Here is a 72,089-nt window from a genome sequence, read left to right as displayed (position 1 = left end):
TCCCCCGTTAGCTTTAGTCTACTGGCCGCTACGCGATCCTGCGTTGGCTTTATTCTACTGACCGCTAGGCAATCCCGCGTTGGCTTTAGTCTACTGACCGCCACACTATCCCGCGTTGGCCTTAGTCTACTGATGCTTTGTGATCCCGCGTTGGCTTTAGTCTACTGACCGCTACGTGATCCCGCATTGGATTTAGTCTGCTGACGGCTACGTGATCCTTCGTTAGCTTTAGTGTACTGACCGCTACACGATCCCACGTTGGCTTTAGTCTTCTGAGCGCTACGTGATCCCGCTTTGGCTTTATTCTACTAATGCCATGTGATCCCGCGTTGGCTTTCGTCTACTGACCGCCATTTGACCCCACGTTGGCTTTAGTCTGCTAACCGCTACGCGATCCAGCTTTGGATTTGGTGTACTGATGCTACGTGATAAAGCGTTGGCTTTAGTCTGCTGATGCTATGTGATCCCGCCTTGGCTTTATTCAACTGACCGCTACGCGATCCCGCGTTAGCTTTAGTCTGCTGACACCTACGTGATCCCGTGTTAGCTTTAGTCTGCTGATGCTATGTGATCCCGCATTGGCTTTAGTCTGCTGAATGCTACGTGATCTCACATGAGCTTTAGTCTACGGGCCGCTACGTGATGATGCGTTGGCTTTAGTCTACTGACCGCTAGGCAATCCCGCGTTGGCTTTAGTCTACTGACCGCTACACGATCCCGCGTTGGCTTTAGTCTACTGATGCTTTGTGATCCTGCGTTGGCTTTCGTCTACTGACCGCTACGCGATCCCGCATTGGCTTTAGTCTACTGATGCTACGTGATCCCGCTTTGGCTTTAGTCTACTGACCACTACGTGATCCCGCATTGGATTTAGTCTGTGAACGGCTACGTGATCCCGTGTTAGCTTTAGTCTACTGATGCTATGTGATCCCGCATTTGCTTTAGTCTGCTGACTGCTACGTGATCCTTCGTTAGCTTTAGTCTACTGACCGCTACATGATCCCGCGTTGGCTTTAGTGTACTGACCGCTACATGATCCCATGTTGGCTTTAGTCTTCTGAGCGCTACGTGATCCCGCTTTGGCTTTATTCTACTGAGATACGTGATCCCGCGTTGGCTTTAGTCTACGGACCCTACGTGATCCCGCGTTGGCTTTAGTCTACTGATGCTAGGTGATCCCGCGTTGGCTTTAGTCTACTGATGCTACGTGATCACGCATTGGCTTTCGTCTACTGACCGCCATTTGATCCCACGTTGGCTTTAAATCTGCTAACCGCTACGCGATCCAGCTTTGGCTTTGGTGTACTGATGCTACGTGATAAAGAGTTGGCTTTAGTCTGCTGACCGCTACTTGATCTCGCGTTAGCTTTAGTATGCTGATGATATGTGATCCCGTCTTGGCTTTTTTCAACTGACCGCTACGCGATCCTGCGTTGGCTTTAGTCTACGGACCGCTAGGCAATCCCGTGTTGGCTTTAGTCTACTGACCGCTAAACGATGCCGCGTTGGCTATAGTCTACAGATGCTATGTGATCCCGCATTGGATTTAGTCTGCTGACCGCTATGTGATCTCGCGTTAGCTTTAGTCTGCTGATGCTATGTGATCCCGCCTTGGCTTTATTCAACTGACCGCTACGCGATCCCACGTTGGCTTTAGTCTACTGATGCTATGTGATCCCGCGTTGGCTTTAGTCTACTGATCGCTAGGCAATCCCGCGTTGGCTTTATTCTACTGACCGCAAAATCGATGCCGCGTTGGCTATAGTCTACAGATGCTACGTGATCCCGCGTTGGCTTTAGTCTACTGATGCTACGTGATCCCGCGTTAGCTTTAGTCTGCTGACCGCTACGTGATCCTGTGTTAGCTTTAGTCTGCTGACCCCTACGTGATCCTGCGTTGGCTTTATTCTACTGACCGCTAGGCAATCCCGCGTTGGCTTTAGTCTACTGACCGCTACACTATCCCGCGTTGGCCTTAGTCTACTGATGCTTTGTGATCCCGCGTTGGCTTTGGTCTACTGACTGCTACGTGATCCCGCATTGGATTTAGTCTGCTGACGGCTACGTGATCCTTCGTTAGCTTTAGTGTACTGACCGCTATACGATCCCACGTTGGCTTTAGTCTTCTGAGCGCTACGTGATCCCGCTTTGGCTTTATTCTACTAATGCCATGTGATCCCGCGTTGGCCTTCGTCTACTGACCGCCATTTGACCCCACGTTGGCTTTAGTCTGCTGACCGCTACGCGATCCAGCTTTGGCTTTGGTGTACTGATGCTACGTGATAAAGCGTTGGCTTTAGTCTGCTGACCGCTACGTGATCTCGCGTTGGCTTTAGTCTGCTGATGCTATGTGATCCCGCCTTGGCTTTATTCAACTGACCGCTACGCGATCCCGCGTTAGCTTTAGTCTGCTGACACCTACGTGATCCCGTGTTAGCTTTAGTCTACTGGCCGCTACGTGATCCTGCGGTGGCTTTAATCTACTGACCGCTAAACGATACCGCGTTGGCTTTAGTCTACAGATGCTTTGTGATCCCGCGTTGGCTTTAGTCTACTGACCGCTACGTGATACCGCATTGGATTTAGTCTACTGACCGCTACGCGATCCCGCATTGGCTTTAGTCTACTGATGCTACGTGATCCCGCTTTGGCTTTAGTCTACTGACCACTACGTGATACCGAATTGGATTTAGTCTGTGAACGGCTACGTGATCCCGTGTTAGCTTTAGTCTACTGACCACTATGTGATCCCGCATTTGCTTTAGACTGCTGACTGCTACGTGATCCTTCGTTAGCTTGAGTCTACTGACCGCTACATGGTCCCGCGTTTGGCTTTAGTGTACTGACCGCTACATGATCCCGCTTTGGCTTTATTCTACTGATGCTACGTGATCCCGCGTTGGCTTTAGTCTACGGACCGTACGTGATCCCGCTTTGGCTTTAGTCTACTGATGCTAGATGATCACGCATTGGCTTTCGTCTACTGACCGCCATTTGATCCCACGTTGGCTTTAGTCTGCTAACCGCTACGCGATCCAGCTTTGGCTTTGGTGTACTGACCGCTACGTGATCCCGCATTGGATTTAGTCTGCTGACGGCTACGTGATCTCGCGTTAGCTTTAGTCTGCTGATGATATGTGATCCCGCCTTGGCTTTGTTCAACTGACCGCTACGCGATCCTGCGTTGGCTTTAGTCTACTGACCGCTAGGCAATCCCGCGTTGGCTTTAGTCTACTGACCGCTAAACGATGCCGCGTTGGCTGTAGTCTACAGATGCTTTGTGATCCCGCGTTGGCTTTAGTCTACTGACTGCTACGCGATCCCGCATTGGCTTTAGTCTACTGATGCTACGTGATCCCGCGTAGGCTTTAGTGTACTGATGCTACGCGATCCCACATTGTCTTTAGTCAGCTGATGTTACGTGATCCCACGTTGGCTTTAGTCTGCTGAACGCTACGTGATCTCGCGTTAGCTTTAGTCTGCTGATGCTATGTGATCCCGCCTTGGCTTTATTCAACTGACCGCTACGCGATCCCGCGTTAGCTTTAGTCTACTGGCCGCTACGTGATCCTGCGTTGGCTTTATTCTACTGACCGCTAGGCAATCCCGCGTTGGCTTTAGTCTACTGACTGCGACGTGATCCCGCGTTGACGTTAGTCTACTGACCGCTAGGCGATCCCGCTTTGGCTTTAGTCTACTGACCGCTACACCATCCCGCGTTAGCTTTAGTCAATTGATGCTACGTGATACCGCGTTAGCTTTAGTCTATTGACCGCTACGGGATCCCGCATTGGCTTTAGTCTACTGACAGCTACGTGATCCCATGTTAGCTTTAGTCTACTGACCGCTACGTGATCCTGCGTTGGGTTTAGTCTACAGACCGCTCCGCGATCCTGTGTTGGCTTTAGTCTATTGACCGCTACACGATCCCGCGCTGGCTTTAGTGTACTGACCGCTACGCGATCCCGCATTAGCTTTAGTCTACTGATGCTACGTGATCCCACATTGGCTTTAGTCTACTGACCGCTACGTGATCCCGTGTTAACTTTAGTCTACTGATGCTATGTGATCCCGCGTTGGCTTTAATCTACTGACCGCTAAACGATACCGCGTTGGCTTTAGTCTACAGATGCTTTGTGATCCCGCGTTGGCTTTAGTCTACTGACCGCTACGTGATACCGCATTGGATTTAGTCTACTGACCGCTACGCGATCCCGCATTGGCTTTAGTCTACTGATGCTACGTGATCCCGCTTTGGCTTTAGTCTACTGACCACTACGTGATACCGAATTGGATTTAGTCTGTGAACGGCTACGTGATCCCGTGTTAGCTTTAGTCTACTAATGCCATGTGATCCCGCATTGGCCTTCGTCTACTGACCGCCATTTGACCCCACGTTGGCTTTAGTCTGCTGACCGCTACGTGATCTCGCGTTAGCTTTAGCCTGCTGATGCTATGTGATCCCGCCTTGGCTTTATTCAACTGACCGCTACGCGATCCCGCGTTAGCTTTAGTCTGCTGACACCTACGTGATCCCGTGTTAGCTTTAGTCTACTGGCCGCTACGTGATCCTGCGGTGGCTTTATTCTACTGACCGCTAGGCAATCCCGCGTTGGCTTTAGTCTACTGACCGCTACACGATCCCGCGTTGGCTTTAGTCTACTGATGCTTTGTGATCCCGCGTTGGCTTTAGTCTACTGACCGCTACGCGATCCCGCATTGGCTTTAGTCTACTGATGCTACGTGATCCCGCTTTGGCTTTAGTCTACTGACCACTACGTGATACCGAATTGGATTTAGTCTGTGAACGGCTACGTGATCCCGTGTTAGCTTTAGTCTACTGATGCTATGTGATCCCGCATTTGCTTTAGACTGCTGGCTGCTACGTGATCCTTCGTTAGCTTGAGTCTACTGACCGCTACATGATCCCGCGTTGGCTTTAGTGTACTGACCGCTACATGATCCCGCTTTGGCTTTATTCTACTGATGCTACGTGATCCCGCGTTGGCTTTAGTCTACGGACCGTACGTGATCCCGCGTTGGCTTTAGTCTACTGATGCTAGATGATCACGCATTGGCTTTCGTCTACTGACCGCCATTTGATCCCACGTTGGCTTTAGTCTGCTAACCGCTACGCGATCCAGCTTTGGCTTTGGTGTACTGACCGCTACGTGATCCCGCATTGGATTTAGTCTGCTGACGGCTACGTGATCTCGCGTTAGCTTTAGTCTGCTGATGATATGTGATCCCGCCTTGGCTTTGTTCAACTGACCGCTACGCGATCCTGCGTTGGCTTTAGTCTACTGACCGCTAGGCAATCCCGCGTTGGCTTTAGTCTACTGACCGCTAAACGATGCCGCGTTGGCTGTAGTCTACAGATGCTTTGTGATCCCGCGTTGGCTTTAGTCTACTGACTGCTACGCGATCCCGCATTGGCTTTAGTCTACTGATGCTACGTGATCCCGCGTAGGCTTTAGTGTACTGATGCTACGTAATCCCGCATTGGCTTTAGTCTACTGACCGATACGTGATCTCACATTGTCTTTAGTCAGCTGATGTTACGTGATCCCACGTTGGCTTTAGTCTGCTGAACGCTACGTGATCTCGCGTTAGCTTTAGTCTGCTGATGCTATGTGATCCCGCCTTGGCTTTATTCAACTGACCGCTACGCGATCCCGCGTTAGCTTTAGTCTACTGGCCGCTACGTGATCCTGCGTTGGCTTTATTCTACTGACCGCTAGGCAATCCCGCGTTGGCTTTAGTCTACTGACCGCTACACGATCCCGCGTTGGCTTTAGTCTACTGACTGCGACGTGATCCCGCGTTGACGTTAGTCTACTGACCGCTAGGCGATCCCGCTTTGGCTTTAGTCTACTGACCGCTACACCATCCCGCGTTAGCTTTAGTCAATTGATGCTACGTGATACCGCGTTAGCTTTAGTCTATTGACCGCTACTTGATCCCGCATTGGCTTTAGTCTACTGACAGCTACGTGATCCCATGTTAGCTTTAGTCTACTGACCGCTACGTGATCCTGCGTTGGCTTTAGTCTACAGACCGCTCCGCGATCCTGCGTTGGCTTTAGTCTATTGACCGCTACACGATCCCGCGCTGGCTTTAGTGTACTGACCGCTACGCGATCCCGCATTAGCTTTAGTCTACTGATGCTACGTGATCCCACATTGGCTTTAGTCTACTGACCGCTACGTGATCCCGTGTTAACTTTAGTCTACTGATGCTATGTGATCCCGCGTTGGCTTTAATCTACTGACCGCTAAACGATACCGCGTTGGCTTTAGTCTACAGATGCTTTGTGATCCCGCGTTGGCTTTAGTCTACTGACCGCTACGTGATACCGCATTGGATTTAGTCTGCTGACCGCTACGTGATCTCGCGTTAGCTTTAGTCTGCTGATGCTATGTGATCCCGCCTTGGCTTTGTTCAACTGACCGCCAGGCAATCCCGCGTTGGCTTTAGTCTACTGACCGCTAAACGAAACCGCGTTGGCTTTAGTCTACAGATGCTTTGTGATCCCGCGTTGGCTTTAGTCTACTGACCGCTACGTGATACCGCATTGGATTTAGTCTGCTGACCGCTACGTGATCTCGCGTTAGCTTTAATCTGCTGATGCTATGTGATCCCGCCTTGGCTTTATTCAACTGACCGCTACGCGATCCCGCGTTGGCTTTTGTCTACTGATGCTACATGATCCCGCGTTGGCTTTAGTGTACTGACCGCTACGCGATCCCACATTGTCTTTAGTCTACTGATGCTACGTGATCCCACGTTGGCTTTAGTCTGCTGAACGCTACGTGATCCTGTGTTAGCTTTGGTCTGCTGACACCTACGTGATCCCGTCTTAGCTTTAGTCTACTGATGCTATGTGATCCCACACTGGCTGTAGTCTGCTGACTGCTACGTGATCCCCCGTTAGCTTTAGTCTACTGGCCGCTAGGTGATCCTGCGTTGGCTTTATTCTACTGGCCGCTAGGCAATCCCGCGTTGGCTTTAGTCTACTGACCGCTAAACGATCCCACATTGGCTTTAGTCTACTGATGCTTCGTGATCCTGCGTTGGCTTTAGTCTACTGATGCAACGTGATCCCGCGTTGGCTTTAGTCTACTGACCGCTACGTGATCCCGCGTTAGCTTTAGTCTGCTGACACCTACGTGATCCCGTGTTAGGTTTAGTCTACTGGCCGCTACGTGATCCTGCGGTGGCTTTATTCTACTGACCGCTAGGCAATCCCGCGTTGGCTTTAGTCTACTGACCGCTACACGATCCCGCGTTGGCTTTAGTCTACTGATGCTTTGTGATCCCGCGTTGGCTTTAGTCTACTGACCGCTACGCGATCCCGCATTGGCTTTAGTCTACTGATGCTACGTGATCCCGCTTTGGCTTTAGTCTACTGACCACTACGTGATACCGAATTGGATTTAGTCTGTGAACGGCTACGTGATCCCGTGTTAGCTTTAGTCTACTGATGCTATGTGATCCCGCATTTGCTTTAGACTGCTGACTGCTACGTGATCCTTCGTTAGCTTGAGTCTACTGACCGCTACATGATCCCGCGTTGGCTTTAGTGTACTGACCGCTACATGATCCCGCTTTGGCTTTATTCTACTGATGCTACGTGATCCCGCGTTGGCTTTAGTCTACGGACCGTACGTGATCCCGCGTTGGCTTTAGTCTACTGATGCTAGATGATCACGCATTGGCTTTCGTCTACTGACCGCCATTTGATCCCACGTTGGCTTTAGTCTGCTAACCGCTACGCGATCCAGCTTTGGCTTTGGTGTACTGACCGCTACGTGATCCCGCATTGGATTTAGTCTGCTGACGGCTACGTGATCTCGCGTTAGCTTTAGTCTGCTGATGATATGTGATCCCGCCTTGGCTTTGTTCAACTGACCGCTACGCGATCCTGCGTTGGCTTTAGTCTACTGACCGCTAGGCAATCCCGCGTTGGCTTTAGTCTACTGACCGCTAAACGATGCCGCGTTGGCTGTAGTCTACAGATGCTTTGTGATCCCGCGTTGGCTTTAGTCTACTGACCGCTACGTGATCCCGCGTTAGCTTTAGTCTGCTGACACCTACGTGATCCCGTGTTAGCTTTAGTCTACTGGCCGCTACGTGATCCTGCGGTGGCTTTATTCTACTGACCGCTAGGCAATCCCGCGTTGGCTTTAGTCTACTGACCGCTACACGATCCCGCGTTGGCTTTAGTCTACTGATGCTTTGTGATCCCGCGTTGGCTTTAGTCTACTGACCGCTACGCGATCCCGCATTGGCTTTAGTCTACTGATGCTACGTGATCCCGCTTTGGCTTTAGTCTACTGACCACTACGTGATACCGAATTGGATTTAGTCTGTGAACGGCTACGTGATCCCGTGTTAGCTTTAGTCTACTGATGCTATGTGATCCCGCATTTGCTTTAGACTGCTGACTGCTACGTGATCCTTCGTTAGCTTGAGTCTACTGACCGCTACATGATCCCGCGTTGGCTTTAGTGTACTGACCGCTACATGATCCCGCTTTGGCTTTATTCTACTGATGCTACGTGATCCCGCGTTGGCTTTAGTCTACGGACCGTACGTGATCCCGCGTTGGCTTTAGTCTACTGATGCTAGATGATCACGCATTGGCTTTCGTCTACTGACCGCCATTTGATCCCACGTTGGCTTTAGTCTGCTAACCGCTACGCGATCCAGCTTTGGCTTTGGTGTACTGACCGCTACGTGATCCCGCATTGGATTTAGTCTGCTGACGGCTACGTGATCTCGCGTTAGCTTTAGTCTGCTGATGATATGTGATCCCGCCTTGGCTTTGTTCAACTGACCGCTACGCGATCCTGCGTTGGCTTTAGTCTACTGACCGCTAGGCAATCCCGCGTTGGCTTTAGTCTACTGACCGCTAAACGATGCCGCGTTGGCTGTAGTCTACAGATGCTTTGTGATCCCGCGTTGGCTTTAGTCTACTGACTGCTACGCGATCCCGCATTGGCTTTAGTCTACTGATGCTACGTGATCCCGCGTAGGCTTTAGTGTACTGATGCTACGTAATCCCGCATTGGCTTTAGTCTACTGACCGATACGTGATCTCACATTGTCTTTAGTCAGCTGATGTTACGTGATCCCACGTTGGCTTTAGTCTGCTGAACGCTACGTGATCTCGCGTTAGCTTTAGTCTGCTGATGCTATGTGATCCCGCCTTGGCTTTATTCAACTGACCGCTACGCGATCCTGTGTTAGCTTTAGTCTACTGGCCGCTACGTGATCCTGCGTTGGCTTTATTCTACTGACCGCTAGGCAATCCCGCGTTGGCTTTAGTCTACTGACCGCTACACGATCCCGCGTTGGCTTTAGTCTACTGACTGCGACGTGATCCCGCGTTGACGTTAGTCTACTGACCGCTAGGCGATCCCGCTTTGGCTTTAGTCTACTGACCGCTACACCATCCCGCGTTAGCTTTAGTCAATTGATGCTACGTGATACCGCGTTAGCTTTAGTCTATTGACCGCTACTTGATCCCGCATTGGCTTTAGTCTACTGACAGCTACGTGATCCCATGTTAGCTTTAGTCTACTGACCGCTACGTGATCCTGCGTTGGCTTTAGTCTACAGACCGCTCCGCGATCCTGCGTTGGCTTTAGTCTATTGACCGCTACACGATCCCGCGCTGGCTTTAGTGTACTGACCGCTACGCGATCCCGCATTAGCTTTAGTCTACTGATGCTACGTGATCCCACATTGGCTTTAGTCTACTGACCGCTACGTGATCCCGTGTTAACTTTAGTCTACTGATGCTATGTGATCCCGCGTTGGCTTTAATCTACTGACCGCTAAACGATACCGCGTTGGCTTTAGTCTACAGATGCTTTGTGATCCCGCGTTGGCTTTAGTCTACTGACCGCTACGTGATACCGCATTGGATTTAGTCTGCTGACCGCTACGTGATCTCGCGTTAGCTTTAGTCTGCTGATGCTATGTGATCCCGCCTTGGCTTTGTTCAACTGACCGCCAGGCAATCCCGCGTTGGCTTTAGTCTACTGACCGCTAAACGAAACCGCGTTGGCTTTAGTCTACAGATGCTTTGTGATCCCGCGTTGGCTTTAGTCTACTGACCGCTACGTGATCCTGCGTTGGCTTTAGTCTACAGACCGCTCCGCGATCCTGCGTTGGCTTTAGTCTATTGACCGCTACGTGATACCGCGTTAGCTTTAGTCTACTGACCGCTACGTGATACCGCATTGGATTTAGTCTGCTGACCGCTACGTGATCTCGCGTTAGCTTTAGTCTGCTGATGCTATGTGATCCCGCCTTGGCTTTATTCAACTGACCGCTACGCGATCCCGCGTTGGCTTTTGTCTACTGATGCTACATGATCCCGCGTTGGCTTTAGTGTACTGACCGCTACGCGATCCCACATTGTCTTTAGTCTACTGATGCTACGTGATCCCACGTTGGCTTTAGTCTGCTGAACGCTACGTGATCCTGTGTTAGCTTTGGTCTGCTGACACCTACGTGATCCCGTCTTAGCTTTAGTCTACTGATGCTATGTGATCCCACACTGGCTGTAGTCTGCTGACTGCTACGTGATCCCCCGTTAGCTTTAGTCTACTGGCCGCTAGGTGATCCTGCGTTGGCTTTATTCTACTGACCGCTAGGCAATCCCGCGTTGGCTTTAGTCTACTGACCGCTAAACGATCCCACATTGGCTTTAGTCTACTGATGCTTCGTGATCCTGCGTTGGCTTTAGTCTACTGACCGCTACGTGATACCGCATTGGATTTAGTCTGCTGACGGCTACGTGATCCCGTGTTAGCTTTAGTCTACTGATGCTATGTGATCCCGCATTTGCTTTAGTCTACTAACTGCTACGTGATCCCGCTTTGGCTTTAGTCTACTGACCGTTACGTGATCACGCGTTGGCTTTAGTCTACGGACCGCTACGCAATCCTGCATTGGCTTTAGTCTATTGATCGCTACACGATCCCATGTTGGCTTTAGTCTACTGACGGCTACGTGATCCCGCGTTGGCTTTAGTCTACTGACCGCTACGTGATCCCATGTTGGCTGTAATCTGCTGACCGTTACGTGATCCCGTGTTGGCTTTAGTCAATTGAAGCTACGTCATCCCGCATTAGCTTTTGTCTACTGACTGCTACTGGATCCTGCATTAGCTTTAGTCTACTGACCGCTACGTCATCCCGCATTGACTTAAGTCAACTGACCGCCATGTGATCCTGTGTTGGCTTTAGTCTAATGACCGCTACGCGATCCCGCATAAGCTTTAGTCTACTGATGCTACGTGATCTCACACTGGCTTTAGTCTACTGATGCTATGTGATCCCATGTTGGCTTTAGTCTGCTGACCGCTATGTGATCCCCCGTTAGCGTTAGTCTACTGACCACTACGTTATCCCCCATTGGCTTTAGTATACAGACCGCTACGTGATCCCCTGTTGGCTTTAGTCTACTGATGCTACGTGATCCCACGTTAGCTTTAGCTTACTGACTGCTACGTGATCCCGCTTTTGCGTTCGTCTACTGACTGCTACTTGATCCCGCATTAGTTTTAGTCTGCTGATGCTATGTGATCCCGCGTTGGCTTTAGTCTGCTGATCGCTAAACTATCCTGCGTTGGCTTTAGTGTACTGATGCTATGTGATCCGGCATTGGCTTTAGTCAGCTGACCGCTAAACTATCCTGCGTTGGCTTTAGTGTACTGATTCTACGTGATCCCGCGTTAGCTTTAGTCTACAGACCGCTACGTGATCCCGCGTTGGCCTTAGTCTACTGATGCTCAACAATCCCGTGTTGGCTTTAGTCTACTGACTGCTCCGTGATCCCGCATTAGCTTTAGTTTATTGACCGCTACGTGATCCCGCGTTGGCTTTAGACTTCTGAATGCTATTTGATGCCATGTTGGCTTCAGTCTGCTGACCGCTACGTGATCCTATGTTGGCTTTAGTCTACTGATGCTACGCGATCCCGCGTTGGCTTCAGTCTACTGACCGCTACGTGATCCCGCGTTGGCTTTAGTCTACTGATGCCACGTGATCCCGCATTAGTTTTTGTCTGTTGATGCTATGTGATCCCGCGTTGGCTTTAGTCTGCTGACCGTTAAACTGTCCTGCGTTGGCTTTAGTGTACTGATGCTACGCGATCCCGCATTAGCTTTAGTCTACTGATGCTACGTGATCCCACGTTAGCTTTAGTCTACTGACCGTTACGTGATCCCGCGTTGGCTTTAGTCTATGGACCGCTACGTGATCCTGCGTTGGCTTTAGTCTATTGACCGCTACACGATCCCCTGTTGGCTTTAGCCTACTGAAGGCTACGTGATCCCGCGTTGGCTTTAGTCTACTGACCGCTACGTGATCCCATGTTGGCTGTAATCTGCTGAACGCTACGTGATCCTGCGTTGGCTATAGTCAGTTGATGCTACGTGATCCCACGTTGGCTTTAGTCTACTGACCGCTAAGCGATCCCGCATTAGCTTTAGTCTACTGATGCTACGTGATCTCACACTGGCTTTAGTTTACTGACCGCTACGTGATCCCGCATTAGCTTAAGTCTACTGACCGCTACACGATCCCGCATTAGCTTTAGTCTACTGATGCTACGTGATCCCACGTTAGCTTTAGTCTACTGACCGCTACGAGATCTCGCGTTGGCTTTAGTCTACTGATGCTTCGTGATCCCGCACTGGCTTTAGTCTACTGATGCTATGTGATCCTACGTTGGCTTTAGTCTGCATACCGCTACGTGATCCCGCATTAGCTTTAGTCTACTGACTACTACGTTATCCCGCATTAGCTTTAGTCTACTGACCGCTATGTGATCCCGCGTTGGCTTTAGTGTACTGACCGCTACAATATCCCGCGTTGGCTTTAGTCTACTGATGCTCGATAATCCCGCGTTAGCTTTAGTCTACTGACTGCTACGCGATCCCGCGTTGGCTTTAGTCTACGAACCGCTACGTGATCCAGCGTTGGCTTTAGTCTACTGATGTTCGACAATCCCGCGTTAGCTTTAGTCTACTGACCGCTACGCGATCCCGCGTTGGCTTTAGTCTACGAACCGCTACACAATCCCGCGTTGGCTTTAGTCTGCTGACCGCTAAAATATCCCGCGTTGGCTTTAGTCTACTGATGCTCGACAATTCCGCGTTAACTTTAGTCTACTGACCGCTACGCGATCCCGCGTTGGCGTTAGTCTACTGATGCTCGACAATCCCGCGTTGGCTTTAGTCTACTGACTGCTACGTGATCCCACGTTAGCTTTAGTCTACTGACCGCTACGTGATCTCGCGTTGGCCTTAGTCTACTGACCGCTACACGATCCCACGTTGACTTAAGTCAACTGACCGCTATGTGATCCTGTGTTGGCTTTCATCTACTGACCGCTACGCGATCCCGCGTTGGTTTTAGTCTACTGACCGCTATGTGATCCCGCTTTGGCCTTAGTTTACTGACCGCTACACGATCCTGCATTGGCTTTGGTGTACTGATGCTCGACAATCACGCGTTGACTTTAGTGTACTGACCGCAACGCGATCCCGCGTTGGCTTTAGTCTATGAACCGCTACGTGATCCCCCGTTGGCCTTAGTCTACTGACCGCTACACAATCCAGCGTTGGCTTTAGTCTACTGACTGCTACGTGATCCCGCGTTGGCCTTAGTCTACTGATTGCTAAACAATCCCGCGTTGGCTTTAGTCTACTGACCGCTACAATATCCCGCGTTGGCTTTAGTCTACTGATGCTCGACAATCCCGCGTTAGCTTTAGTCTACTGACCGCTACGCGATCCCGCGTTGGCGTTAGTCTACAAACCGCTACACAATCCCGCATTGGCTTTAGTGTACTGACTGCTACGTGATCCCGCGTTGGCCTTAGTCTACTGACCGCTACACAATCCAGCGTTGGCTTTAGTCTACTGACTGCTACGTGATCCCGCGTTGGCCTTAGTCTACTGACCCCTACACAATCCCGTGTTGGCTTTAGTCTACTGACTGCTACGTGATCCCGCGTGGGCCTTAGTCTACTGATTGCTAAACAATCCCGCGTTGGCTTTAGTCTACTGACCGCTACAATATCCCGCGTTGGCTTTAGTCTACTGATGCTCGACAATCCCGCGTTAGCTTTAGTCTACTGACCGCTACGCGATCCCGCGTTGGCTTTAGTCTGCGAACCGCTACACAATCCCGCGTTGGCTTTAGTGTACTGACCGCTACAATATCCCGCGTTGGCTTTAGTCTACTGATGCTCGACAATCCCGCGTTAGCTTTAGTCTACTGACCGCTACGCGATCCCGCGTTGGCTTTAGTCTACGAACCGCTACGTGATCCCGCGTTGGCTTTAGTCTACTGATGTTCGACAATCCCGCGTTAGCTTTAGTCTACTGACCGCTACGCGATCCCGCGTTGGCTTTAGTCTGCTGACCGCTACGTGATCCCGCGTTGGCCTTAGTCTACTGATGCTCGACAATCCCGCGTTAGCTTTAGTCTACTGACCGCTAAGTGATCCCGTATTAGGTTTAGTCTACTGACTACTACGTTATCCCGCATTAGCTTTAGTCTACTGACTGCTATGTGATCCCGCGTTGGCTTTCATCTGCTGACCGCTACGAGATACCGCTTTGGCTTTAGTCCACTGATGCTACACTATCCCGCGTTGGCTTTAGTCTACTGATGCTCGACAATCCCGCGTTGGCTTTAGTGTACTGACGGCTAAGTGATCCCGCGTTGGCTTTAGTCTACTGACCGCTACGCGATCCTGCGTTGGCTTTAGTCTATTGACCACTACACGATCCTGCATTGGCTTTGGTGTACTGACGGCTACGTGATCCCACGTTGGCTTTAGTCTACTGACCGCTACGTGATCCCACGTTGGCCTTGGTCTACTGACCGCTACACAATCCCGCGTTGGCTTTAGTCTACTGATGCTCGACAATCCCGCGTTGGCTTTAGTCTACTGATGCTCGACAATCCCGCGTTAACTTTAGTCTACTGACTGCTACGCGATCCCGCGTTGGCTTTATTCTACTGCCTGCTACACAATCCCGCGTTGGCTTTAGTCTACTAATGCTCGACAATCCCGCGTTAGCATTAGTCTACTGACCGTTACACAATCTCGCGTTGGATTTAGTCTACTGACCGCTACGTGATCCAGCGTTGGCTTTAGTCTACTGTTGCTCCACAATCACTCGTTGACTTTAGTGTACTGACCGCTATGTGATCCCGGGTTGGCTTTAGTCTACTGACCGCTACGTGATCCCGCGTTGGCTTTCATCTACTGACCGCTACGTGATCCCGCGTTGGCTTTAGTGTACTGACCACTCCACGATCACGCGTTGACTTTAGTGTACCGACTGCTACGTGATCCCGGGTTGGCCTTAGTCTACTTACCGCTACACAATCCCGCGTTGGCTTTAGTCTACTGATGCTCGACAATCCCGCGTTGGCTTTAGTCTACTGACCGCAACACAATCCCGCGTTAACTTTAGTCTACTGATGCTACGTGATCCCACACTGCCTTTAGTCTACTGATGCTACGTGATCCCGCGTTGGCTTTTGTCTACTGACCGCTATTTGATCTCACGTTAGCTTTAGTCTGCTGACCGCTACGCGATACCGCTTTGGCTTTAGTCCACTGATGCTACGCGATCCCGCGTTGGCTTTACTCTACTGATGCTACGTGATCCCACGTTAGCTTTAGTCTACTGACCGCTACACGATCCCGCGTTGGCTTTAGTCTACTGATGCTCGACAATCCCGCGTTGGCTTTAGTGTGCTGACGGCTACGTGATCCCGCGTTGGCTTTAGTCTACTGACTGCTACGCGATCCTGCGTTGGCTTTAGTCTACTGACTGCTACACGATCCTGCGTTGGCTTTGGTCTACTGACCGCTACACAATCCCGCGTTGGCTTTAGTCTACTGATGCTCGACAATCCCGCGTTGGCTTTAGTCTACTGCCTGCTACACAATCCCGCGTTGGCTTTAGTCTACTAATGCTCGACAATCCCGCGTTAGCTTTAGTCTACTGACCGCTACACAATCCCGCGTTGGCTTTAGTCTATTGACCGCTACACAATCCCGCATTAGCTTTAGTCTACTGATGCTACTTGATCCCACACTGGCTTTAGTCTACTGATGTTATGTGATCCCGCCTTGGTTTTAGTCTACTGACCGCTACGCGATCCCGCCTTGGGTTTAGTCTACTGACCGCTACACAATCCCGCGTTGGCTTTAGTCTACTGATGCTCGACAATCCCGCGTTAGCTTTAGTCTACTGACCGCTAAACAATCCCGCGTTAGCTTTAGTCTACTGACCGCTACGCGATCCCGCGTTGGCTTTAGTCAACTGATCGCTATGTGATACTGTGTTGGGTTTAGTCTACTGACCGCTACGTGATCCCGCATTAGCTTTAGTCTACTGATGCTACTTGATCCCACACTGGCTTTAGTCTACTGATGTTATGTGATCCCGCCTTGGTTTTAGTCTACTGACCGCTACGCGATCCCGCGTTGGTTTTAGTCTACTGATGCTCGACAATCCCGCGTTGGCTTTAGTGTACTGACGGCTACGTGATTCCGCGTTGGCTTTCGTCTACTGACCGCTACGCGATCCCGCGTTAGCTTTAGTCTATGTACCACTACACGATCCTGCATTAGCTTTGGTGTACTGACGGCTACGTGATCCCGCGTTGGCTTTAGTCTACTGACCGCTACGTGATCCCACGTTGGCCTTGGTCTACTGACCGCTACACAATCCCGCGTTGGCTTTAGTCTACTAATGCTCGACAATCCCGCGTTAGCTTTAGTCTACTGACCGCTACACAATCCCACGTTGGCTTTAGTCTACTGACCGCTACGTGATCCCGCGTTGGCTTTAGTCTACTGATGCTCCACAATCACGCGTAGACTTTAGTGTACTGACCGCTACGTGATCCCAGGTTGGCTTTAGTCTACTGACCGCTACGTGATCCCGCGTTGGCTTTCATCTACTGACCGCTACGTGATCCCGCGTTGGCTTTAGTGTACTGACCGCTCCACGATCACGCGTTGACTTTAGTGTACTGACTGCTACGCGATCCCGCGTTGGCTTTATTCTACTGCCTGCTACACAATCCCGCGTTGCCTTTAGTCTACTAATGCTCGACAATCCCGCGTTAGCTTTAGTCTACTGACCGCTACACAATCCCGCGTTGGCTTTAGTCTACTGACCGCTACACAATCCCGCGTTGGCTTTAGTCTGCTGATGCTCGACAATTCCGCGTTAGCTTTAGTGTACTGACGGCTACGTGATTCCGCGTTGGCTTTAGTCTACTGACCGCTACGTGATCCCGCGTTGGCTTTAGTCTACTGATGCTCCACAATCACGCGTTGACTTTAGTGTACTGACCGCTACGTGATCCCGGGTTGGCTTTAGTCTACTGCCTGCTACACAATCCCGCGTTGGCTTTCATCTACTGACCGCTACGTGATCCCGCGTTGGCTTTAGTGTACTGACCGCTCCACGATCACGCGTTGACTTTAGTGTACTGACTGCTACGTGATCCCGCGTTGGCCTTAGTCTACTGACCGCTACAAAATCCCACACTGCCTTTAGTCTACTGATGCTACGTGATCCCGCGTTGGCTTTTGTCTACTGACCGCTATTTGATCTCACGTTAGCTTTAGTCTGCTGACCGCTACGCGATACCGCTGTGGCTTTAGTCTACTGACTACTACGCGATCCTGCGTTGGCTTTAGTCTATTGACCACTATACGATCCTGCGTTGGCTTTGGTGTACTGACGGCTACGTGATCCCGCATTGGCTTTAGTCTACTGACCGCTATGTGATCCCACGTTGGCCTTGGTCTACTGACCGCTACACAATCCCGCATTGGCTTTAGTCTACTGATGCTCGACAATCCCGCGTTGGCTTTAGTCTACTGACCGCTACACAATCCCGCGTTGGCTTTAGTCTACTGATGCTCGACAATCCCGCGTTAGCTTTAGTCTACTGACCGCTACGCGATCCCGTGTTGGCTTTATTCTACTGCCTGCTACACAATCCCGCGTTGGCTTTAGTCTACTAATGCTCGACAATCCCGCGTTAGCTTTAGTCTACTGACCACTGCACAATCCCGCGTTGGCTTTAGTCTACTGACCGCTACACAATCCCGCGTTGGCTTTAGTCTACTGATGCTCGACAATTCCGCGTTAGCTTTAGTCTACTGACCGCCCCACGATCACGCGTTGACTTTAGTCTACTGACCGCTACGTGATCCCACGTTGGCTTTCATCTACTGACCGCTACGTGATCCCGCGTTGGCTTTAGTGTACTGACCGCTCCACGATCACGCGTTGACTTTAGTGTACTGACCGCTACACAATCCCGCGTTGGCTTTAGTGTACTGACGGCTACGCGATCCTGCGTTGGCTTTAGTCTATTGACCACGACATGATCCTGCATTGGCTTTGGTGTACTGACGGTTACGTGATCCCACGTTAGCTTTAGTCTACTGACCGCCACGTGATCCCGCGTTAGCTTTAGTCTACTGACCGCTACGCGATCCCGCATTGGTTTTAGTCTACTGACCGCTACACAATCCCGCGTTGGCTTTAGTCTACTGACTGCTACGTTATCCCGCATTAGCTTTAGTCTACTGAAAGCTACGCGATCCCGCGTTGGCTATAGTCTACTGACCGCTACATGATCACACGTTAACTTTAATCAACTGACCGCTATGTGATCCTGTGTTGGGTTTAGTCTACTGACCGCTACGCGATCCCGCGTTGGCTTTAGTCTACTGGCCGCTATGTTATCCCGCGTTGACTTTTGTCAACTGACCGCTACGTGATCCCGCGTTGGCTTTAGTCTACTGATCGCTACATGATCCCGCATTGGCTTTAGTCTGCTTATGGCTACACAATCCCCCGTTAGCGTTAGTCTACTGACCGCTACACGATCCCGCGTTGGCTTTAGTCTACTGATGCTCGACAATCCCGCGTTGGCTTTAGTGTACTGACCGCTACGCGATCCTGCGTTGGCTTTAGTCTATTGACCACTACACGATCCTGCATTAGCTTTGGTGTACTGATGGCTACGTGATCCCGCGTTGGCTTTAGTCTACTGACCGCTACGTGATCCCACGTTGGCCTTGGTCTACTGACCGCTACACAATCCCGCGTTGGCTTTAGTCTACTGATGCTCGACAATCCCGCGTTGGCTTTAGTCTACTGACCGCTACACAATCCCGCGTTGGCTTTAGTCTACTGATGCTCGACAATCCCGCGTTGGATTTAGTCTACTGACCGCTACACAATCCCGCGTTGGATTTAGTCTACTGACCGCTACGTGATCCCGCGTCGGCTTTAGTCTACTGATGCTCCACAATGACGCGTTGACTTTAATGTACTGACCGCTACGTGATCCCGCGTTGGCTTTAGTGTACTGACCGCTCCACGATCACGCGTTGACTTTAGTGTACTGACTGCTACGTGATCCCGGGTTGGCCTTAGTCTACTGACCGCTACACAATCCCGCGTTGGCTTTAGTCTACTGATGCTCGACAATCCCGCGTTGGCTTTAGTCTACTGACCGCAACACAATCCCGCGTTAACTTTAGTCTACTGATGCTACGTGATCCCACACTGCCTTTAGTCTACTGCTGCTACGTGATCCCGAGTTGGCTTTTGTCTACTGACCGCTATTTGATCTCACGTTAGCTTTAGTCTGCTGACCGCTACGTGATACCGCTTTGGCTTTAGTCCACTGATGCTACGCGATCCCGTGTTGGCTTTACTCTACTGATGCTACGTGATCCCGCGTTGGCCTTAGTCTACTGACCGCTACACAATCCCGCGTTGGCTTTAGTCTACTGATGCTCGACAATCCCGCGTTGGCTTTAGTCTACTGACCGCTACGCGATCCTGCTTTGGCTTTTGTCTACTGATGCTACGTGATCCCGCGTTGCCTTTAGTCTACTGACCGCTACGCGATCCCGCCTTGGTTTTAGTCTACTGACCGCTATGCGATCCCGCCTTGGTTATAGTCTACTGACCGCTACATGATCCCGCATTGGCTTTCATCTACTGACCGCTACGTGATCCCGCCTTGGCTTTAGTCTTCTGACCGCTACACGATCACGCGTTGACTTTAGTGTACTGACGGCTACACGATCACGCATTGGCTTTAGTCTACTGATGCTATGTGATCCCGCGTCGACTTTTGTCAACTGACCGCTACGTGATCCCGCGTTGGCTTTAGTCTACTGACCGCTACACGATCCCGCATTGGCTTTAGTCTACTGATCGCTACATGATCCCGCGTTGGCTTTACTCTACAGACAGCTACGTGATCCTGCGTTGGCTTTAGTCTAATTACCGCTATGTGATCCCGCGTTGGCTTTAGTCTACTGACCACTACGTGATCCCGCGTTGGCTTTAGTCTACTGATGCTCGACAATCCCGCGTTGGCTTTAGTCTGCTGACCGCTACACAATCCCGCGTTGGCTTTAGTCTACTGATGCTCGACAATCCCGCGTTAGCTTTAGTCTACTGACCGCTACGCGATCCCGCGTTGGCTTTATTCTACTGCCTGCTACACAATCCCGCGTTGGCTTTAGTCTACTAATGCTCGACAATCCCGCGTTAGCTTTAGTCTACTGACCACTACACAATCCCGCGTTGGCTTTAGTCTACTGACCGCTACACAATCCCGCGTTGGCTTTAGTCTACTGATGCTCGACAATTCCGCATTAGCTTTAGTCTACTGACCGCTCCACGATCACGCGTTGACTTTAGTCTACTGACCGCTACGTGATCCCGCGTTGGCTTTCATCTACTGACCGCTACGTGATCCCGCGTTGGCTTTAGTGTACCGACCGCTCCACGATCACGCGTTGAATTTAGTGTACTGACTGCTACGTGATCCCGCGTTGGCCTTAGTCTACTGACCGCTACGCGATCCTGCGTTGGCTTTAGTCTATTGACCACGACATGATCCTGCATTGGCTTTGGTGTACTGACGGTTACGTGATCCCGCGTTGGCTTTAGTCTACTGACCGCTACGTGATTCCACTTTGGCCTTGGTCTACTGACCGCTACACAATCCCGCGTTGGCTTTAGTCTACTGATGCTCGACAATCCCGCGTTGGCTTTAGTCTACTGACCGCTACACAATCCCGCGTTGGCTTTAGTCTACTGATGCTCGACAATCCCGCGTTAGCTTTAGTCTACTGACAGCTACGCGATCCCGCGTTGGCTTTAGTCTACTGACCGCTACACGATCCCGCATTAGCTTTAGTCTACTGATGCTACGTGATCCCACACTGGCTTGAGTCTACTGATGCTACGTGATCCCACTTTCGCTTTAGTCTGCTGACCGCTACGTTATCCCGCATTAGCTGTAGTCTACTGACAGCTACGCGATCCCGCGTTGGCTATAGTCTACTGACCGCTACGTGATCCCGCGTTAACTTTAGTCAACAGACCGCTACGCGATCCCGCATTAGCTTTAGTCTACTGATGCTACTTGATCCCACACTGGCTTTAGTCTACTGATGCTCTGTGATCCCGCATTGGCTTTAGTCTGCTCATGGCTACACAATCCCCCGTTAGCGTTAGTCTACTGACCGCTACGAGATCCCGCGTTGGCTTTTAGTTGACTGAATGCTATTTGAGCCCACGTTGGCTTTAGTCTGCTGACCGCTACATGATCCTGCTTTGGCTTTTGTCTACTGATGCTACGTGATCCCGCGTTGGCTTTAGTCTACTGACCGCTACGCGATCCCGCCTTGGTTTTAGTCTACTGACCGCTATGCGATCCCGCCTTGGTTTTAGTCTACTGACCGCTACGTGATCCCGCATTGGCTTTCATCTACTGAGCGCTACGTGATCCCGCGTTGGCTTTAGTCTACTGACCGCTACACGATCACGCGTTGACTTTAGTGTACTGACCGCTACGCGATCCCGCGTTGGCTTTAGTCTACTGGCCGCTATGTTATCCCGCGTTGACTTTTGTCAACTGACCGCTACGTGATCCCGCGTTGGCTTTAGTCTACTGATCGCTACATGATCCCGCGTTGGCTTTAGTCTACAGACAGCTACGTGATCCTGCGTTGGCTTTAGTCTGCTGACCGCTACGTGATTCCACGTTGGCCTTGGTCTACTGACCACTACACAATCCCGCGTTGGCTTTTGTCTACTGATGCTCGACAATCCCGCGTTAGCTTTAGTCTACTGACCACTACGCGATCCCGCGTTGGCTTTAGTCTACTGCCTGCTACACAATCCCGCGTTGGCTTTAGTCTACTGATGCTCGACAATTCCGCGTTAGCTTTAGTCTACTGACCGCTACGCGATCCCGCGTTGGCTTTAGTCTACTGACTGCTACACAATCCCGCGTTAGCTTTAGTCTACTGACCGCTACGTGATGCCGCGTTGGCTTTAGTCTACTGATGATATGTGATCCCGCGTTGGCTTTAGTGTACTGACTGCTATGTTATCCAGCATTAGGTTTAGTCTACTGACCGCTATGTGATCCCGCGTTAACTTTAGTCAACAGACCGCTATGTGATCCTGTGTTGGGTTTAGTCTACTGACCGCTACGCGATCCCGCATTAGCTTTAGTCTACTGATGCTACTTGATCCCACACTGGCTTTAGTCTACTGATGCTATGTGATCCCGCATTGGCTTTAGTCTGCTTATGGCTACACAATCCCCCGTTAGCGTTAGTCTACTGACCGCTACGAGATCCCGCGTTGGCTTTTAGTTGACTGAATGCTATTTGAGCCCACGTTGGCTTTAGTCTACTGACCGCTACGCGATCCCGCCTTGGTTTTAGTCTACTGACCGCTATGCGATCCCGCCTTGGTTTTAGTCTACTGACCGCTACGTGATCCCGCATTGGCTTTCATCTACTGAGTGCTAGGTGATCCCGCGTTGGCTTTAGTCTACTTACCGCTACACGATCCCGCGTTGACTTTAGTGTACTGACTGCTACACGATCACGCGTTGGCTTTAGTCTACTGATGCTATGTGATCCCGCGTTAGCTTTAGTCTACTGACCGCTACGCGATCCCGCGTTGGCTTTAGTCTACTGGCCGCTATGTTATCCCGCGTTGGCTTTAGTCTACTGACCGCTACGCGATCCCGCGTTGGCTTTAGTCTACTGGCCGCTATGTTATCCCGCGTTGACTTTTGTCAACTGACCGCTACGTGATCCCGCGTTGGCTTTAGTCTACTGATCGCTACATGATCCTGCGTTGGCTTTAGTCTACTTACCGCTATGTGATCCCGCGTTGGCTTTAGTCTGCTGACCGCTACGTGATTCCACGTTGGCCTTGGTCTACTGACCACTACACAATCCCGCGTTGGCTTTAGTCTACTGAACGCAACACAATCCCGCGTTTGCTTTAGTCTACTGATGCTCGAAAATCCCGCGTTAGCTTTAGTCTACTGACCGCTACGTGATCCCGCGTTGGCTTTAGTCTACTGATGATATGTGATCCCGCGTTGGCTTTAGCCTACTGACTGCTACGTTATCCCGCATTAGCTTTAGTCTACTGACAGCTACGCGATCCAGCGTTGGCTATAGTCTACTGACCGCTACGTGATCCCGCGTTAACTTTAGTCAACTGACCGCTATGTGATCCCGCGTTGGCTTTAGTCTACTGACCACTACGTGATCCCGCGTTGGCTTTAGTCTACTGATGCTCGACAATCCCGCGTTGGCTTTAGTCTGCTGACCGCTACACAATCCCGCGTTGGCTTTAGTCTACTGATGCTCGACAATCCCGCGTTAGCTTTAGTCTACTGACCGCTACGCGATCCCGCGTTGGCTTTATTCTACTGCCTGCTACACAATCCCGCGTTGGCTTTAGTCTACTAATGCTCGACAATCCCGCGTTAGCTTTAGTCTACTGACCACTACACAATCCCGCGTTGGCTTTAGTCTACTGACCGCTACACAATCCCGCGTTGGCTTTAGTCTACTGATGCTCGACAATTCCGCATTAGCTTTAGTCTACTGACCGCTCCACGATCACGCGTTGACTTTAGTCTACTGACCGCTACGTGATCCCGCGTTGGCTTTCATCTACTGACCGCTACGTGATCCCGCGTTGGCTTTAGTGTACCGACCGCTCCACGATCACGCGTTGAATTTAGTGTACTGACTGCTACGTGATCCCGCGTTGGCCTTAGTCTACTGACCGCTACGCGATCCTGCGTTGGCTTTAGTCTATTGACCACGACATGATCCTGCATTGGCTTTGGTGTACTGACGGTTACGTGATCCCGCGTTGGCTTTAGTCTACTGACCGCTACGTGATTCCACTTTGGCCTTGGTCTACTGACCGCTACACAATCCCGCGTTGGCTTTAGTCTACTGATGCTCGACAATCCCGCGTTGGCTTTAGTCTACTGACCGCTTCACAATCCCGCGTTGGCTTTAGTCTACTGATGCTCGACAATCCCGCGTTAGCTTTAGTCTACTGACAGCTACGCGATCCCGCGTTGGCTTTAGTCTACTGACCGCTACACGATCCCGCATTAGCTTTAGTCTACTGATGCTACGTGATCCCACACTGGCTTGAGTCTACTGATGCTACGTGATCCCACTTTCGCTTTAGTCTGCTGACCGCTACGTTATCCCGCATTAGCTGTAGTCTACTGACAGCTACGCGATCCCGCGTTGGCTATAGTCTACTGACCGCTACGTGATCCCGCGTTAACTTTAGTCAACAGACCGCTACGCGATCCCGCATTAGCTTTAGTCTACTGATGCTACTTGATCCCACACTGGCTTTAGTCTACTGATGCTCTGTGATCCCGCATTGGCTTTAGTCTGCTCATGGCTACACAATCCCCCGTTAGCGTTAGTCTACTGACCGCTACGAGATCCCGCGTTGGCTTTTAGTTGACTGAATGCTATTTGAGCCCACGTTGGCTTTAGTCTGCTGACCGCTACATGATCCTGCTTTGGCTTTTGTCTACTGATGCTACGTGATCCCGCGTTGGCTTTAGTCTACTGACCGCTACGCGATCCCGCCTTGGTTTTAGTCTACTGACCGCTATGCGATCCCGCCTTGGTTTTAGTCTACTGACCGCTACGTGATCCCGCATTGGCTTTCATCTACTGAGCGCTACGTGATCCCGCGTTGGCTTTAGTCTACTGACCGCTACACGATCACGCGTTGACTTTAGTGTACTGACCGCTACGCGATCCCGCGTTGGCTTTAGTCTACTGGCCGCTATGTTATCCCGCGTTGACTTTTGTCAACTGACCGCTACGTGATCCCGCGTTGGCTTTAGTCTACTGATCGCTACATGATCCCGCGTTGGCTTTAGTCTACAGACAGCTACGTGATCCTGCGTTGGCTTTAGTCTGCTGACCGCTACGTGATTCCACGTTGGCCTTGGTCTACTGACCACTACACAATCCCGCGTTGGCTTTTGTCTACTGATGCTCGACAATCCCGCGTTAGCTTTAGTCTACTGACCACTACGCGATCCCGCGTTGGCTTTAGTCTACTGCCTGCTACACAATCCCGCGTTGGCTTTAGTCTACTGATGCTCGACAATTCCGCGTTAGCTTTAGTCTACTGACCGCTACGCGATCCCGCGTTGGCTTTAGTCTACTGACTGCTACACAATCCCGCGTTAGCTTTAGTCTACTGACCGCTACGTGATGCCGCGTTGGCTTTAGTCTACTGATGATATGTGATCCCGCGTTGGCTTTAGTGTACTGACTGCTATGGTATCCAGCATTAGGTTTAGTCTACTGACCGCTATGTGATCCCGCGTTAACTTTAGTCAACAGACCGCTATGTGATCCTGTGTTGGGTTTAGTCTACTGACCGCTACGCGATCCCGCATTAGCTTTAGTCTACTGATGCTACTTGATCCCACACTGGCTTTAGTCTACTGATGCTATGTGATCCCGCATTGGCTTTAGTCTGCTTATGGCTACACAATCCCCCGTTAGCGTTAGTCTACTGACCGCTACGAGATCCCGCGTTGGCTTTTAGTTGACTGAATGCTATTTGAGCCCACGTTGGCTTTAGTCTACTGACCGCTACGCGATCCCGCCTTGGTTTTAGTCTACTGACCGCTATGCGATCCCGCCTTGGTTTTAGTCTACTGACCGCTACGTGATCCCGCATTGGCTTTCATCTACTGAGTGCTAGGTGATCCCGCGTTGGCTTTAGTCTACTTACCGCTACACGATCCCGCGTTGACTTTAGTGTACTGACTGCTACACGATCACGCGTTGGCTTTAGTCTACTGATGCTATGTGATCCCGCGTTAGCTTTAGTCTACTGACCGCTACGCGATCCCGCGTTGGCTTTAGTCTACTGGCCGCTATGTTATCCCGCGTTGGCTTTAGTCTACTGACCGCTACGCGATCCCGCGTTGGCTTTAGTCTACTGGCCGCTATGTTATCCCGCGTTGACTTTTGTCAACTGACCGCTACGTGATCCCGCGTTGGCTTTAGTCTACTGATCGCTACATGATCCTGCGTTGGCTTTAGTCTACTTACCGCTATGTGATCCCGCGTTGGCTTTAGTCTGCTGACCGCTACGTGATTCCACGTTGGCCTTGGTCTACTGACCACTACACAATCCCGCGTTGGCTTTAGTCTACTGAACGCAACACAATCCCGCGTTTGCTTTAGTCTACTGATGCTCGAAAATCCCGCGTTAGCTTTAGTCTACTGACCGCTACGTGATCCCGCGTTGGCTTTAGTCTACTGATGATATGTGATCCCGCGTTGGCTTTAGCCTACTGACTGCTACGTTATCCCGCATTAGCTTTAGTCTACTGACAGCTACGCGATCCAGCGTTGGCTATAGTCTACTGACCGCTACGTGATCCCGCGTTAACTTTAGTCAACTGACCGCTATGTGATCCTGTGTTGGGTTTAGTCTACTGACCGCTACGCGATCCCGCATTAGCTTTAGTCTACTGATGCTACTTGATCCCACACTGGCTTTAGTCCACTGATGCTATGTGATCCAGCATTGGATTTAGTCTGCTTATGGCTACACAATCCCCCGTTAGCGTTAGTCTACTGACCGCTACGTGATCCCGCGTGGGCTTTTAGTTGACTGAATGCTATTTGAGCCCACGTTGACTTTAGTCTGCAGACCGCTACGCGATCCTAATTTGGCGTTGGTCTACTGATGCTACGTGATCCCGCTTTGGCTTTAGTCTACTGACCGCTACGCGATCCCGCCTTGGTTTTAGACTGCTGACCGCTTCGCGATCCCACCTTGGTTTTAGTCTACTGACCGCTACGTGATCCCGCATTGGCTTTCATCTACTGACCGCTACGTGATCCCGCGTTGGCTTTAGTCTACTGACCGCTACACGATCACGCGTTGGCTTTAGTCTAGTGATGCTATGTGATCCCGCATTAGCTTTAGTCTACTGACCGCTACGCGACCCCGCGTTGGCTTTAGTCTACTGGCCGCTATGTTATCCCGCGTTGACTTTTGTCAACTGACCGCTACGTGATCCCGCGTTGGCTTTAGTCTACTGACCGCTACACGATCCCGCATTAGCTTTAGTCTACTGATCGCTACATGATCCCGCATTGGCTTTAGTCTACAGACAGCTACGTGATCCTGCGTTGGCTTTAGTCTACTGACCGCTATGTGATCCCCGTTGGCTTTAGTCTACTGATGTTACGTGATCCCGCGTTGACTTTAGTCTACTGACAGCTACGTGATCCCGCGTTGGCTTTAGTCTACTGACCGCTACGCGATCCCGCATTAGCTTTAGTCTACTGATGCTACGCGATCCCGCATTGGCTTTAGTCTACAGACCGCTACGTGATCCCGCTTTGACTTTAGTCTACTGACCGCTGCGTGATCCCGCGTTGGCTTTAGTCTACTGACCGCTACACAATCCCGCATTAGCTTTAGTCTACTGATGCTACGTGATCCCACACTGGCTTGAGTCTACTGATGCTACGTGATCCCACTTTGGCTTTAGTCTGCTGACCGCTACGTGATCCCGTGTTAACTTTAATCTACTGATGCTATTTTATCCCGCGTTGGCTTTAGTCTGCTGACCGCTACGTGATCCCGCGTTGGCTTTAGTCTACTGACCGCTACACGATCCCGCATTAGCTTTAGTCTACTGATGCTACGTGATCCCACACTGGCTTGAATCTACTGATGCTAGGTGATCCCACTTTGGCTTTAGTCTGCTGACCGCTACGTGATCCCGTGTTAACTTTAGTCTACTGATGCTATGTGATCCCGCGTTGGCTTTAGTCTACTGATGCTACGCAATCCCGCGTTGGTTTTAGTCTACTGATGCTACGTGAACACACGTTAGCTTTAGTCGACTGACCGCTACGTGATGCCGCGTTGGCTTTAGTCTACGGACCGCTACGCGATCCTTCGTTAGCTTTAGTCTATTGACCGCTACACAATCCTGCATTGGCTTTAGTGTACTGACGGCTACGTGATCCCGCGTTCGCTTTAGTCTACTGACCGCTACGTGATCCCGCGCTGACTTTAGTCTACTGATGTTATGTGATCCCGCGTTGACTTTAGTCTACTGACCGCTATGTGATCCCCGTTGGCTTTAGTCTACTGACCGCTTTGTGATCCCCGCTGGCTTTAGTCTACTGAAGCTACGTGATCCCACGTTGGCTTTTAGTTGACTGAATGCTATTTGAGCCCACGTTGGCTGTAGTCTGCTGACCGCTACGCGATCCTGCTTTGGCTTTGGTCTACTGATGCTACGTGATCCCGCGTTGGCTTTCATCTACTGACCGCTACGTGATCCCGCATTGGCTTTAGTCTACTGACCGCTACGCGATCCCGCTTTGGCTTTAGTCTACTGATGTTCGACAATCTCGCGTTGGCTTTAGTGTACTGACGGCTACGTGATCCCGCGTTGGCTTTAGTCTACTGACCGCTACACGATACCGCATTAGCTTTAGTCTACTGATGCTACGTGATCCCACACTGGCTTGAGTCTACTGATGCTACGTGATCCCACTTTCGCTTTAGTCTGCTGACCGCTACGTGATCCCGTGTTAACTTTAGTCTACTGATGCTATTTGATCCCGCGTTGGCTTTAGTCTACTGATGCTACGTGAACCCCGCGTTGACTTTAGTCTACTGACCGCTACGCGATCCCGCATTAGCTTTAGTCTACTGATGCTACGCGATCCCGCATTGGCTTTAGTCTACAGACCGCTACGTGATCCCGCGTTGACTTTAGTCTACTGACCGCTGCGTGATCCCGCGTTGGCTTTAGTCTACTGACCGCTACACGATCCCGCGTTGGCTTTAGTCTACTGATGCTGGACAATCCCGCGTTGGCTTTAGTCTACTGATGCTACGTGAACCCACGTTAGCTTTAGTCTACTGACCGCTACGTGATGCCGCGTTGGCTTTAGTCTACGGACCGCTACGCGATCCTGCTTTGGCTTTAGTCTATTGACCGCTACACAATCCTGCATTGGGTTTAGTGTACTGACGGCTACGTGATCCCGCGTTGGCTTTAGTCTACGAACCGCTACGTGATCCCGTGTTGACTTTAGTCTACTGACAGCTACGTGATCCCGCGTTGGTTTTAGTCTACAGACAGCTACGTGATCCTGCGTTGGCTTTAGTCTACTGACCGCAATGTGATCCCCGTTGGCTTTAGTCTACTGACCGCTATGTGATCCCAGTTGGCTTTAGTCTACTGAAGCTACGTGATCCCACGTTGGCTTTTAGTTGACTGAATGCTATTTGAGCCCTCGTTGGCTTTAGTCTGCTGACCGCTACGCGATCCTGCTTTGGCTTTGGTCTACTGATGCTACGTGATCCCGCGTTGGCTTTAGTCTACTGACCGCTACGCGATCCCGCCTCGGTTTTAGTCTACTGACCGCTACGCGATCCCGCCTTGGTTTTAGTCTACTGACCGCTACGTTATCCCGCATTGGCTTTAATCTACTGACCGCTACGTGATCCCGCATTGGCTTTAGTCTACTGACCGCTACACGATCACGCGTTGGCTTTAGTCTACTGATGCTATGTGATCCCGCGTTAGCTTTAGTCTACTGACTGCTACGCGATCCCGCGTTGGCTTTAGTCTACTGGCCGCTATGTTATCCCGCGTTGACTTTTGTCAACTGACCGCTACGTGATCCCGCGTTGGCTTTAGTCTACTGACCGCTACGTGATCCCGCGTTGGCTTTAGTCTACAGACAGCTACGTGATCCTGCGTTGGCTTTAGTCTGCTGACCGCTATGTGATCCCCGTTGGCTTTAGTCTACTGATGTTACGTGATCCTGCGTTGACTTTAGTCTACTGACAGCTACGTGATCCCGCGTTAGCTTTAGTCTACTGACCGCTACGCGATCCCGCGTTAGCTTTAGTCTACTGATGCTACGCGATCCCTTTTGGCTTTAGTCTACAGACCGCTACGTGATCCCGCTTTGACTTTAGTCTACTGACCGCTGCGTGATCCCGCGTTGGCTTTAGTCTACTGACCGCTACACGATCGCGCATTAGCTTTAGTCTACTGATGCTACGTGATCCCACACTGGCTTGAGTCTACTGATGCTACGTGATCCCACTTTGGCTTTTAGTTGACTGAATGCTATTTGAGCCCACGTTGGCTTTAGTCTGCTGACCGCTACGCGATCCTGCTTTGGCTTTGGTCTACTGATGCTACGTGATCCCGCGTTGGCTTTAGTCTACTGACCGCTACGCGATCCCGCCTCGGTTTTAGTCTACTGACCGCTACGCGATCCCGCCTTGGTTTTAGTCTACTGACCGCTACGTTATCCCGCATTGGCTTTAATCTACTGACCGCTACGTGATCCCGCATTGGCTTTAGTCTACTGACCGCTACACGATCACGCGTTGACTTTAATGTACTGACCGCTACACGATCACGCGTTGACTTTAGTCTACTGATGCTATGTGATCCCGCGTTAGCTTTAGTCTACTGACTGCTACGCGATCCCGCGTTGGCTTTAGTCTACTGGCCGCTATGTTATCCCGCGTTGACTTTTGTCAACTGACCGCTACGTGATCCCGCGTTGGCTTTAGTCTACTGACCGCTACGTGATCCCGCGTTGGCTTTAGTCTACTGACCGCAATGTGATCCCCGTTGGCTTTAGTCTACTGACCGCTATGTGATCCCAGTTGGCTTTAGTCTACTGAAGCTACGTGATCCCACGTTGGCTTTTAGTTGACTGAATGCTATTTGAGCCCTCGTTGGCTTTAGTCTGCTGACCGCTACGCGATCCTGCTTTGGCTTTGGTCTACTGATGCTACGTGATCCCGCGTTGGCTTTAGTCTACTGACCGCTACGCGATCCCGCCTCGGTTTTAGTCTACTGACCGCTACGCGATCCCGCCTTGGTTTTAGTCTACTGACCGCTACGTTATCCCGCATTGGCTTTAATCTACTGACCGCTACGTGATCCCGCATTGGCTTTAGTCTACTGACCGCTACACGATCACGCGTTGGCTTTAGTCTACTGATGCTATGTGATCCCGCGTTAGCTTTAGTCTACTGACTGCTACGCGATCCCGCGTTGGCTTTAGTCTACTGGCCGCTATGTTATCCCGCGTTGACTTTTGTCAACTGACCGCTACGTGATCCCGCGTTGGCTTTAGTCTACTGACCGCTACGTGATCCCGCGTTGGCTTTAGTCTACAGACAGCTACGTGATCCTGCGTTGGCTTTAGTCTGCTGACCGCTATGTGATCCCCGTTGGCTTTAGTCTACTGATGTTACGTGATCCCGCGTTGACTTTAGTCTACTGACAGCTACGTGATCCCGCGTTAGCTTTAGTCTACTGACCGCTACGCGATCCCGCGTTAGCTTTAGTCTACTGATGCTACGCGATCCCTTTTGGCTTTAGTCTACAGACCGCTACGTGATCCCGCTTTGACTTTAGTCTACTGACCGCTGCGTGATCCCGCGTTGGCTTTAGTCTACTGACCGCTACACGATCGCGCATTAGCTTTAGTCTACTGATGCTACGTGATCCCACACTGGCTTGAGTCTACTGATGCTACGTGATCCCACTTTGACTTTAGTCTACTGACCGCTGCGTGATCCCGCGTTGGCTTTAGTCTACTGACCGCTACACTATCGCGCATTAGCTTTAGTCTACTGATGCTACGTGATCCCACACTGGCTTGAGTCTACTGATGCTACGTGATCCCACTTTGGCTTTTAGTTGACTGAATGCTATTTGAGCCCACGTTGGCTTTAGTCTGCTGACCGCTACGCGATCCTGCTTTGGCTTTGGTCTACTGATGCTACGTGATCCCGCGTTGGCTTTAGTCTACTGACCGCTACGCGATCCCGCCTCGGTTTTAGTCTACTGACCGCTACGCGATCCCGCCTTGGTTTTAGTCTACTGACCGCTACGTTATCCCGCATTGGCTTTAATCTACTGACCGCTACGTGATCCCGCATTGGCTTTAGTCTACTGACCGCTACACGATCACGCGTTGACTTTAATGTACTGACCGCTACACGATCACGCGTTGACTTTAGTCTACTGATGCTATGTGATCCCGCGTTAGCTTTAGTCTACTGACTGCTACGCGATCCCGCGTTGGCTTTAGTCTACTGGCCGCTATGTTATCCCGCGTTGACTTTTGTCAACTGACCGCTACGTGATCCCGCGTTGGCTTTAGTCTACTGACCGCTACGTGATCCCGCGTTGGCTTTAGTCTACAGACAGCTACGTGATCCTGCGTTGGCTTTAGTCTGCTGACCGCTATGTGATCCCCGTTGGCTTTAGTCTACTGATGTTACGTGATCCCGCGTTGACTTTAGTCTACTGACAGCTACGTGATCCCGCGTTGGCTTTAGTCTACTGAACGCTACGCGATCCCGCGTTAGCTTTAGTCTACTGATGCTACGCGATCCCGAATTGGCTTTAGTCTACAGACCGCTACGTGATCCCGCTTTGACTTTAGTCTACTGACCGCTGCGTGATCCCGCGTCGGCTTTAGTCTACTGACCGCTCCACGATCGCGCATTAGCTTTAGTCTACTGATGCTACGTGATCCCACACTGGCTTGAGTCTACTGATGCTACGTGATCCCACTTTGGCTTTAGTCTGCTGACCGCTACGTGATCCCGTGTTAACTTTAATCTACTGATGCTATTTGATCCCGCGTTGGCTTTATTCTGCTGACCGCTACGTGATCCCGCGTTGGTTTTAGTCTACAGACAGCTACGTGATCCTGCGTTGGCTTTAGTCTACTGACCGCAATGTGATCCCCGTTGGCTTTAGTCTACTGACCGCTATGTGATCCCCGTTGGCTTTAGTCTACTGAAGCTACGTGATCCCACGTTGGCTTTTAGTTGACTGAATGCTATTTGAGCCCTCGTTGGCTTTAGTCTGCTGACCGCTACGCGATCCTGCTTTGGCTTTGGTCTACTGATGCTACGTGATCCCGCGTTGGCTTTAGTCTACTGACCGCTACGCGATCCCGCCTCGGTTTTTGTCTACTGACCGCTAAGCGATGCCGCCTTGGTTTTAGTCTACTGACCGCTACGTTATCCCGCATTGGCTTTAATCTACTGACCGCTACGTGATCCCGCATTGGCTTTAGTCTACTGACCGCTACACGATCACGCGTTGACCTTAATGTACTGACCGCTACACGATCACGCGTTGGCTTTAGTCTACTGATGCTATGTGATCCCGCGTTAGCTTTAGTCTACTGACTGCTACGCGATCCCGCGTTGGCTTTAGTCTACTGGCCGCTATGTTATCCCGCGTTGACTTTTGTCAACTGACCGCTACGTGATCCCGCGTTGGCTTTAGTCTACTGACCGCTACGTGATCCCGCGTTGGCTTTAGTCTACAGACAGCTACGTGATCCTGCGTTGGCTTTAGTCTGCTGACCGCTATGTGATCCCCGTTGGCTTTAGTCTACTGATGTTACGTGATCCCGCGTTGGCTTTAGTCTACTGACCGCTACGCGATCCCGCGTTAGCTTTAGTCTACTGATGCTACGCGATCCCGAATTGGCTTTAGTCTACTGACCGCTGCGTGATCCCGCGTTGGCTTTAGTCTACTGACCGCTACACGATCCCGCATTAGCTTTAGTCTACTGATGCTACGTGATCCCACACTGGCTTGAGTCTACTGATGCTACGTGATCCCACTTTGGCTTTAGTCTGCTGACCGCTACGTGATCCCGTGTTAACTTTAATCTACTGATGCTATTTGATCCCGCGTTGGCTTTATTCTGCTGACCGCTACGTGATCCCGCGTTGGGTTTAGTCTGCTGACCGCTACACGATCCCGCATTAGCTTTAGTCTACTGATGCTACGTGATCCCACACTGGCTTGAGTCTACTGATGCTACGTGATCCCACTTTAGCTTTAGTCTGCTGACCGCTACGTGATCCCATGTTAACTTTAGTCTACTGATGCTATGTGATCCCGCGTTAGCTTTAGTCTACTGACCGCTACGTGATGCCGCGTTGGCTTTAGTCTACGGTCCGCTACGCGATCCTTCGTTGGCTTTAGTCTACTGAAGCTACGTGATCCCACGTTGGCTTTAGTCTACTGACCGCTACGCGATCCCGCATTAGCTTTAGTCTGCTGATGCTACATGATCCCCCGTTAGCTTTAGTCTACTGACCGCTACGTGATCCCGCGTTGGCTTTAGTCTACTGACCGCTGCTTGATCCCTTTTGGCTTTAGTCTACTGATGTTACGTGATCCCACGTTGACTTTAGTCTACTGACCGCTACGCGATCCCGCATTAGCTTTAGTCTACTGATGCTACGCGATCCCGCATTGGCTTTAGTCTACAGACCGCTACGTGATCCCATGTTGACTTTACTCTACTGACCGCTGCGTGATCCAGCGTTGGCTTTAGTCTACTGACCGCTATGTTATCCCGCGTTGACTTTTGTCAACTGACCGCTACGTGATCCCGCGTTGGCTTTAGTCTACTGACCGCTACACGATCCCGCATTAGCTTTAGTCTACTGATCGCTACATGATCCCGCCTTGGCTTTAGTCTACAGACAGCTACGTGATCCTGCGTTGGCTTTAGTCTACTGATGCTACGTGATCCCGCGTTGACTTTAGTCTACTGACAGCTACGTGATTCAGCGTTGCCTTTAGTCTACTGACCGCTACGTGATCCCGTGTTAACTTTAATCTACTGATGCTATTTGATCCCGCGTTGGCTTTATTCTGCTGACCGCTACGTGATCCCGTGTTGGGTTTAGTCTGCTGACCGCTACACGATCCCGCATTAGCTTTAGTCTACTGATGCTACGTGATCCCACACTGGCTTGAGTCTACTGATGCTAAGTGATCCCACTTTAGCTTTAGTCTGCTGACCGCTACGTGATCCCATGTTAACTTTAGTCTACTGATGCTATGTGATCCCGCGTTGGCTTTAGTCTACGGACCGCTACGCCATCCTGCTTTGGCTTTAGTCTATTGACCGCTACACAATCCTGCATTGGGTTTAGTGTACTGACGGCTACGTGATCCCGCGTTGGCTTTAGTCTACGAACCGCTACGTGATCCCGTGTTGACTTTAGTCTACTGACAGCTACGTGATCCCGCGTTGGTTTTAGTCTACAGACAGCTACGTGATCCTGCGTTGGCTTTAGTCTACTGACCGCAATGTGATCCCCGTTGGCTTTAGTCTACTGACCGCTATGTGATCCCCGTTGGCTTTAGTCTACTGAAGCTACGTGATCCCACGTTGGCTTTTAGTTGACTGAATGCTATTTGAGCCCACGTTGGCTTTAGTCTGCTGACCGCTACGCGATCCTGCTTTGGCTTTGGTCTACTGATGCTACGTGATCCCGCGTTGGCTTTAGTCTACTGACCGCTACACGATCCCGCCTCGGTTTTAGTCTACTGACCGCTACGCGATCCCGCCTTGGTTTTAGTCTACTGACCGCTACGTTATCCCGCATTGGCTTTAATCTACTGACCGCTACGTGATCCGGCATTGGCTTTAGTCTACTGACCGCTACACGATCACGCGTTGACTTTAGTGTACTGACCGCTACACGATCACGCGTTGGCTTTAGTCTACTGACTGCTACGCGATCCCGCGTTAGCTTTAGTCTACTGGCCGCTATGTTATACCGTGTTGACTTTTGTCAACTGACCGCTACGTGATCCCGCATTGGCTTTCATCTACTGACCGCTACGTGATCCCGCATTGGCTTTAGTCTACTGACCGCTACACGATCACGCGTTGACTTTAGTGTACTGACCGCTACACGATCACGCGTTGGCTTTAGTCTACTGATGCTATGTGATCCCGCGTTAGATTTAGTCTACTGACTGCTACGCGATCCCGCATTGGCTTTAGTCTACTGGCCGCTATGTTATCCCGCGTTGGCTTTAGTCTACAGACAGCTACGTGATCCTGCGTTGGCTTTAGTCTGCTGACCGCTATGTGATCCCCGTTGGCTTTAGTCTACTGATGTTACGTGATCCCGCGTTGACTTTAGTCTACTGACAGCTACGTGATCCCGCGTTGGCTTTAGTCTACTGACCGCTACGCGATCCCGCGTTAGCTTTAGTCTACTGATGCTACGCGATCCCGAATTGGCTTTAGTCTACAGACCGCTACGTGATCCCGCTTTGACTTTAGTCTACTGACCGCTGCGTGATCCCGCGTTGGCTTTAGTCTACTGACCGCTACACGATCCCGCATTAGCTTTAGTCTACTGATGCTACGTGATCCCACACTGGCTTGAGTCTACTGATGCTACGTGATTCCACTTTGGCTTTAGTCTGCTGACCGCTACGTGATCCCGTGTTAACTTTAATCTACTGATGCTATTTGATCCCGCGTTGGCTTTATTCTGCTGACCGCTACGTGATCCCGCGTTGGGTTTAGTCTGCTGACCGCTACACGATCCCGCATTAGCTTTAGTCTACTGATGCTACGTGATCCCACACTGGCTTGAGTCTACTGATGCTACGTGATCCCACTTTAGCTTTAGTCTGCTGACCGCTACGTGATCCCATGTTAACTTTAGTCTACTGATGCTATGTGATCCCGCGTTAGCTTTAGTCTACTGACCGCTACGTGATGCCGCGTTGGCTTTAGTCTACGGACCGCTACGCGATCCTTCGTTGGCTTTAGTCTACTGAAGCTACGTGATCCCACGTTGGCTTTAGTCTACTGACCGCTACGCGATCCCGCATTAGCTTTAGTCTACTGATGCTACGTGATCCCACGTTGGCTTTAGTCTGCTGACTGCTACATGATCCCCCGTTAGCTTTAGTCTACTGACCGCTACGTGATCCCGCGTTGGCTTTAGTCTACTGATGTTACTTGATCCCGCGTTGACTTTAGTCTACTGACCGCTACACGATCCCGCATTAGCTTTAGTCTACTGATGCTACGCGATCCCGCATTGGCTTTAGTCTACGAACCGCTACGTGATCCCGTGTTGACTTTAGTCTACTGACAGCTACGTGATCCCGCGTTGGTTTTAGTCTACAGACAGCTACGTGATCCTGCGTTGGCTTTAGTCTACTGACCGCAATGTGATCCCCGTTGGCTTTAGTCTACTGACCGCTATGTGATCCCCGTTGGCTTTAGTCTACTGAAGCTACGTGATCCCACGTTGGCTTTTAGTTGACTGAATGCTATTTGAGCCCACGTTGGCTTTAGTCTGCTGACCGCTACGCGATCCTGCTTTGGCTTTGGTCTACTGATGCTACGTGATCCCGCGTTGGCTTTAGTCTACTGACCGCTACGCGATCCAGCCTCGGTTTTAGTCTACTGACCGCTACGCGATCCCGCCTTGGTTTTAGTCTACTGACCGCTACGTTATCCCGCATTGGCTTTAATCTACTGACCGCTACGTGATCCGGCATTGGCTTTAGTCTACTGACCGCTACACGATCACGCGTTGACTTTAGTGTACTGACCGCTACACGATCACGCGTTGGCTTTAGTCTACTGATGCTATGTGATCCCGCGTTAGCTTTAGTCTACTGACTGCTACGCGATCCCGCGTTGGCTTTAGTCTACTGGCCGCTATGTTATCCCGTGTTGACTTTTGTCAACTGACCGCTACGTGATCCCGCATTGGCTTTAATCTACTGACCGCTACGTGATCCGGCATTGGCTTTAGTCTACTGACCGCTACACGATCACGCGTTGACTTTAGTGTACTGACCGCTACACGATCACGCGTTGGCTTTAGTCTACTGATGCTATGTGATCCCGCGTTAGCTTTAGTCTACTGACTGCTACGCGATCCCGCGTTGGCTTTAGTCTACTGGCCGCTATGTTATCCCGTGTTGACTTTTGTCAACTGACCGCTACGTGATCCCGCATTGGCTTTCATCTACTGACCGCTACGTGATCCCGCATTGGCTTTAGTCTACTGACCGCTATGTGATCCCCGTTGGCTTTAGTCTACTGATGTTACGTGATCCCGCGTTGACTTTAGTCTACTGACCGCTACGTGATCCCGCGTTGGCTTTAGTCTACTGACCGCTACGCGATCCCGCGTTGGTTTTAGTCTACAGACAGCTACGTGATCCTGCGTTGGCTTTAGTCTACTGACCGCAATGTGATCCCCGTTGGCTTTAGTCTACTGACCGCTATGTGATCCCCGTTGGCTTTAGTCTACTGAAGCTACGTGATCCCACGTTGGCTTTTAGTTGACTGAATGCTATTTGAGCCCACGTTGGCTTTAGTCTGCTGACCGCTACGCGATCCTGCTTTGGCTTTGGTCTACTGATGCTACGTGATCCCGCGTTGGCTTTAGTCTACTGACCGCTACGCGATCCAGCCTCGGTTTTAGTCTACTGACCGCTACGCGATCCCGCCTTGGTTTTGGTCTACTGACCGCTACGTTATCCCGCATTGGCTTTAATCTACTGACCGCTACGTGATCCGGCATTGGCTTTAGTCTACTGACCGCTACACGATCACGCGTTGACTTTAGTGTACTGACCGCTACACGATCACGCGTTGGCTTTAGTCTACTGATGCTATGTGATCCCGCGTTAGCTTTAGTCTACTGACTGCTACGCGATCCCGCGTTGGCTTTAGTCTACTGGCCGCTATGTTATCCCGTGTTGACTTTTGTCAACTGACCGCTACGTGATCCCGCATTGGCTTTCATCTACTGACCGCTACGTGATCCCGCGTTGGCTTTAGTCTACTGGCCGCTATGTTATCCCGTGTTGGCTTTAGTCTACTGACCGCTACGTGATGCCGCGTTGGCTTTAGTCTACGGACCGCTACGCGATCCTTCGTTGGCTTTAGTCTACTGAAGCTACGTGATCCCACGTTGGCTTTAGTCTACTGACCGCTACGCAATCCCGCATTAGCTTTAGTCTACTGATGCTACGTGATCCCACGTTGGCTTTAGTCTGCTGACTGCTACATGATCCCCCGTTAGCTTTAGTCTACTGACCGCTACGTGATCCCTTTTGGCTTTAGTCTACTGATGTTACTTGATCCCGCGTTGACTTTAGTCTACTGACCGCTACACGATCCCGCATTAGCTTTAGTCTACTGATGCTACGCGATCCCGCATTGGCTTTAGTCTACAGACCGCTACGTGATCCCATGTTGACTTTAGTCTACTGACCGCTGCGTGATCCAGCGTTGGCTTTAGTCTACTGACCGCTACACGATCCCGCATTAGCTTTAGTCTACTGATCGCTACATGATCCTGCCTTGGCTTTAGTCTACAGACAGCTACGTGATCCTGCGTTGGCTTTAGTCTACTGACTGCTATGTGATCCCCGTTGGCTTTAGTCTACTGATGTTACGTGATCCCGCGTTGACTTTAGTCTACTGACAGCTACGTGATTCCGCGTTGCCTTTAGTCTACTGACCGCTGCGTGATCCCGCATTAGCTTTAGTCTACTGATGTTACGTGATCCCGCGTTGACTTTAGTCTACTGACAGCTACGTGATCCCGCGTTGGCTTTAGTCTACTGACCGCTACGCGATCCCGCGTTAGCTTTAGTCTACTGATGCTACGCGATCCCGAATTGGCTTTAGTCTACAGACCGCTACGTGATCCCGCTTTGACTTTAGTCTACTGACCGCTGCGTGATCCCGCGTTGGCTTTAGTCTACTGACCGCTACACGATCCCGCATTAGCTTTAGTCTACTGATGCTACGTGATTCCACTTTGGCTTTAGTCTGCTGACCGCTACGTGATCCCGTGTTAACTTTAATCTACTGATGCTATTTGATCCCGCGTTGGCTTTATTCTGCTGACCGCTACGTGATCCCGCGTTGGGTTTAGTCTGCTGACCGCTACACGATCCCGCATTAGCTTTAGTCTACTGATGCTACGTGATCCCACACTGGCTTGAGTCTACTGATGCTACGTGATCCCACTTTAGCTTTAGTCTGCTGACCGCTACGTGATCCCATGTTAACTTTAGTCTACTGATGCTATGTGATCCCGCGTTAGCTTTAGTCTACTGACCGCTACGTGATGCCGCGTTGGCTTTAGTCTACGGACCGCTACGCGATCCTTCGTTGGCTTTAGTCTACTGAAGCTACGTGATCCCACGTTGGCTTTAGTCTACTGACCGCTACGCGATCCCGCATTAGCTTTAGTCTACTGATGCTACGTGATCCCACGTTGGCTTTAGTCTGCTGACTGCTACATGATCCCCCGTTAGCTTTAGTCTACTGACCGCTACGTGATCCCTTTTGGCTTTAGTCTACTGATGTTACTTGATCCCGCGTTGACTTTAGTCTACTGACCGCTACACGATCCCGCATTAGCTTTAGTCTACTGATGCTACGCGATCCCGCATTGGCTTTAGTCTACGAACCGCTACGTGATCCCGTGTTGACTTTAGTCTACTGACAGCTACGTGATCCCGCGTTGGTTTTAGTCTACAGACAGCTACGTGATCCTGCGTTGGCTTTAGTCTACTGACCGCAATGTGATCCCCGTTGGCTTTAGTCTACTGACCGCTATGTGATCCCCGTTGGCTTTAGTCTACTGAAGCTACGTGATCCCACGTTGGCTTTTAGTTGACTGAATGCTATTTGAGCCCACGTTGGCTTTAGTCTGCTGACCGCTACGCGATCCTGCTTTGGCTTTGGTCTACTGATGCTACGTGATCCCGCGTTGGCTTTAGTCTACTGACCGCTACGCGATCCAGCCTCGGTTTTAGTCTACTGACCGCTACGCGATCCCGCCTTGGTTTTAGTCTACTGACCGCTACGTTATCCCGCATTGGCTTTAATCTACTGACCGCTACGTGATCCGGCATTGGCTTTAGTCTACTGACCGCTACACGATCACGCGTTGACTTTAGTGTACTGACCGCTACACGATCACGCGTTGGCTTTAGTCTACTGATGCTATGTGATCCCGCGTTAGCTTTAGTCTACTGACTGCTACGCGATCCCGCGTTGGCTTTAGTCTACTGGCCGCTATGTTATCCCGTGTTGACTTTTGTCAACTGACCGCTACGTGATCCCGCATTGGCTTTAATCTACTGACCGCTACGTGATCCGGCATTGGCTTTAGTCTACTGACCGCTACACGATCACGCGTTGACTTTAGTGTACTGACCGCTACACGATCACGCGTTGGCTTTAGTCTACTGATGCTATGTGATCCCGCGTTAGCTTTAGTCTACTGACTGCTACGCGATCCCGCGTTGGCTTTAGTCTACTGGCCGCTATGTTATCCCGTGTTGACTTTTGTCAACTGACCGCTACGTGATCCCGCATTGGCTTTCATCTACTGACCGCTACGTGATCCCGCATTGGCTTTAGTCTACTGACCGCTATGTGATCCCCGTTGGCTTTAGTCTACTGATGTTACGTGATCCCGCGTTGACTTTAGTCTACTGACCGCTACGTGATCCCGCGTTGGCTTTAGTCTACTGACCGCTACGCGATCCCGCGTTGGTTTTAGTCTACAGACAGCTACGTGATCCTGCGTTGGCTTTAGTCTACTGACCGCAATGTGATCCCCGTTGGCTTTAGTCTACTGACCGCTATGTGATCCCCGTTGGCTTTAGTCTACTGAAGCTACGTGATCCCACGTTGGCTTTTAGTTGACTGAATGCTATTTGAGCCCACGTTGGCTTTAGTCTGCTGACCGCTACGCGATCCTGCTTTGGCTTTGGTCTACTGATGCTACGTGATCCCGCGTTGGCTTTAGTCTACTGACCGCTACGCGATCCAGCCTCGGTTTTAGTCTACTGACCGCTACGCGATCCCGCCTTGGTTTTGGTCTACTGACCGCTACGTTATCCCGCATTGGCTTTAATCTACTGACCGCTACGTGATCCGGCATTGGCTTTAGTCTACTGACCGCTACACGATCACGCGTTGACTTTAGTGTACTGACCGCTACACGATCACGCGTTGGCTTTAGTCTACTGATGCTATGTGATCCCGCGTTAGCTTTAGTCTACTGACTGCTACGCGATCCCGCGTTGGCTTTAGTCTACTGGCCGCTATGTTATCCCGTGTTGACTTTTGTCAACTGACCGCTACGTGATCCCGCATTGGCTTTCATCTACTGACCGCTACGTGATCCCGCGTTGGCTTTAGTCTACTGGCCGCTATGTTATCCCGTGTTGGCTTTAGTCTACTGACCGCTACGTGATGCCGCGTTGGCTTTAGTCTACGGACCGCTACGCGATCCTTCGTTGGCTTTAGTCTACTGAAGCTACGTGATCCCACGTTGGCTTTAGTCTACTGACCGCTACGCGATCCCGCATTAGCTTTAGTCTACTGATGCTACGTGATCCCACGTTGGCTTTAGTCTGCTGACTGCTACATGATCCCCCGTTAGCTTTAGTCTACTGACCGCTACGTGATCCCTTTTGGCTTTAGTCTACTGATGTTACTTGATCCCGCGTTGACTTTAGTCTACTGACCGCTACACGATCCCGCATTAGCTTTAGTCTACTGATGCTACGCGATCCCGCATTGGCTTTAGTCTACAGACCGCTACGTGATCCCATGTTGACTTTAGTCTACTGACCGCTGCGTGATCCAGCGTTGGCTTTAGTCTACTGACCGCTACACGATCCCGCATTAGCTTTAGTCTACTGATCGCTACATGATCCTGCCTTGGCTTTAGTCTACAGACAGCTACGTGATCCTGCGTTGGCTTTAGTCTACTGACTGCTATGTGATCCCCGTTGGCTTTAGTCTACTGATGTTACGTGATCCCGCGTTGACTTTAGTCTACTGACAGCTACGTGATTCCGCGTTGCCTTTAGTCTACTGACCGCTGCGTGATCCCGCATTAGCTTTAGTCTACTGATGTTACGTGATCCCGCGTTGACTTTAGTCTACTGACAGCTACGTGATCCCGCGTTGGCTTTAGTCTACTGACCGCTACGCGATCCCGCGTTAGCTTTAGTCTACTGATGCTACGCGATCCCGAATTGGCTTTAGTCTACAGACCGCTACGTGATCCCGCTTTGACTTTAGTCTACTGACCGCTGCGTGATCCCGCGTTGGCTTTAGTCTACTGACCGCTACACGATCCCGCATTAGCTTTAGTCTACTGATGCTACGTGATCCCACACTGGCTTGAGTCTACTGATGCTACGTGATTCCACTTTGGCTTTAGTCTGCTGACCGCTACGTGATCCCGTGTTAACTTTAATCTACTGATGCTATTTGATCCCGCGTTGGCTTTATTCTGCTGACCGCTACGTGATCCCGCGTTGGGTTTAGTCTGCTGACCGCTACACGATCCCGCATTAGCTTTAGTCTACTGATGCTACGTGATCCCACACTGGCTTGAGTCTACTGATGCTACGTGATCCCACTTTAGCTTTAGTCTGCTGACCGCTACGTGATCCCATGTTAACTTTAGTCTACTGATGCTATGTGATCCCGCGTTAGCTTTAGTCTACTGACCGCTACGTGATGCCGCGTTGGCTTTAGTCTACGGACCGCTACGCGATCCTTCGTTGGCTTTAGTCTACTGAAGCTACGTGATCCCACGTTGGCTTTAGTCTACTGACCGCTACGCGATCCCGCATTAGCTTTAGTCTACTGATGCTACGTGATCCCACGTTGGCTTTAGTCTGCTGACTGCTACATGATCCCCCGTTAGCTTTAGTCTACTGACCGCTACGTGATCCCTTTTGGCTTTAGTCTACTGATGTTACTTGATCCCGCGTTGACTTTAGTCTACTGACCGCTACACGATCCCGCATTAGCTTTAGTCTACTGATGCTACGCGATCCCGCATTGGCTTTAGTCTACGAACCGCTACGTGATCCCGTGTTGACTTTAGTCTACTGACAGCTACGTGATCCCGCGTTGGTTTTAGTCTACAGACAGCTACGTGATCCTGCGTTGGCTTTAGTCTACTGACCGCAATGTGATCCCCGTTGGCTTTAGTCTACTGACCGCTATGTGATCCCCGTTGGCTTTAGTCTACTGAAGCTACGTGATCCCACGTTGGCTTTTAGTTGACTGAATGCTATTTGAGCCCACGTTGGCTTTAGTCTGCTGACCGCTACGCGATCCTGCTTTGGCTTTGGTCTACTGATGCTACGTGATCCCGCGTTGGCTTTAGTCTACTGACCGCTACGCGATCCAGCCTCGGTTTTAGTCTACTGACCGCTACGCGATCCCGCCTTGGTTTTAGTCTACTGACCGCTACGTTATCCCGCATTGGCTTTAATCTACTGACCGCTACGTGATCCGGCATTGGCTTTAGTCTACTGACCGCTACACGATCACGCGTTGACTTTAGTGTACTGACCGCTACACGATCACGCGTTGGCTTTAGTCTACTGATGCTATGTGATCCCGCGTTAGCTTTAGTCTACTGACTGCTACGCGATCCCGCGTTGGCTTTAGTCTACTGGCCGCTATGTTATCCCGTGTTGACTTTTGTCAACTGACCGCTACGTGATCCCGCATTGGCTTTAATCTACTGACCGCTACGTGATCCGGCATTGGCTTTAGTCTACTGACCGCTACACGATCACGCGTTGACTTTAGTGTACTGACCGCTACACGATCACGCGTTGGCTTTAGTCTACTGATGCTATGTGATCCCGCGTTAGATTTAGTCTACTGACTGCTACGCGATCCCGCGTTGGCTTTAGTCTACAGACAGCTACGTGATCCTGCGTTGGCTTTAGTCTGCTGACCGCTATGTGATCCCCGTTGGCTTTAGTCTACTGATGTTACGTGATCCCGCGTTGACTTTAGTCTACTGACAGCTACGTGATCCCGCGTTGGCTTTAGTCTACTGACCGCTACGCGATCCCGCGTTAGCTTTAGTCTACTGATGCTACGCGATCCCGAATTGGCTTTAGTCTACAGACCGCTACGTGATCCCGCTTTGACTTTAGTCTACTGACCGCTGCGTGATCCCGCGTTGGCTTTAGTCTACTGACCGCTACGTGATCCCGCGTTGGCTTTAGTCTACAGACAGCTACGTGATCCTGCGTTGGCTTTAGTCTGCTGACCGCTATGTGATCCCCGTTGGCTTTAGTCTACTGATGTTACGTGATCCCGCGTTGACTTTAGTCTACTGACCGCTACGTGATCCCGCGTTGGCTTTAGTCTACTGACCGCTACGCGATCCCGCGTTAGCTTTAGTCTACTGATGCTACGCGATCCCGAATTGGCTTTAGTCTACAGACCGCTACGTGATCCCGCTTTGACTTTAGTCTACTGACCGCTGCGTGATCCCGCGTTGGCTTTAGTCTACTGACCGCTACACGATCCCGCATTAGCTTTAGTCTACTGATGCTACGTGATCCCACACTGGCTTGAGTCTACTGATGCTACGTGATTCCACTTTGGCTTTAGTCTGCTGACCGCTACGTGATCCCGTGTTAACTTTAATCTACTGATGCTATTTGATCCCGCGTTGGCTTTATTCTGCTGACCGCTACGTGATCCCGCGTTGGGTTTAGTCTGCTGACCGCTACACGATCCCGCATTAGCTTTAGTCTACTGATGCTACGTGATCCCACACTGGCTTGAGTCTACTGATGCTACGTGATCCCACTTTAGCTTTAGTCCGCTGACCGCTACGTGATCCCATGTTAACTTTAGTCTACTGATGCTATGTGATCCCGCGTTAGCTTTAGTCTACTGACCGCTACGTGATGCCGCGTTGGCTTTAGTCTACGGACCGCTACGCGATCCTTCGTTGGCTTTAGTCCACTGAAGCTACGTGATCCCACGTTGGCTTTAGTCTACTGACCGCTACGCGATCCCGCATTAGCTTTAGTCTACTGATGCTACGTGATCCCACGTTGGCTTTAGTCTGCTGACTGCTACATGATCCCCCGTTAGCTTTAGTCTACTGACCGCTACGTGATCCCTTTTGGCTTTAGTCTACTGATGTTACTTGATCCCGCGTTGACTTTAGTCTACTGACCGCTACACGATCCCGCATTAGCTTTAGTCTACTGATGCTACGCGATCCCGCATTGGCTTTAGTCTACAGACCGCTACGTGATCCCATGTTGACTTTAGTCTACTGACCGCTGCGTGATCCAGCGTTGGCTTTAGTCTACTGACCGCTACACGATCCTGCATTAGCTTTAGTCTACTGATCGCTACATGATCCTGCCTTGGCTTTAGTCTACAGACAGCTACGTGATCCTGCATTGGCTTTAGTCTACTGACTGCTATGTGATCCCCGTTGGCTTTAGTCTACTGATGTTACGTCATCCCGCGTTGACTTTTGTCAACTGACCGCTGCGTGATCCAGCGTTGGCTTTAGTCTACTGACCGCTACACAATCCCGCATTAGCTTTAGTCTACTGATCGCTACATGATCCCGCCTTGGCTTTAGTCTACAGACAGCTACGTGATCCTGCGTTGGCTTTAGTCTACTGACCGCAATGTGATCCCCGTTGGCTTTAGTCTACTGAAGCTACGTGATCCCACGTTGGCTTTACTCTACTGAACGCTACGCGATCCCGCATTAGCTTTAGTCTACTGATGCTACGTGATCCCACGTTGGCTTTAGTCTGCTGACTGCTACATGATCCCCCGTTAGCTTTAGTCTACTGACCGCTACGTGATCCCTTTTGGCTTTAGTCTACTGATGCTCGACAATCTCGCGTTGGCTTTAGTGTACAGACAGCTACGTGATCCTGCGTTGGCTTTAGTCTACTGACCGCTATGTGATCCCCGTTGGCTTTAGTCTACTGATGTTACGTGATCCCACTTTGGCTTTAGTATGCTGACCGCTACGTGATCCCGTGTTAACTTTAGTCTACTGATGCTATGTGATCCCTCGTTGGCTTTAGTCTGCTGACCGCTACGTGATCCCGCGTTGGCTTTAGTCTACTGATGCTACGCAATCCCGCGTTGGCTTTAGTCTACTGATGCTACGTGAACCCACGTTAGCTTTAGTCTACTGACCGCTACGTGATGCCGCGTTGGCTTTAGTCTACGGACCGCTACGCGATGCCGCATTGGCTTTAGTCTATTGACCGCTACACAATCCTGCATTGGCTTTAGTCTACTGACCGCTACGTGATCCCGCGTTGGCTTTAGTGTACTGATGCTCGACAATCTCGCGTTGGCTTTAGTGTACTGACGGCTACGTGATCCCCCGTTGGCTTTAGTCTACGAACAGCTACGTGATCCCGTGTTGACTTTAGTCTACTGACAGCTACGTGATCCCGCGTTGGCTTTAGTCTACAGACAGATACGCGATCCCGCATTAGCTTTAGTCTACTGATGCTACATGATCCCACGTTGGCTTTAGTCTGCTGACTGCTACATGATCCCCCGTTAGCTTTAGTCTACTGACCGCTACGTGATCCCGCGTTGGCTTTAGTCTACTGATCCTCGACAATCTCGCGTTGGCTTTAGTGTACTGACGGCTACGTGATCCCCTGTTGGCTTTAGTCTACGAACCGCTACGTGATCCCGTGTTGACTTTAGTCTACTGACAGCTACGTGATCCCGCGTTGGTTTTAGTCTACAGACAGCTACGTGATCCTGCGTTGGCTTTAGTCTACTGACCGCAATGTGATCCCCGTTGGCTTTAGTCTACTGAAGCTACGTGATCCCACGTTGGCTTTAGTCTACTGACCGCTACGCGATCCCGCATTAGCTTTGGTCTACTGATGCTACGTGATCCCACGTTGGCTTTAGTCTGCTGACTGCTACATGATCCCCCGTTAGCTTTAGTCTACTGACCGCTACGTGATCCCGCGTTGGCTTTAGTCTACTGACCGCTGCGTGATCCCTTTTGGCTTTAGTCTACTGATGCTCGACAATCTCGCGTTGGCTTTAGTCTACAGACAGCTACGTGATCCTGCGTTGGCTTTAGTCTACTGACCGCTATGTGATCCCCGTTGGCTTTAGTCTACTGATGTTACGTGATCCCGCGTTGACTTTAGTCTACTGATGTTACGTGATCCCGCGTTCACTTTAGTCTACTGACAGCTACGTGATTCCGCGTTGCCTTTAGTCTACTGACCGCTACGCTATCCCGCATTAGCTTTAGTGTACTGATGCTACGCGATCCCGCATTGGCTTTAGTCTACAGACCGCTACGTGATCCCGCGTTGACTTTGGTCTACTGACCGCTGCGTGATCCCGCGTTGGCTTTAGTCTACTGACCGCTACACGATCCTGCAATAGCGTTAGTCTACTGATGCTACGTGATCCCACTTTGGCTTTAGTCTGCTGACCGCTACGTGATCCCGTGTTAACTTTAGTCTACTCATGCTATTTGATCCCGCGTTGGCTTTATTCTGCTGACCGCTACGTGATCCCGCGTTGGCTTTAGTCTACTGACCGCTACATGATCCCGCATTAGCTTTAGTCTACTGATGCTACGTGATCCCACACTGGCTTGAGTCTACTGATGCCACGTGATCCCACTTTGGCTTTAGTCTGCTGACCGCTACGTGATCCCGTGTTAACTTTAGTCTACTGATGCTATGTGATCCCGCATTGGCTTTATTCTGCTGACCGCTACGTGATCCCGCGTTGGCTTTAGTCTACTGATGCTACGCAATCCCGCGTTGGCTTTAGTCTACTGATGCTACGTGAACCCACGTTAGCTTTAGTCTACTGACCGCTACGTGATGCCGCGTTGGCTTTAGTCTACGGACCGCTACGCGATCCGTCGTTGGCTTTAGTCTATTGACCGCTACACAATCCTGCATTGGCTTTAGTCTACTGACCGCTACGTGATCCCGCGTTGGCTTTAGTCTACTGACCGCTACGTGATCCCGCGTTGGCTTTAGTGTACTGATGCTCGACAATCTCGCGTTGGCTTTAGTGTACTGACGGCTACGTGATCCCCCGTTGGCTTTAGTCTACGAACCGCTACGTGATCCCGTGTTGACTTTAGTCTACTGACAGCTACGTGATCCCGCGTTGGCTTTAGTCTACAGACAGCTACGTGATCCTGCGTTGGCTTTAGTCTACTGAAGCTACGTGATCCCGCGTTGGCTTTAGTCTACTGACCGCTACGCGATCCCGCATTAGCTTTAGTCTACTGATGCTACGTGATCCCCCGTTAGCTTTAGTCTACTGACCGCTACGTGATCCCGCGTTGGCTTTAGTCTACTGACCGCTGCGTGATCCCTTTTGGCTTTAGTCTACTGATGCTCGACAATCTCGCGTTGGCTTTAGTGTACTGACGGCTACGTGGTCCCCCGTTGGCTTTAGTCTACGAACCGCTACGTGATCCCGTGTTGACTTTAGTCTACTGACAGCTACGTGATCCCGCGTTGGCTTTAGTCTACAGACAGCTACGTGATCCTGCGTTGGCTTTAGTCTACTGACCGCAATGTGATCCCCGTTGGCTTTAGTCTACTGAAGCTACGTGATCCCGCGTTGGCTTTAGTCTACTGACCGCTACGCGATCCCGCATTAGCTTTAGTCTACTGATGCTACGTGATCCCCCGTTAGCTTTAGTCTACTGACCGCTACGTGATCCCGCGTTGGCTTTAGTCTACTGACCGCTACGTGATCCCTTTTGGCTTTAGTCTACTGATGCTCGACAATCTCGCGTTGGCTTTAATGTACTGACGGCTACGTGGTCCCCCGTTGGCTTTAGTCTACGAACCGCTACGTGATCCCGTGTTGACTTTAGTCTACTGACAGCTACGTGATCCCGCGTTGGCTTTAGTCTACAGACAGCTACGTGATCCTGCGTTGGCTTTAGTCTACTGACCGCAATGTGATCCCCGTTGGCTTTAGTCTACTGAAGCTACGTGATCCCACGTTGGCTTTAGTCTACTGACCGCTACGCGATCCCGCATTAGCTTTAGTCTACTGATGCTACGTGATCCCACGTTGGCTTTAGTCTGCTGACTGCTACATGATCCCCCGTTAGCTTTAGTCTACTGACCGCTACGTGATCCCGCGTTGGCTTTAGTCTACTGACCGCTGCGTGATCCCTTTTGGCTTTAGTCTACTGATGTTACGTGATCCCGCGTTGACTTTAGTCTACTGACAGCTAAATGATCTCGCGTTGGCTTTAGTCTACTGACCGCTACGCGATCCCGCATTAGCTTTAGTCTACTGATGCTACGCGATCCCGCATTGGCTTTAGTCTACTGACCGCTGCGTGATCCCGCGTTGGCTTTAGTCTACTGACCGCTATGTGATCCAGCGTTGGCTTTAGTCTACAGACCGCTACGTGATCCCATGTTGACTTTAGTCTACTGACCGCTGCGTGATCCCACGTTGACTTTTGTCAACTGACCGCTACGTGATCCCGCATTAGCTTTAGTCTACTGATCGCTACATGATCCCGCCTTGGCTTTAGTCTACAGACAGCTACGTGATCCTGCGTTGGCTTTAGTCTACTGACCGCTATGTGATCCCCGTTGGCTTTAGTCTACTGATGTTACGTGATCCCACTTTGGCTTTAGTCTGCTGACCGCTACGTTATCCCGTGTTAACTTTAGTCTACTGATGCTATGTGATCCCTCGTTGGCTTTAGTCTGCTGACCGCTACGTGATCCCGCGTTGGCTTTAGTCTACTGATGCTACGCAATCCCGCGTTGGCTTTAGTCTACTGATGCTACGTGAACCCACGTTAGCTTTAGTCTACTGACCGCTACGTGATGCCGCGTTGGCTTTAGTCTATGGACCGCTACGCGATCCTTCGTTGGCTTTAGTCTATTGACCGCTACACAATCCTGCATTGGCTTTAGTCTACTGACCGCTACGTGATCCCGCGTTGGCTTTAGTGTACTGATGCTCGACAATCTCGCGTTGGCTTTAGTGTACTGACGGCTACGTGATCCCCCGTTGGCTTTAGTCTACGAACCGCTACGTGATCCCCTGTTGACTTTAGTCTACTGACAGCTACGTGATCCCGCGTTGGCTTTAGTCTACAGACAGCTACGCGATCCCGCATTAGCTTTAGTCTACTGATGCTACATGATCCCACGTTGGCTTTAGTCTGCTGACTGCTACATGATCCCCCGTTAGCTTTAATCTACTGACCGCTACGTGATCCCGCGTTGGCTTTAGTCTACTGATCCTCGACAATCTCGCGTTGGCTTTAGTGTACTGACGGCTACGTGATCCCCCGTTGGCTTTAGTCTACGAACCGCTACGTGATCCCGTGTTGACTTTAGTCTACTGACAGCTACGTGATCCCGCGTTGGTTTTAGTCTACAGACAGCTACGTGATCCTGCGTTGGCTTTAGTCTACTGACCGCAATGTGATCCCCGTTGGCTTTAGTCTACTGAAGCTACGTGATCCCACGTTGGCTTTAGTCTACTGACCGCTACGCGATCCCGCATTAGCTTTGGTCTACTGAATCTACGTGATCCCACGTTGGCTTTAGTCTGCTGACTGCTACATGATCCCCCGTTAGCTTTAGTCTACTGACCGCTACGTGATCCCGCTTTGGCTTTAGTCTACTGACCGCTGCGTGATCCCTTTTGGCTTTAGTCTACTGATGCTCGACAATCTCGCGTTGGCTTTAGTGTAGAGACAGCTACGTGATCCTGCGTTGGCTTTAGTCTACTGACCGCTATGTGATCCCCGTTGGCTTTAGTCTACTGATGCTACGTGATCCCACGTTGGCTTTAGTCTGCTGACTGCTACATGATCCCCCGTTAGCTTTAGTCTACTGACCGCTACGTGATCCCGCGTTGGCTTTAGTCTACTGACCGCTGCGTGATCCCTTTTGGCTTTAGTCTACTGATGTTACGTGATCCCGCGTTGACTTTAGTCTACTGACAGCTAAATGATCTCGCGTTGGCTTTAGTCTACTGACCGCTACGCGATCCCGCATTAGCTTTAGTCTACTGATGCTACGCGATCCCGCATTGGCTTTAGTCTACTGACCGCTGCGTGATCCCGCGTTGGCTTTAGTCTACTGACCGCTATGTGATCCAGCGTTGGCTTTAGTCTACAGACCGCTACGTGATCCCATGTTGACTTTAGTCTACTGACCGCTGCGTGATCCCACGTTGACTTTTGTCAACTGACCGCTACGTGATCCCGCATTAGCTTTAGTCTACTGATCGCTACATGATCCCGCCTTGGCTTTAGTCTACAGACAGCTACGTGATCCTGCGTTGGCTTTAGTCTACTGACCGCTATGTGATCCCCGTTGGCTTTAGTCTACTGATGTTACGTGATCCCACTTTGGCTTTAGTCTGCTGACCGCTACGTTATCCCGTGTTAACTTTAGTCTACTGATGCTATGTGATCCCTCGTTGGCTTTAGTCTGCTGACCGCTACGTGATCCCGCGTTGGCTTTAGTCTACTGATGCTACGCAATCCCGCGTTGGCTTTAGTCTACTGATGCTACGTGAACCCACGTTAGCTTTAGTCTACTGACCGCTACGTGATGCCGCGTTGGCTTTAGTCTATGGACCGCTACGCGATCCTTCGTTGGCTTTAGTCTATTGACCGCTACACAATCCTGCATTGGCTTTAGTCTACTGACCGCTACGTGATCCCGCGTTGGCTTTAGTGTACTGATGCTCGACAATCTCGCGTTGGCTTTAGTGTACTGACGGCTACGTGATCCCCCGTTGGCTTTAGTCTACGAACCGCTACGTGATCCCCTGTTGACTTTAGTCTACTGACAGCTACGTGATCCCGCGTTGGCTTTAGTCTACAGACAGCTACGCGATCCCGCATTAGCTTTAGTCTACTGATGCTACATGATCCCACGTTGGCTTTAGTCTGCTGACTGCTACATGATCCCCCGTTAGCTTTAATCTACTGACCGCTACGTGATCCCGCGTTGGCTTTAGTCTACTGATCCTCGACAATCTCGCGTTGGCTTTAGTGTACTGACGGCTACGTGATCCCCCGTTGGCTTTAGTCTACGAACCGCTACGTGATCCCGTGTTGACTTTAGTCTACTGACAGCTACGTGATCCCGCGTTGGTTTTAGTCTACAGACAGCTACGTGATCCTGCGTTGGCTTTAGTCTACTGACCGCAATGTGATCCCCGTTGGCTTTAGTCTACTGAAGCTACGTGATCCCACGTTGGCTTTAGTCTACTGACCGCTACGCGATCCCGCATTAGCTTTGGTCTACTGAATCTACGTGATCCCACGTTGGCTTTAGTCTGCTGACTGCTACATGATCCCCCGTTAGCTTTAGTCTACTGACCGCTACGTGATCCCGCTTTGGCTTTAGTCTACTGACCGCTGCGTGATCCCTTTTGGCTTTAGTCTACTGATGCTCGACAATCTCGCGTTGGCTTTAGTGTAGAGACAGCTACGTGATCCTGCGTTGGCTTTAGTCTACTGACCGCTATGTGATCCCCGTTGGCTTTAGTCTACTGATGTTACGTGATCCCGCGTTGACTTTAGTCTACTGATGTTACGTGATCCCGCGTTGACTTTAGTCTACTGACAGCTACGTGATTCCGCGTTGCCTTTAGTCTACTGACCGCTACGCGATCCCGCATTAGCTTTAGTGTACTGATGCTATGCGATCCCGCATTGGCTTTAGTCTACAGACCGCTATGTGATCCCGCGTTGACTTTGGTCTACTGACCGCTGCGTGATCCCGCGTTGGCTTTAGTCTACTGACCGCTACACGATCCCGCAATAGCTTTAGTCTACTGATGCTACGTGATCACACTTTGGCTTTAGTCTGCTGACCGCTACGTGATCCCGTGTTAACTTTAGTCTACTGATGCTATGTGATCCCGCATTGACTTTATTCTGCTGACCGCTACGTGATCCCGCGTTGGCTTTAGTCTACTGATGCTACGCAATCCCGCGTTGGCTTTAGTCTACTGATGCTACGTGAACCCACGTTAGCTTTAGTCTACTGACCGCTACGTGATGCCGCGTTGGCTTTAGTCTACGGACCGCTACGCGATCCTTCGTTGGCTTTAGTCTATTGACCGCTACACAATCCTGCATTGGCTTTAGTCTACTGACCGCTACGTGATCCCGCGTTGGCTTTAGTCTACTGACCGCTACGTGATCCCGCGTTGGCTTTAGTGTACTGATGCTCGACAATCTCGCGTGGGCTTTAGTGTACTGACGGCTACGTGATCCCCCGTTGGCTTTAGTCTACGAACCGCTACGTGATCCCGTGTTGACTTTAGTCTACTGACAGCTACGTGATCCCGCGTTGGCTTTAGTCTACAGACAGCTACGTGATCCCGCGTTGGCTTTAGTCTACTGACCGCTACGCGATCCCGCATTAGCTTTAGTCTACTGATGCTACGTGATCCCGCGTTAGCTTTAGTCTACTGACCGCTACGTGATCCCGCGTTGGCTTTAGTCTACTGACCGCTGCGTGATCCCTTTTGGCTTTAGTCTACTGATGCTCGACAATCTCGCGTTGGCTTTAGTGTACTGACGGCTACGTGGTCCCCCGTTGGCTTTAGTCTACGAACCGCTACGTGATCCCATGTTGACTTTAGTCTACTGACAGCTACGTGATCCCGCGTTGGCTTTAGTCTACAGACAGCTACGTGATCCTGCGTTGGCTTTAGTCTACTGAAGCTACGTGATCCCGCGTTGGCTTTAGTCTACTAACCGCTACGCGATCCCGCATTAGCTTTAGTCTACTGATGCTACGTGATCCCCCGTTAGCTTTAGTCTACTGACTGCTACGTGATCCCGCGTTGGCTTTAGTCTACTGACCGCTGCGTGATCCCGCGTTGGCTTTAGTCTACTGATGCTCGACAATCTCGCGTTGGCTTTAGTGTACTGACGGCTACGTGGTCCCCCGTTGGCTTTAGTCTACGAACCGCTACGTGATCCCGTGTTGACTTTAGTCTACTGATAGCTACGTGATCCCGCGTTGGCTTTAGTCTACAGACAGCTACGTGATCCTGCGTTGGCTTTAGTCTACTGACCGCAATGTGATCCCCGTTGGCTTTAGTCTACTGAAGCTACGTGATCCCGCGTTGGCTTTAGTCTACTGACCGCTACGCGATCCCGCATTAGCTTTAGTCTACTGAAGCTACGTGATCCCCCGTTAGCTTTAGTCTACTGACCGCTACGTGATCCCGCGTTGGCTTTAGTCTACTGACCGCTGCGTGATCCCTTTTGGCTTTAGTCTACTGATGCTCGACAATCTCGCGTTGGCTTTAGTGTACTGACGGCTACGTGGTCCCGCGTTGGCTTTAGTCTACGAACCGCTACGTGATCCCGTGTTGACTTTAGTCTACTGACAGCTACGTGATCCCGCGTTGGCTTTAGTCTACAGACAGCTACGTGATCCTGCGTTGGCTTTAGTCTACTGACCGCAATGTGATCCCCGTTGGCTTTAGTCTACTGAAGCTACGTGATCCCACGTTGGCTTTAGTCTACTGACCGCTACGCGATCCCGCATTAGCTTTAGTCTACTGATGCTACGTGATCCCACGTTGGCTTTAGTCTGCTGACTGCTACATGATCCCCCTTTAGCTTTAGTCTACTGACCGCTACGTGATCCCGCGTTGGCTTTAGTCTACTGACCGCTGCGTGATCCCTTTTGGCTTTAGTCTACTGATGCTACGCGATCCCGCATTGGCTTTAGTCTACAGACCGCTACGTGATCCCATGTTGACTTTAGTCTACTGACCGCTGCGTGATCCCGCGTTGGCTTTAGTCTACTGACCGCTACACGATCCCGCATTAGCTTTAGTCTACTGATGCTACGTGATCCCACTTTGGCTTTAGTCTGCTGACCGCTACGTGATCCCGTGTTAACTTTAGTCTACTCATGCTATTTGAACCCGCGTTGGCTTTATTCTGCTGACCGCTACGTGATCCCGCGTTGGCTTTAGTCTACTGACCGCTACATGATTCCGCATTAGCTTTAGTCTACTGATGCTACGTGATCCCACACTGGCTTTAGTCTACTGATGCTACGCGATCCCGCATTGGCTTTATTCTACAGACCGCTACGTGATCCCGCTTTGACTTTGGTCTACTGACCGCTGCGTGATGCCGCGTTGGCTTCAGTCTACGGACCGCTACGCGATCCTTCGTTGGGTTTAGTCCATTGACCGCTACACAATCCTGCATTGGCTTTAGTCTACTGACCGCTACGTGATCCCGCGTTGGCTTTAGTCTACTGACCGCTACGTGATAACGCGTTGGCTTTAGTGTACTGATGATCGACAATCTCGCGTTGGCTTTAGTGTACTGACGGCTACGTGATCCCTTGTTGGCTTTAGTCTACAAACCGCTACGTGATCCCGTGTTGGCTTTAGTCTACTGATGCTACGTGAACCCACGTTAGCTTTAGTCTACTGACCGCTACGTGATGCCGCGTTGGCTTTAGTCTACGGACCGCTACGCGATCCTTCGTTGGCTTTAGTCTATTGACCGCTACACAATCCTGCATTGGCTTTAGTCTACTGACCGCTACACAATCCCGCGTTGGCTTTAGTGTACTGATGCTCGACAATCTCGCGTTGGCTTTAGTCTACTGACCGCTACACGATCCCGCATTAGCTTTAGTCTACTGACCGCTATGTTATCCCGCGTTGACTTTTGTCAACTGACCGCTACGTGATCCCGCGTTGGCTTTAGTCTACTGACCGTTACACGATCCCGCATTAGCTTTAGTCTACTGATCGCTACATGATCCCGCCTTGGCTTTAGTCTACAGACAGCTACGTGATCCCGCGTTGGCTTTAGTCTACAGACAGCTACGTGATCCTGCGTTGGCTTTAGTCTACTGACCGCTATGTGATCCCCGTTGGCTTTAGTCTACTGATGTTACGTGATCCCGCGTTGACTTTAGTCTACTGATGTTACGTGATCCCGCGTTGACTTTAGTCTACTGACCGCTACGCGATCCCGCATTAGCTTTAGTCTACTGATGCTACGTGATCCCACTTTGGCTTTAGTCTGCTGACCGCTACGTGATCCCGTGTTAACTTTAGTCTACTCATGCTATTTGATCCCGCGTTGGCTTTATTCTGCTGACCGCTTCGTGATCCCGCGTTGGCTTTAGTCTACTGACCGCTACATGATCCCGCATTAGCTTTAGTCTACTGATGCTACGTGATCCCACACTGGCTTGAGTCTACTGATGCCACGTGATCCCACTTTGGCTTTAGTCTGCTGACCGCTACGTGATCCCGTGTTAACTTTAGTCTACTGATGCTATGTGATCCCGTGTTGGCTTTATTCTGCTGACCGCTACGTGATCCCGCGTTGGCTTTAGTCTACTGATGCTACGCAATGCCGCGTAGGCTTTAGTCTACTGATGCTACGTGAACCCACGTTAGCTTTAGTCTACTGACCGCTACGTGATGCCGCGTTGGCTTTAGTCTACGGACCGCTACGCGATCCTTCGTTGGCTTTAGTCTATTGACCGCTACACAATCCTGCATTGGCTTTAGTCTACTGACCGCTACATGATCCCGCGTTGGCTTTAGTCTACTGACCGCTACGTGATCCCGCGTTGGCTTTAGTCTACTGACCGCTACGCGATCCCGGATTAGCTTTAGTCTACTGATGCTACGTGATCCCACGTTGGCTTTAGTCTGGTGACTGCTACATGATCCCCCGTTAGCTTTAGTCTACTGACAGCTACGTGATCCCGCGTTGGATTTAGTCTGCTGATGTTACGTGATCCCGCGTTGACTTTAGTCTACTGACCGCAATGTGATCCCCGTTGGCTTTAGTCTACTGAAGCTACGTGATCCCACGTTGGCTTTAGTCTACTGACCGCTACGCGATCCCGCATTAGCTTTAGTCTACTGATGCTACGTGATCCCACGTTGGCTTTAGTCTGCTGACTGCTACATGATCCCCCGTTGGCTTTAGTCTACTGACCGCTGCGTGATCCCTTTTGGCTTTAGTCTACTGATGCTCGACAATCTCGCGTTGGCTTTAGTGTACTGACGGCTACGTGATCCCCCGTTGGCTTTAGTCTACGAACCGCTACGTGATCCCGTGTTGACTTTAGTCTACTGACAGCTACGTGATCCCGCGTTGGCTTTAGTCTACAGACAGCTACGTGATCCTGCGTTGGCTTAAGTCTACTGACCGCAATGTGATCCCACGTTGGCTTTAGTCTACTGACCGCTACGCGATCCCTTTTAGCTTTAGTCTACTGATGCTACGTGATCCCACGTTGGCTTTAGTCTGCTGACTGCTACATGATCCCCCGTTAGCTTTAGTCTACTGACCGCTACGTGATCCCGCGTTGGCTTTAGTCTACTGACCGCTGCGTGATCCCTTTTGGCTTTAGTCTACTGATGCTCGACAATCTCGCGTTGGCTTTAGTGTACTGACGGCTACGTGATCCCCCGTTGGCTTTAGTCTACGAACCGCTACGTGATCCCGTGTTGACTTTAGTCTACTGACAGCTACGTGATCCCGCGTTGGCTGTAGTCTACAGACAGCTACGTGATCCTGCGTTGGCTTTAGTCTACTGACCGCAATGTGATCCCCGTTGGCTTTAGTCCGCTGAAGCTACGTGATCCCACCTTGGCTTTAGTCTACTGACCGCTTCGCGATCCCGCATTAGCTTTAGTCTACTTATGCTACGTGATCCCATGTTGGCTTTAGTCTGCTGACTGCTACATGATCCCCCGTTAGCTTTAGTCTACTGACCGCTACGTGATCCCGCGTTGGCTTTAGTCTACTGACCGCTGCGTGATCCCTTTTGGCTTTAGTCTACAGACCGCTACGTGATCCCATGTTGACTTTAGTCTACTGACCGCTGCGTGATCCCGCGTTGGCTTTAGTCTACTGACCGCTATGTTATCCCGCGTTGACTTTTGTCAACTGACCGCTACGTGATCCCGCGTTGGCTTTAGTCTACTGACCGCTACACGATCCCGCATTAGCTTTAGTCTACTGATCGCTACATGATCCCGCCTTGGCTTTAGTCTACAGACAGCTACGTGATCCTGCGTTGGCTTTAGTCTACTGACCGCTATGTGATCCCCGTTGGCTTTAGTCTACTGATGTTACGTGATCCCGCGTTGACTTTAGTCTACTGATGTTACGTGATCCCGCGTTGACTTTAGTCTACTGACAGCTACGTGATTCCGCGTTGCCTTTAGTCTACTGACCGCTACGCGATCCCGCATTAGATTTAGTCTACTGATGCTACGTGATCCCACTTTGACTTTGGTCTACTGACCACTGCGTGATCCCGCGTTGGCTTTAGTCTACTGACCGCTACACGATCCCGCATTAGCTTTAGTCTACTGATGCTACGTGATCCCACTTTGGCTTGAGTCTGCTGACCGCTACGTGATCCCGTGTTAACTTTAGTCTACTCATGCTATTTGATCCCGCGTTGGCTTTATTCTGCTGACCGCTACGTGATCCCGCGTTGGCTTTAGTCTACTGATGCTACGCAATCCCGCGTTGGCTTTAGTCTACTGATTCTACGTGAACCCACGTTAGCTTTAGTCTACTGACCGCTACGTGATGCCGCGTTGGCTTTAGTCTACGGACCGCTACGCGATCCTTCGTTGGCTTTAGTCTATTGACCGCTACACAATCCTGCATTGGCTTTAGTCTACTGACCGCTACGTGATCCCGCGTTGGCTTTAGTCTACTGACCGCTACGTGATCCCGCGTTGGCTTTAGTGTACTGATGCTCGACAATCTCGCGTTGGCTTTAGTGTACTGACGGCTACGTGATCCCCCGTTGGCTTTAGTCTACGAACCGCTACGTGATCCCGTGTTGACTTTAGTCTACTGACAGCTACGTGATCCCGTGTTGGCTTTAGTCTACAGACAGCTACGTGATCCTGCGTTGGCTTTAGTCTACTGAAGCTACGTGATCCCACGTTGGCTTTAGTCTACTGACCGCTACGCCATCCCGCATTAGCTTTAGTCTACTGATGCTACATGATCCCCCGTTAGCTTTAGTCTACTGACCGCTACGTGATCCCGCGTTGGCTTTAGTCTACTGATGTTACGTGATCCCGCGTTGACTTTAGTCTTCTGACCGCAATGTGATCCCGCGTTGGCTTTAGTCTACTGAAGCTACGTGATCCCACGTTGGCTTTAGTCTACTGACCGCTACGCGATCCCGCATTAGCTTTAGTCTACTGATGCTACGTGATCCCACGTTGGCTTTAGTCTGCTGACTGCTACATGATCCCCCGTTGGCTTTAGTCTACTGACCGCTGCGTGATCCCGTGTTGACTTTAGTCTACTGACAGCTACGTGATCCCGCGTTGGCTTTAGTCTACAGACAGCTACGTGATCCTGCGTTGGCTTTAGTCTACTGACCGCAATGTGATCCCCGTTGGCTTTAGTCTACTGAAGCTACGTGATCCCACGTTGGCTTTAGTCTACTGACCGCTACGCGATCCCGCATTAGCTTTAGTCTACTGATGCTACGTGATCCCACGTTGGCTTTAGTCTGCTGACTGCTACATGATCTCCCGTTTGCTTTAGTCTACTGACCGCTACGTGATCCCGCATTGGCTTTAGTCTACTGACCGCTGCGTGATCCCTTTTGGCTTTAGTCTACTGATGTTACGTGATCCCGCGTTGACTTTAGTCTACTGACAGCTAAGTGATCCCGCGTTGGCTTTAGTCTACTGACCGCTACGCGATCCCGCGTTGGCTTTAGTCTACTGACCGCTGCGTGATCCCTTTTGGCTTTAGTCTACTGATGTTACGTGATCCCGCGTTGACTTTAGTCTACTGACATCTAAGTGATCCCGCGTTGGCTTTAGTCTACTGACCGCTACGCGATCCCGCATTAGCTTTAGTCTACTGATGCTACGCGATCCCGCATTGGCTTTAGTCTGCAGACCGCTACGTGATCCCATGTTGACTTTAGTCTACTGATGCTACGCAATCCCGCGTTGGCTTTAGTCTACTGATGCTACGTGAACCCACGTTAGCTTTAGTCTACTGACCGCTACGTGATGCCGCGTTGGCTTTGGTCTACGGACCGCTACGCGATCCTTCGTTGGCTTTAGTCTATTGACCGCTACACAATCCTGCATTGGCTTTAGTGTACTGACGGCTACGTGATCCTGCGTTGGCTTTAGTCTACTGACCGCTAAGTGATCCCCGTTGGCTTTAGTCTACTGATGTTACGTGATCCCGCGTTGACTTTAGTCTACTGATGTTACGTGATCCCGCGTTGACTTTAGTCTACTGACAGCTACGTGATTCCGCGTTGCCTTTAGTCTACTGACCGCTACGCGATCCCGCATTAGCTTTAGTCTACTGATGCTACGCGATCCCGCATTGGCTTTAGTCTACAGACCGCTACGTCATCCCGCTTTGACTTTGGTCTACTGACCACTGCGTGATCCCGCGTTGGCTTTAGTCTACTGACCGCTATGTTATCCCGCGTTGACTTTTGTCAACTGACCGCTACGTGATCCCGCGTTGGCTTTAGTCTACTGACCGCTACACGATCCCGCATTAGCTTTAGTCTACTGATCGCTACATGATCCCGCCTTGGCTTTAGTCTACAGACAGCTACGTGATCCTGCGTTGGCTTTAGTCTACTGACCGCTAAGTGATCCCCGTTGGCTTTAGTCTACTGATGTTACGTGATCCCGCGTTGACTTTAGTCTACTGACCGCTACGCGATCCCGCATTAGCTTTAGTCTACTGATGCTACGCGATCCCGCGTTGGCTTTAGTCTACAGACCGCTACGTGATCCCGCTTTGACTTTGGTCTACTGACCGCTGCGTGATCCCGCGTTGGCTTTAGTCTACTGACCGCTACACGATCCCGCATTAACTTTAGTCTACTGATGCTACGTGATCCCACACTGGCTTGAGTCTACTGATGCTATGTGATCCTACTTTGGCTTTAGTCTGCTGACCGCTACGTGATCCCGTGTTAACTTTAGTCTACTGATGCTATTTGATCCCGCGTTGGCTTTATTCTGCTGACCGCTACGTGATCCCGCGTTGGCTTTAGTCTACTGACCGCTACATGATCCCGCATTAGCTTTAGTCTACTGATGCTACGTGATCCCACACTGGCTTGAGTCTACTGATGCCACGTGATCGCACTTTGGCTTTAGTCTGCTGACCGCTACGTGAACCCGTGTTAACTTTAGTCTACTGATGCTATGTGATCCCGCGTTGGCTTTATTCTGCTGACCGCTACGTGATCCCGCGTTGGCTTTAGTCTACTGATGCTACGCAATCCCGCGTTGGCTTTAGTCTACTGATGCTACGTGAACCCACGTTAGCTTTAGTCTACTGACCGCTACGTGATGCCGCGTTGGCTTTAGTCTACGGACCGCTACGCGATCCTTCGTTGGCTTTAGTCTATTGACCGCTACACAATCCTGCATTGGCTTTAGTGTACTGACGGCTACGTGATCCCGTGTTGGCTTTAGTCTACTGACCGCTACGTGATCCCGCGTTGGCTTTAGTGTACTGATGCTCGACAATCTCGCGTTGGCTTTAGTGTACTGACGGCTACGTGATCCCGCGTTGGCTTTAGTCTACAGACAGCTACGTGATCCTGCGTTGGCTTTAGTCTACTGAAGCTACGTGATCCCACGTTGGCTTTAGTCTACTGACCGCTACGTGATCCCGCGTTGGCTTTAGTCTACTGACCGCTACGTGATCCCGCGTTGGCTTTAGTGTACTGATGCTCGACAATCTCGCGTTGGCTTTAGTGTACTGACGGCTACGTGATCCCACGTTGGCTTTAGTCTACAGACAGCTACGTGATCCTGCGTTGGCTTTAGTCTACTGAAGCTACGTGATCCCACGTTGGCTTTAGTCTACTGATGTTACGTGATCCCGCGTTGACTTTAGTCTACTGATGTTACGTGATCCCGCGTTGACTTTAGTCTACTGACCGCAATGTGATCCCCGTTGGCTTTAGTCTACTGAAGCTACGTGATCCCACGTTGGCTTTAGTCTACTGACCGCTACGCGATCCCGCATTAGCTTTAGTCTACTGATGCTACGTGATCCCACGTTGGCTTTAGTCTGCTGACTGCTACATGATCCCCCGTTAGCTTTAGTCTACTGACCGCTACGTGATCCCGCGCTGACTTTAGTCTACTGATGTTACGTGATCCCGCGTTGACTTTAGTCTACTGATGTTACATGATACCCCGTTAGCTTTAGTCTACTGACCGCTGCGTGATCCCTTTTGGCTTTAGTCTACTGATGTTACGTGATCCCGAATTCACTTTAGTCTACTGATGTTACGTGATCCCACGTTGACTTTAGTCTACTGACAGCTACGCGATCCCGCATTAGCTTTAGTCTACTGATGCTACGCGATCCCGCATTGGCTTTAGTCTACAGACCGCTACGTGATCCCATGTTGACTTTAGTCTACTGACCGCTGTGTGATCCTGCGTTGGCTTTAGTCTACTGAAGCTACGTGATCCCACGTTGACTTTAGTCTACTGACCGCTGCGTGATCCCACGTTGGCTTTAGTCTACTTACCGCTACGCGATCCCGCATTAGCTTTAGTCTACTGATGCTACGTTGATCCCACTTTGTCTTTAGTCTGCTGACCGCTATGTGATCCCGTGTTAACTTTAGTCTACTAATGCTATGTGATCCCGCGTTGGCTTTATTCTGCTGACCGCTACGTGATCCCGCGTTGTCTTTAGTCTACAGACAGCTACGTGATCCTGCGTTGGCTTTAGTCTACTGACCGCTATGTGATCCCCGTTGGCTTTAGTCTACTGACCGCTATGTGATCCCCGTTGGCTTTAGTCTACTGAAGCTACGTGATCCCACGTTGGCTTTAGTCTACTGACCGCTACGCGATCCCGCATTAGCTTTAGTCTACTTGTGCTACGTGATCCCACGTTGGCTTTAGTCTACTGACAGCTACGTTATCCCGCGTTGGCTTTAATCTACTGATGCTCGACAATCTAGCGTTGGCTTTAGTGTACTGACGGCTACGTGATCCCGCGTTGGCTTTAGTCTACGAACCGCTACGTGATCCCGTGTTGACTGTAGTCTACTGACAGCTACGTGATCCCGCGTTGGCTTTAGTCTACAGACAGCTACGTGATCCTGCGTTGGCTTTAGTCTACTGACCGCTATGTGATCCTCGTTGGCTTTAGTCTACTGACCGCTATGTGATCCCCGTTGGCTTTAGTCTACTGAAGCTACGTGATCCCACGTTGGCTTTAGTCTGCTGACTGCTACATGATCCCCCGTTAGCTTTAGTCTACTGACCGCTACGTCATCCCGCGTTGGCTTTAGTCTACTGACCGCTGCGTGATCCCTTTTGGCTTTAGTCTACTGATGTTACGTGATCCCGCGTTGACTTTAGTAAACTGAAGTTACGTGATCCCACGTTGACTTTAGTCTACTGACAGCTACGTGATCCCGCATTGGCTTTAGTCTACTGACCGCTACGCGATCCTGCATTAGCTTTAGTCTACAGACCGCTACGTGATCCCATGTTGACTTTAGTCTACTGACCGCTGCGTGATCCCGCGTTGGCTTTAGTCTACTGACCGCTACACGATCCTGCATTAGCTTTAGTCTACTGATGCTACGTGATCCCGCGTTGGCTTTATTCTGCTGACCGCTACGTTATCCCGCGTTGGCTTTAGTCTACTGATGCTACACAATCCCGCGTTGGCTTTAGTCTACTGATGCTACGTGAACCCACGTTAGCTTTAGTCTACTGACCGCTACGCGATCCTGCGTTGGCTTTAGTCTATTGACCGCTACACAATCCTGCATTGGCTTTAGTGTACTGACAGCTACGTGATCCCGCGTTCGCTTTAGTCTACTGACCGCTACGTGATCCCGCGCTGACTTTAGTCTACTGATGTTACGTGATCCCGCGTTGATTTTAGTCTACTGATGTTACGTGATCCCGCGTTGACTTTAGTCTACTGACAGCTACGTGATCCCGCGTTGGCTTTAGTCTATTGACCGCTACGCGATCCCGCATTGGCTTTAGTCTACAGACCGCTACGTGATCCCGCGTTGACTTTAGCCTACTGACCGCTACACGATCCCGCATTAGCTTTAGTCTACTGATGCTACGTGATCCCACACTGGATTGAGTCTACTGATGCTACGTGATCCCACTTTGGCTTTAGTCTGCTGACCGCTACGTGATCCCGTGTTAACTTTAGTCTACTGATGCTATGTGATCCCGCGTTGGCTTTATTCTGCTGACCGCTACGTGATCCCGCGTTGGCTTTAGTCTACTGATGCTACGCGATCCCGCATTGGCTTTAGTCTACAGACCGCTACGTGATCCCATGTTGACTTTAGTCTACTGACCGCTGTGTGATCCTGCGTTGGCTTTAGTCTACTGAAGCTACGTGATCCCACGTTGACTTTAGTCTACTGACCGCTGCGTGATCCCACGTTGGCTTTAGTCTACTTACCGCTACGCGATCCCGCATTAGCTTTAGTCTACTGATGCTACGTTGATCCCACTTTGTCTTTAGTCTGCTGACCGCTATGTGATCCCGTGTTAACTTTAGTCTACTAATGCTATGTGATCCCGCGTTGGCTTTATTCTGCTGACCGCTACGTGATCCCGCGTTGTCTTTAGTCTACAGACAGCTACGTGATCCTGCGTTGGCTTTAGTCTACTGACCGCTATGTGATCCCCGTTGGCTTTAGTCTACTGACTGCTATGTGATCCCCGTTGGCTTTAGTCTACTGAAGCTACGTGATCCCACGTTGGCTTTAGTCTACTGACCGCTACGCGATCCCGCATTAGCTTTAGTCTACTTGTGCTACGTGATCCCACGTTGGCTTTAGTCTACTGACAGCTACGTTATCCCGCGTTGGCTTTAATCTACTGATGCTCGACAATCTAGCGTTGGCTTTAGTGTACTGACGGCTACGTGATCCCGCGTTGGCTTTAGTCTACGAACCGCTACGTGATCCCGTGTTGACTGTAGTCTACTGACAGCTACGTGATCCCGCGTTGGCTTTAGTCTACAGACAGCTACGTGATCCTGCGTTGGCTTTAGTCTACTGACCGCTATGTGATCCCCGTTGGCTTTAGTCTACTGATCGCTATGTGATCCCCGTTGGCTTTAGTCTACTGAAGCTACGTGATCCCACGTTGGCTTTAGTCTGCTGACTGCTACATGATCCCCCGTTAGCTTTAGTCTACTGACCGCTACGTCATCCCGCGTTGGCTTTAGTCTACTGACCGCTGCGTGATCCCTTTTGGCTTTAGTCTACTGATGTTACGTGATCCCGCGTTGACTTTAGTAAACTGAAGTTACGTGATCCCACGTTGACTTTAGTCTACTGACAGCTACGTGATCCCGCATTGGCTTTAGTCTACTGACCGCTACGCGATCCTGCATTAGCTTTAGTCTACAGACCGCTACGTGATCCCATGTTGACTTTAGTCTACTGACCGCTGCGTGATCCCGCGTTGGCTTTAGTCTACTGACCGCTACACGATCCTGCATTAGCTTTAGTCTACTGATGCTACGTGATCCCGCGTTGGCTTTAGTCTGCTGACTGCTACATGATCCCCCGTTAGCTTTAGTCTACTGACCGCTACGTGATCCCGCGCTGACTTTAGTCTACTGATGTTACGTGATCCCGCGTTGACTTTAGTCTACTGATGTTACGTGATCCCGCGTTGACTTTAGTCTACTGACCGCAATGTGATCCCCGTTGGCTTTAGTCTACTGAAGCTACGTGATCCCACGTTGGCTTTAGTCTACTGACCGCTACGCGATCCCGCATTAGCCTTAGTCTACTGATGCTACGTGATCCCACGTTGGCTTTAGTCTGCTGACTGCTACATGATACCCCGTTAGCTTTAGTCTACTGACCGCTGCGTGATCCCTTTTGGCTTTAGTCTACTGATGTTACGTGATCCCGAATTCACTTTAGTCTACTGATGTTACGTGATCCCACGTTGACTTTAGTCTACTGACAGCTACGCGATCCCGCATTAGCTTTAGTCTACTGATGCTACGCGATCCCGCATTGGCTTTAGTCTACAGACCGCTACGTGATCCCATGTTGACTTTAGTCTACTGACCGCTGTGTGATCCTGCGTTGGCTTTAGTCTACTGAAGCTACGTGATCCCACGTTGACTTTAGTCTACTGACCGCTGCGTGATCCCACGTTGGCTTTAGTCTACTTACCGCTACGCGATCCCGCATTAGCTTTAGTCTACTGATGCTACGTTGATCCCACTTTGTCTTTAGTCTGCTGACCGCTATGTGATCCCGTGTTAACTTTAGTCTACTAATGCTATGTGATCCCGCGTTGGCTTTATTCTGCTGACCGCTACGTGATCCCTTTTGGCTTTAGTCTACTGATGTTACGTGATCCCGCGTTGACTTTAGTAAACTGAAGTTACGTGATCCCACGTTGACTTTAGTCTACTGACAGCTACGTGATCCCGCATTGGCTTTAGTCTACTGACCGCTACGCGATCCTGCATTAGCTTTAGTCTACAGACCGCTACGTGATCCCATGTTGACTTTAGTCTACTGACCGCTGCGTGATCCCGCGTTGGCTTTAGTCTACTGACCGCTACACGATCCTGCATTAGCTTTAGTCTACTGATGCTACGTGATCCCGCGTTGGCTTTATTCTGCTGACCGCTACGTGATCCCGCGTTGGCTTTAGTCTACTGATGCTACACAATCCCGCGTTGGCTTTAGTCTACTGATGCTACGTGAACCCACGTTAGCTTTAGTCTACTGACCGCTACGCGATCCTGCGTTGGCTTTAGTCTATTGACAGCTACACAATCCTGCATTGGCTTTAGTGTACTGACGGCTACGTGATCCCGCGTTCGCTTTAGTCTACTGACCGCTACGTGATCCCGCGCTGACTTTAGTCTACTGATGTTACGTGATCCCGCGTTGATTTTAGTCTACTGATGTTACGTGATCCCGCGTTGACTTTAGTCTACTGACAGCTACGTGATCCCGCGTTGGCTTTAGTCTATTGACCGCTACGCGATCCCGCATTGGCTTTAGTCTACAGACCGCTACGTGATCCCGCGTTGACTTTAGCCTACTGACCGCTACACGATCCCGCATTAGCTTTAGTCTACTGATGCTACGTGATCCCACACTGGATTGAGTCTACTGATGCTACGTGATCCCACTTTGGCTTTAGTCTGCTGACCGCTACGTGATCCCGTGTTAACTTTAGTCTACTGATGCTATGTGATCCCGCGTTGGCTTTATTCTGCTGACCGCTACGTGATCCCGCGTTGGCTTTAGTCTACTGATGCTACGCAATCCCGCGTTGGCTTTAGTCTACTGATGCCTCGTGAACCCACGTTAGCTTTAGTCTACTGAAAGCTACGTGATGCCGCGTTGGCTTTAGTCTACGGACCGCTACGTGATCCCGCGCTGACTTTAGTCTACTGATGTTACGTGATCCCGCGTTGACTTTAGTCTACTGATGTTACGTGATCCCGCGTTGACTTTAGTCTACTGACCGCTGCGTGATCCCGCGTTGGCTTTAGTCTACTGACCGCTGCGTGATCCCGCGTTGGCTTTAGTCTACTGACAGCTACGTGATCCCGCGTTGGCTTTAGTCTACTGACCGCTACGCGATCCCGCATTGGCTTTAGTCTACAGACCGCTACGTGATCCCGCGTTGACTTTAGTCTACTGACAGCTACGTGATCCCGCGTTGGCTTTAGTCTACAGACAGCTACGTGATCCTGCGTTGGCTTTAGTCTACTGACAGCTACGTGATCCCGCGTTGGCTTTAGTCTACTGACCTCTACACAATCCCGCATTAGCTTTAGTCTACTGATGCTACGTGATCCCACACTGGCTTGAGTCTAATGATGCTACGTGATCCCACTTTGGCTTTAGTCTGCTGACCCCTACGTGATCCCGTGTTAACTTTAGTCTACTGATGCTATGTGATCCCGCGTTGGCTTTATTCTGCTGACCGCTACGTGATCCCGCGTTGGCTTTAGTCTACTGATGCTACGCAATCCCGCGTTGGCTTTAGTCTACTGATGCTACGTGAACCCACGTTAGCTTTAGTCTACTGACAGCTACGTGATCCTGCGTTGGCTTTAGTCTACTGACAGCTACGTGATCCCGCGTTGGCTTTAGTCTACTGACCTCTACACAATCCCGCATTAGCTTTAGTCTACTGACAGCTACGTGATCCTGCGTTGGCTTTAGTCTACTGACAGCTACGTGAACCCACGTTAGCTTTAGTCTACTGACCGCTACGTGATGCCGCTTTGGCTTTAGTCTAAGGACCGCTACGCGATCCTGCGTTGGCTTTAGTCTATTGACCGCTACACAATCCTGCATTGGCTTTAGTGTACTGACGGCTACGTGATCCCGCGTTGACTTTAGTCTACTGACCGCTATGTGATCCCGTGTTGACTTTAGTCTACTGATGCTCGACAATCTCGCGTTGGCTTTAGTGTACTGACGGCTACGTGATCCCGCGTTGGCTTTAGTCTACGAACCGCTACGTGATCCCGTGTTGACTTTAGTCTACTGACAGCTACGTGATCCCGCGTTGGCTTTAGTCTACAGACAGCTACGTGATCCTGCGTTGGCTTTAGTCTACTGACCGCTATGTGATCCCGCGTTGGCTTTAGTCTACAGACAGCTACGTGATCCCGCGTTGGCTTTAGTCTACTGACCGCTATGTGATCCCCGTTGGCTTTAGTCTACTGACTGCTACGCGATCCCGCATTAGCTTTAGTCTACTGATGCTACGTGATCCCACGTTGGCTTTAGTCTGCTGACTGCTACATGATCCCCCGTTAGCTTTAGTCTACTGACCGCTGCGTGATCCCTTTTGACTTTAGTCTACTGATGTTACGTGATCCCACGTTGACTTTAGTCTACTGACAGCTATGTGATCCCACGTTGACTTTAGTCTACTGACAGCTACGTGATCCCACGTTGACTTTAGTCTACTGACAGCTATGTGATCCCACGTTGGCTTTAGTCTACTGACCGCTACGCGATCCCGCATTAGCTTTAGTCTACTGATGCTACGTGATCCCGCATTAGCTTTAGTCTACTGATGCTACGCAATCCCGCAGTAGCTTTAGTCTACTGATGCTATGCAATCCCGCATTGGCTTTAGTCTACCGACCGCTGCGTGATCCCGCGTTGGCTTTAGTCTACTGACCGCTACACGATCCCGCATTAGCTTTAGTCTACTGATGCTACGTGATCCTGTTGGGGAAAATTGTTATGAGTTTGGTTTGTATTAAGTATTAGACATATATGCATTGATTTGCTGTGATCCTGCTGTGTTTTGTGTCTATGCACAAAGCTTTCTTTAAGTCATATGATCCTTGTCTGGAATGTGCAGACAAAGTCTGAGACAGGAAGGGTTTCATGCAGGGCATCTGTTTTTGTCAACTGCTTGGTTGACCAGTTGTCTAAAGGTTTGAGGTTAAAGGTAATAAAGTAATATAGTGAGTGATTGATGCTTAGTGAGTTCAGTTTAGTCTTAAATAAGAGATAATGATTGTTTCATATGGTGTGCTCAGCAACTAGGAGGAGTTAAGCATGGTTTATAATTGGGTGTTACTTCAGCATCTGCAGAGAGAGTTCTCTCTCCAAGCTCCAGCGTGTGCTTGTATTAGTTTATAATAAAATGTTCATTGTAAGAAGACAGTTGACTCTTAGATGTATTACAGCTTCTCAAGACCAGAGTATTTTCCACCACAGTTTTTGGGGGCTCGTCTCGGGATCCTGCGTCAGTCCGCCCAGGTTGGGGTTAGACGGGTTGGCCACCTGAATCCACAGATTCATCCTAAGAACCTCAATTAGAGCATTTCAGAGGACAGGACGTCTTTCTCCCACCCGTGGTCAACTACGCCAGGACTCCTTCTGAACCAGTGTGAAAAGACAATGGTGAGAAGTGTTATTCTAAATTTATATTAATTTTCAGACTCAAACTGGAGTCAAACATTACTAGAAATTTATCACAAATTAATAATCAATATCTTAATTAATAATCACAATATTTTTCTGTTTTGTGGTCAATTGTCTTCATTATTCTCATTGTGACAGGGATTCTCCTCCTCACCTCCTCATCGAAAGAATAACTCAAGGGATAAGAGAATAACTTAAAACGAGATCAGGTTGACGTCATAAATAAAATCCTGTGAGTTTAAGTTAAGTTTAGGTTAAAGTTTAAGTTAAAAATCGTGAGTAACAAGACCAAGTCGTAAGTGCTGTGAGCTAGACGTAGCAAGACCAGACCAGTAAATCTTGTGAGTTACAAGACCGAGACCAGTAAATTAGTCAGTAAGTCCTGTGAGCTCGAGAAGCAAGACCAGGCCAACCTTGAGTTAGAAAACTGAGAGGAAAGCCATCTTGAGTGGGGAGGAACAGAGAAGAAACTGTGTGGGCTGGTTTCTGGAGACATTGAGAATTTTGCCTGATAATTCTACAAAGGTGTGGGATTGACCCTCTGTGTACATCTGCTGCAAACAGAACTAGTTCCTTTGCAGTAGGAGGTTGATGTACAGCACCATTAAAGAGTTGAAATCTCTGTCTTCATGTGAGGGGAAACTGGGGTGGTTGTGTAAAATTTCCTGTGTTAAACTTGATTGGACTGATTGTGTGGAGAATTAAAACCACGTCTTGTGAAGCCACACCGGACTCTCGCAGGAGAGCCTAGAAGCTTGTGTGGGGGTAGACAAACGTGGGGGCACGACCCATTCACATGCATTCATCCAACTGTTGAAGTGAATTGTTTGTGTAAAATCTAATTTACTGCAGTAAGAAAAAAAAAAAAGAAAAAAAAACAAACAA

This window comes from Telmatherina bonti (assembly GCF_933228915.1).
Source record: "Telmatherina bonti genome assembly, chromosome: 3".
In the NCBI taxonomy this organism is placed as follows: domain Eukaryota; kingdom Metazoa; phylum Chordata; class Actinopteri; order Atheriniformes; family Telmatherinidae; genus Telmatherina; species Telmatherina bonti.
Note: the sequence above shows the minus strand (reverse complement) of the source record.